At 30.2% G+C, this 62,261-nt stretch overlaps 5 protein-coding genes across 11 annotated transcripts; 2 read left to right on the top strand and 3 right to left on the bottom strand.

Annotated features, from left to right (window-relative positions):
- Nucleotides 1-2,262: 2,262 nt before the first annotated feature.
- Nucleotides 2,263-4,008, bottom strand: LOC112792161 (protein JINGUBANG-like). Its single transcript, XM_025835288.2, has one exon. The coding sequence runs from the start codon at nt 3,760-3,762 to the stop codon at nt 2,443-2,445; it is 1,320 nt and encodes a 439-aa protein (XP_025691073.1). The 5' UTR covers nt 3,763-4,008; the 3' UTR covers nt 2,263-2,442.
- Nucleotides 4,009-15,432: 11,424 nt separating this feature from the next.
- LOC112792159 (protein terminal ear1 homolog) lies at nt 15,433-17,955 on the bottom strand. Of its 2 annotated transcripts, none has more exons than XM_025835285.2 (5): nt 17,214-17,955; nt 16,498-16,939; nt 16,296-16,421; nt 16,070-16,214; nt 15,433-15,987 (listed from the first exon to the last, which is right to left on the bottom strand). In XM_025835285.2, the coding sequence occupies exons 1-5, from the start codon at nt 17,728-17,730 to the stop codon at nt 15,784-15,786; spliced, it is 1,434 nt and encodes a 477-aa protein (XP_025691070.1). In that variant the 5' UTR covers nt 17,731-17,955; the 3' UTR covers nt 15,433-15,783. The 2 variants fall into 2 exon arrangements, with proteins under 2 accessions (XP_025691070.1, XP_025691071.1); XM_025835286.2 differs by having other exon boundaries at nt 16,070-16,211.
- An 8,262-nt stretch (nt 17,956-26,217) lies between these two features.
- LOC112792158 (ultraviolet-B receptor UVR8) lies at nt 26,218-30,116 on the bottom strand. 6 transcript variants are annotated; one of them, XR_011870065.1, is made up of 7 exons: nt 29,855-30,103; nt 29,060-29,099; nt 28,648-28,933; nt 28,221-28,570; nt 27,723-28,124; nt 26,796-27,410; nt 26,218-26,699 (listed from the first exon to the last, which is right to left on the bottom strand). XR_011870065.1 is itself a non-coding variant. In XM_025835282.2 (7 exons), exons 3-7 carry the CDS (start codon nt 28,873-28,875, stop codon nt 26,457-26,459), a joined length of 1,608 nt encoding a protein of 535 aa, XP_025691067.1. In that variant the 5' UTR covers nt 28,876-28,933; nt 29,060-29,099; nt 29,855-30,116; the 3' UTR covers nt 26,218-26,456. The 6 variants fall into 6 exon arrangements, 3 of the variants coding, with proteins under 3 accessions (XP_025691067.1, XP_025691068.1, XP_025691069.1); XR_011870066.1 differs by having other exon boundaries at nt 29,031-29,099; nt 29,855-30,082; XM_025835282.2 differs by having other exon boundaries at nt 27,026-27,410; nt 29,855-30,116.
- Nucleotides 30,117-43,436: 13,320 nt separating this feature from the next.
- On the top strand, nt 43,437-44,715 carry LOC112792157 (uncharacterized). The gene has a single exon (XM_025835281.3). The coding sequence runs from the start codon at nt 43,596-43,598 to the stop codon at nt 44,349-44,351; it is 756 nt and encodes a 251-aa protein (XP_025691066.1). The 5' UTR covers nt 43,437-43,595; the 3' UTR covers nt 44,352-44,715.
- A 568-nt stretch (nt 44,716-45,283) lies between these two features.
- On the top strand, nt 45,284-47,764 carry LOC112783528 (peptidyl-prolyl cis-trans isomerase FKBP16-3, chloroplastic-like). Its single transcript, XM_072210945.1, has 5 exons — nt 45,284-45,289; nt 46,346-46,636; nt 47,109-47,192; nt 47,484-47,533; nt 47,637-47,764. Exons 1-5 carry the CDS (start codon nt 45,284-45,286, stop codon nt 47,662-47,664), a joined length of 459 nt encoding a protein of 152 aa, XP_072067046.1. The 3' UTR covers nt 47,665-47,764.
- The last annotated feature ends 14,497 nt before the right edge of the window (nt 47,765-62,261 follow it).

The raw sequence follows: 62,261 nt of genomic DNA, 5'->3' as shown, positions 1-62,261 counted from the left end.
GAACCAGCAACAACAACAATTTTTTTGCAAAAAATTGTGAATATACTAAGTTATTAATCTCAGAAAAAGACATTGCTGAATTGCAGGAGAGGGTTCGGATTGAGGCTGTTGCTCGGTGACACGGAGAAGAACTGCTCTGTTTAGGGTTTACTGCGACGGCGCGGATTGGACAACGGCACTCGCTAGCTCTCGGCTACGCCTGCGATGGAGATGACTACTACAGTTGCGACGATGTCTTTGACGATGGACGACTTGCGACTGAAGAATGGCGGCACGACGCTCTCTGGTTCTCTCAGGCTCTCCTTCTCTCAGGCATGGAGGAGGAAGATGGATGTGAGTTGTGCCGCGTGAAAGGGAATTAGGGATTTGGATATTTTGTTACTAAATTAAAGGATAAACTGGTAAAAAGAAGCATTACTGAACACCTTTTTTGGTTTGGTTCAATTTTTACTAAATCAATAAAAAATCGAACCGAACCAATCGATTTAGTTAAAAAAAATTAAAAAAAGAAAAAAAACTTTTTTTTCATTCAATTTGTTTAATTTTCAGTTCAATTTTGTGATAAATTTTGGTCCAATTCTACAAGTTACAGTGTTTTTGGTAGTATTTCAGTATGAAAGTTCAACAGCTCTACGGTGGTTTGATTTTTGGACAAAAAAGCCGTTTTTGTATGAAGAGAAAAAAAAATGAAAGAAAGAAAACACTTATTTATCAGGTTCAGGTCATCATAATTGGTACGGCAGGGTAGCTAATTAGCTCTAAGCTTTTGTCGTAACCAAAATTCCAACGTGCGCTAATAGTCTGCCAATTGTTGTAATACTTTTGATGAGTCTCATCGAAACAAAATATAGTTTTTAAAAAAATGAAAGGAAAAGGGTAATTGTGACAGAATATGCAATCATATAATACAATTTTAGTATGACAAAATATGCATCGTTCTATTCATTATCACTGTTCCCATCCAAGAATAATAGTTTGAATGACTTTGAGTAATTTTAATTGGATAACATTTAGGTATACTTTTTATATTTAGAGTAATTAAATTTATTTAAAATTAAAATTAAAATTTATATTTGATATAATATTTAAAATGAGATCAATATTAATAAAAAAAAGATGGTATTATTTAAAAAAATACTAATTAAATACTGCTATTCGAATAACTTCTTAAATTAAATAATTAAAAATATTATAAAAGCATCTCAAATACTTTGTTTTAATTCAATTTTATTTTGAGTATTACAAAATATCATATAAATATTTGTTGGATCATATATATCATAAAAATTAATTTGAGAATTAATGTAAAATTTGTTGTTTTAATATTTGATCTCAACTCAATTTAAATTTTATATCATTTTCAATTATTTCATTTAATAGGTTACATGATACAAGTAATAATATTAATTGGTCTTTTTTTAGACAGATACGATATCTTTTTATTAATACCGACCTCATTTTAATATTATATCGAATATAAGTTTTAGTTTTAAATAATTTTTTTTTTTAACCAAAGATAGGAGATTCGAACTCACAATCTCTTAATTGAGTATAGGAAAACTATGCCATTTGAATTATTACTTATTGGCAGTTTTAAATAATTTAGTTATTGTAAATGTCAAAAATCATACTAAAAAATATTCGGTAAGGTTATAGAAAAAAAAATAATCGGTCTAAATAGTCCAAACTTATTTTATTTAGCATTTATTTATTACAAAGTACATTAAATAAGATAAAAAATAATAAGTTTTACAGTTTTTTATTAATATTTTTTAGTTATCAAAATATTTTTAAAAAATATTTCATTAGAATTTCTTTAGAGTTTAATTTCATTTGACATTAAAATATTGGAGTGACAAATTTTACTTTGTGTCACAAATTAATTTTTATGAGATATGATTTCAAAAAAATCAAAACAAAATTAAACTAAAACAAAGTGTTGAAGATGCTCTTATAAGTTATAACGAAACAATATGTCAAGAGCAAAAGATAAACATGTTTTAAGAATACATGAATATTAAAATAGTACAGATATTAAAAAAACAGGTTTAAGGGTAAATAAAATTTGTTATTTATTTTTCAATATTTTTAGTTATGAGTTCAATTATTTTAATTTAATAATTTAATAATATATTTTTAATTTATTTTTTAAAATACTAATAACTAACTGCTCCTTTTCTAACATTTTTCACATAATAATTTAACAAATATTAAGAAACTTCTACAAAAAGTAATATTAATTTAACAAATCTCACAATCAACAAAAAAAAATGTTGGAGTTTTCTTAGCCCTTGCTAATATCACCGAACCAAGACACAGCTGATAGATGTCAACATATACATTTTTTTCTCCGAACCAAATAATTTCTGCTGATTATTTTTTCCCTTCATTTTTATTTTTTTGAAAAAAAAAAAAGCTTGTTGTCTAAGTAGAGCTAGCAATTCATTTTCTGAGAAGGTCCGTTGGTAGTGAAGCTAAGGAAACCTTCCAAATCTTGATCTCGCCATCAAGTGATCCACTGAAGACCGAAACGATATCGTTTTGGGAATCTTCACCTTGATGACGCACTTGTACTGATGCTGCTAACGACTTCACTGGTTTCCGGTGACCGTCAAGAACCGCCAGGCAGCAGAACTGCCCATCAAAACCCCGCTTCCAAATCCTGACCGTCCGATCAGCTGACCCACTCAGCAACAAATCAGAGACGTTAATCAAGCACAGTATAGCCTTCTGGTGTCCCCTGAGGGCCCCACTAACCACCATGTGATTGGCGCTATCCTCTCTCTCCCACACCAATATGGAACGGTCGCACGCACCCGAAAATAGAACCGAACCATCGTCATTTAACGCAAGCGCATTAACCGCTGAACGGTGCTTCTCCAACGTCGCCACCAGCGCGTGACGCTTCTCCCCGTTGGCTCTTGCCCAGACCCTTATTCTCCTGTCTGCGGATCCAGTATAGACGGTTCCATCTTTGGACACTGCGACCGCGTTGACCGCATCCTCGTGAGCCTTCACTGACTCCAAACAACGTAGGTCCGAGACTCGCCACACCTTGAGGGTTTTATCCCATGAAACGGAGTATATAAAATCGTTAAATTTTGAGACGGCGAGTCCGGTAACGGCGTCTGCGTGCTCAATCCATAACCGCTTGTGGTGGCGGCGCACCGTGACGTAGTTCTTGGGGAAGAGGAAACGGCGTAGACGGTCGTTGGTGGTTGGAAGAGCAGTTAACATGCGGTGTTTATTAGAGTTCCATACGCGGATCTTGCAGTCTTGGTGGGTGGTGAAGACCATTCCATTGCAGAAGGTGATGGCCTTGGTGGAACCTGAAGACGGATATTCTGAGTTTAGAGTTTGGAGGGTGGCGCACGTGTTAAGATCGTAGACATTGATTTGGTGTGCGGTGGCAGCGTAGAGGAGGTGGCCGTGGAGAGCGAGGGAGGTGACGGGGCGAGAGTGTTCCCGTTGAGGTTGCAGTGTGAAGGTGGTTTGGCAATGGTGGGAGACTGAGAAGTTAAGGTTTTGAGGTGTGAGTTTCTGAAGAGAAGGAAGGGATGGGAGGGTCTGTATGGAGAGGTCGCTGAGTAGGGTGGGGGTGGTGCTGCTACTGCTTTCTTGAGAGGTTGTGGAAGAACTGAGAGCTTCGGATCCGGAGGAATAATACCTGCTGCTACTTGTGTCTATGGGGATGGTGGATTGCTGCGTAGCGGTGGCCGTGGAGCATGTTTTTAGCCACGATTGAATCCGCATGCTGCTCATGCTGTCAGCTTTTAATGGATAAGGTATAGTGGTGAGAACAAATACAGATGATGATGATTATAATTCAATGGAAATAACTAAGCTATGGTTTGGAGAATGGGACGATGATGGAGGTGCAAAGAGGTTACGATGGGTCCTAGGTTCTAATAGGACAGTCAAGGGTATCCTCTTTAATTATTTATTTATTTTATGCATAGAAATAGGGAGCATTTAACTACTCTGATCTGCTGCCGGAGCTACATCACAAAAAGACATATTTTCAGGGTTGGGAGAACCAATAACAAATTTTCCACTTAATTTTTTGCAACTAAGATAGATATACCTAAAGTCTAAACTCTAAATTCGCTTATCAAAATTAATTTATTATAATTAAAAAGATATATTAAGATTATAAATTAAATTTTTTTATTAAAAATACAAAAATATAAAATTTAATATATTTATTTTATATTTATTAAATAAAAAAATTTAAAATTTTTTATTAGTAATAAACTTATTATATGTCCTTAAATAAAAACACATATTAACCAAACCCTTAAAAATAACTTAAACTGCATATATATTTTTTCTTGGTTAGTTAAGTGGTGAGTTTACTTTCGTTGTATTCAACACTGTTTTATCCGCATAAACCTAAATTAATTTTACTATATATTAAGCGTATTATTCAATTCATACTTAAGCAGCCCAGCAAATATAATAAAAATTAATCAAGATAAGAGTTTGACATGATGCTTAATAAATTATGAATTATATATTTTAAAACGGGAATGCTAATAAGTAATTAAAGAATTATATATAATATAAAAATATCACAAAAGAATCTTATTTTTTGATAAGCGTGTGAATAATATAAATTTTATTATCACTCGTCTTTTTGTAAACACTTAGTGACATTAATTTTTTTAAATTAATTTTAATTTCTCTCAAATTAAATTCTTAATATTTTTAATTACATTTTTATCTATTAAAATATATTTTTTTTCAGAAAATTAATATCCAAAAATTTCATCACATTAAACTCAGAAAAACATTCATATTTTTCAAATTCTATTTCAACCATAATCTCATAATTAAGAAAGAAGAATGAAAAAACAGAGAAAAAAAATCTCAAAACCTCATAATCGGAACATCACATAGCATTATTTTTTATTTATAGAGGTATGTTATCTATTTATATGTTCTGATTAATTGGCATAAAAGTATTTTAACACTATCCCTGTTTTCGATGATTTGTTCCACACAATATGCACACATTGATTTTGTTTTATATTATATTATTTTAACTTTTTATATTTACGGAAAGAATTTAGTGACATTTAAATTCATATTTTAGAGATTAATAATGTGTATCAATGGAAAAATAGCCATTGGATTCATATTGGTTAAAAATTATGCATTAGTTCATTATTTTATTTGGAGTGGATCTTTTATCTTGGTGAGTATGATCATGCTATTTGGTGAAGTACTGCCAATTAGATTTGGGTATAATTGTAATTGTGACTTGTTTAAGAAGACCTTCATATTGGTCAAGTAATTTCATTGTGTAATTCTTACATACCGATGTTATGCTCATGGTGGTAGGAATCAAATCAGTAATCAAACTGATTATATTATTGATTTATTAATTTATTAGTTTAACAGAAGAATCATTATTGTAATTGTGACTTGTTTAAGAAGACATTTGTATTGGTCAAGTAATTTCATTTTGTAATTCTTACATAGGGATGTTATGCTTATGGTGGTAAGAATTGAACTAGTAATTGAACCGATTAAATTATTAGTTTATTAATTTATTAATTTAATTAATAAATTATTAGTTGAATCAATAATATAAATAAAAATATAAAATAATAAAAAATTTAAAATTAAAATTTAAAATATATATCTTAACTAATATTTTAAAAAAAATTAAATTTCAATAATTTATAATTAACAAATTATAATTCGATTATTATTAAATAAGTATATAAAATTTTAGTATTTTTTATGATAAATATCTTTTAATTTTATTTTTATATTAAAATATTTTTATATTTATTATATTATTATATACTATATCTATTTATTAAAAAATAATATTAATAAATATCATATAATCATAAAAAATAATTATATTATAATTAATAAAAATATTTGATATTTTTTATTTATACATATTTATATTCATAATTAGGAATAATAAAAAATATAATTAATTTAAATATAAGTGAATATAAAACTAAAATAATATCTAAAAAAATTATTGTGCGATTTTACTATATAATTAATAATTAGCATACTTCCCATACTCACTTAGAGGTTGCGGGTTCGAGTGTTTTTATCTTTGATAAAAAAAAAAATTAGCATATGAAATAACAAAGAATAATATAACTTAGTGGTAAGAGAAGCATGCAGTACAAGGGGGACTTAAGTTCAAATCACATTTTCATCAATTTTAAAATTTTCTCTTAAGCGGTTCGGTTGGGCCAAATTTTCACCAGTTTTTATCGATTTTCACTAATTCTGATCTTAAACGGTCTTTGAATTGAACCAGACCGGTTAAAAATTTGATTCATCAGTTTTTTAATCGAACCGATCGATCTGGTCCGATTTTTACAACTATAGTTATGCTAATTATATTAAGCAAAGATGTTATTGTAGTTATGCTAGTAAAAAATTTTGGGATGTTATATTTAAGTTAAATAGTTTAATTAAGTATATATCTGTGCTGCTTTGGATCAGGTGTTCAACAAACAAGCATTAAGAATTATTCATATCAGGAGGCAAAAAGATACACATATGCATAATACTATAGAAAGAAGACGACCAAAAAATTCTGATTGACCAAAAAAGTACATTAAATGATTAGAGATAAATTAGCAAAAATGTCAATTTTGAGTACCTATTACGTAATTAAAAAACTCAATAAGCTAAATTAACTCGGATTTTTGTGCATTAATTATGAAGCATTCCCAGTCATATATCAAAGAGGTCTGATTTATCAAAAAAGTATAGTCGCATATCAAAGAGAGAATGTGTTAGAAAGAGAATAAGGTGTAAGAGGAAGATATGTAAAGAAACTCCCATGGGAATGAGACGGAGACCGATACACGAGTTGGACATGCATCAACTAATAAATTTGATGAAAATCCTTAAGAGAAAAGGTAAATTAATAATTTTTCAGTTATAATACAAAATTTTATTGCTCTAACATGCCTTTTTTTAATAGTATACTAGTATCAATTTTTTTTTTTAAATTTGGACATTTATATTAAAATAGTTAATTTGTAATTTTAATATACATTTTTTAGATATAATGTTGAGCATAGTCGCTAAGGATAGAAATTATAATTAATTTTTTTATCTAATTTTAGAAGTATGATATCATTTTTTTTGTTTGTAGATTTATCTTTAACTTTTTCTCTATAAACATCTTCTTTATCATTAAAACACTATTGCAGTTATTTATGTTAAGCATGGTAATTGACCTTATACATTTAGATGTATTGTTTTATTTTTTAATTATTCACTTCATAAATTAAGAACTTTAAAACTTATGTGAATATGGATGAATTAATATGTAAAATATCATGTCTACTCTACCTCATATGCATAGTTTAATATTTTGTTTTTCAGCTAGTTTGTTTAGTGGTATTTCAAATGAATAAAGATTTTATTACTGATAATACTACTTATTTTGAATAGGAGTTTGAATAGCTAATATTTTTTTATTTTGATTCGGATGTTACGTATGCCTGACACATGATGTTATTTTTGTGCTTTTATGGATTTTAACTATTTGAAATTGTGGATGTTACTATTCATTCTTTATTTTACTTTGCACCTAGAAACTTTGGAGAAACTTTCGAATTAAAATCATGTATACATTTGAGCATACTAGATTTACTTGATCTTTGTGTTAGGTGCCATTTTTATTATCTCCTTTAGTTACTCAACATCCAATTTATTTAAACAAAAATTACAATCAAATTTCCAAAAAGAGTTATATTAGAGAAAGATAGTGTATATGAAGAAGACATGTAAGAAAATATCCACGGAAATGAGATTATCCCCGACACACCTATTGGAAAGACAACATATGATAATGTTAATGAAGGATCTTCAGAAAAAAAAAAGGTAAGTTAGTTGCATTTAGCCTTAATACGAAATATTGATATTTAGAGTAGGTGCATGTCTTTTTACTTCTGATTCGTTTCAACTTTTTGGGTGTTATGTGTAATTAACAAATGATGTTATCTATCTAATCTTATGAATATTACTCTTCTTTCTTTACTTTAGTCTGCGCTAAAATCCTTTTGGAAATACATGTTTCCTACTAAACTACAGTATAAAAGACTTGCACAAGAACTTGCAACATGCACTAAATTAAAACAATTTAAGTGCTAATTAAAATGACTCAAATGATTCTTTAGATTTGGATTCCCACACAATCCTTTTCATGCATGTGCTAAGTTGATCGAAATGACGGTAACCTAACCGCTTTTGTGATAACTTCCTTAGGATATGCCATATGCCTTATCTATTGGTGTGTTTGGCAAAGTGGCCTCTAACGCATAATGCATTTGAAGGCATTAGTCTGTTATGACACAAGCGGGATTTTTTCCATGCACTTCACCTAAGTCTGAAAAAGCCATTAGAATGTACTAATCTCCTCATTGCGCAATAATGCACATCTAAGAAGTATAGACATCTTATGTTGGTTCACACCTACAAAAGACCCGAACGATATGTCGTATCTTAACAATAAAAATATAAAAACATGTAACATAGGTGTAAAATCCAAATGTTTTAGCCGAAAAAAAATATAATTAAGTCGAACAAAAAATAATAACTTTATACCTATTAGTCTTGTAAGTAGTGTCAAACATCACTACATCACTAAAATATTCCCATACATTTCTACACCGAGCCTCGGTCTAAAACACATTTCTGAGACAATGGTTTTCGTCCACATCTATTTCAAGAAAAAATTTTGAGTTTAGCTCCTTCATATGTGAGAAGTGCTTAAATAACTCTTTTGGATCTGTTTCACTTTGAAACATGTAAGCAATGATTAATGTAATTCTAACATTCTTTTCTGTAAAAGTGAGGTTGGCAGGGCCATCGACAGCATTGGCTAGTTCCTAGTATGTCTTATTCAGTCTAATGTCAGCTTGGTCGTTTTGTTGTATCAGGTCCTTCACATGCATACTTAGTTGACGATTTACTGAAAATATGCCAGATAGTTTCGGATTAAGCATGTGTGTGTGGGATAACTCTACTCGAAAAATCTTTTACTGTCATGTCATCTTGTCTAATGCTATATAATAACAAGTTTTGTAGTTTGTTGAGGACACTATTTGTCTTCTCTTGGGTCCCTTTACACGAGATGTGCGGTATCCATCTTTGTCACAATGCAAAACCTGATTAACAAGCACCTTCTGACCATTTTTAGTCTTCCAGTCGGTGGTTCTTATATTGACAACAAAACCAATTCTTGCCGCATATTGGTAATAATATGTGTGCACATCTTCTAATCTGTCGAAACACATCCCCTCCTCAGACACTAACTGCTTGTCACCAATAGCTTGGTTTATGACTTAGGAAAAAAAAGAAAAAAACAACAATTCAGACTCAACCTGATAGTTATCTATTCAACAAGGACTAGTTTTAATGTCGAATATAATAACTAAAACACATTACTGTAGTTTTGGGTATTAATTTCATGTCATTATAGATGTTATTTATGTTAAAATGGATGTTAATTTATAAGAACTTATAGATGACATAAAACATGAACTTTACAAATGTTATGCATTAAATAAAGTGTTAAAATTGGCAGTACATTAGTTAGTATAATATAATTGTAACCGCACATAAAAACACATAAAAAAATTAAATCGGTTTATTATCGTACCTCATTAGAGGTAGTATAATTTTTTTATATTCTTAAAAATTAGTTGATTAAAAATAATTTTATCGGGTGAGTCTGTCTGTTATTCAAATTATTCAATTCCTTTTGACATAGACACGATATTAAGGTTGAATTCAAATGTCATATTATTTGAGATGATAACTATGACTTGTTGTGAATTTCTTTACCCTATTCCAATTGTGCTTCCAATTGCATTAAAGTTCATGATTTTTAGGTACTTAATATTGACATTTCTGATTGTGCTTCAATTACATTAAAGTGATTTTTGCCTCTGAACCTATGCAACTTTTACCTTTCTTCTACTCCTGCAATGATAATGAAATGAAACAAAGGAATTAGTTGCTATATGAAACTTTTGTCTTATACAAACCAATTACAATTAAAGTCACTTAAGGAATATGATTATTACAATTCTTTATTATTATTAATCTTTATTACATTCTTAAATATGAAATTCAAATCGTAAAAAAAAAACAATAAGTAATGATTCGAAGGATGCTTAATAATTAGGAATATGATATTATAATTAATATATGGAGCCCGTTAAGAGTGTGATAAGTGGAGTGATAAAAAAGTAAGCTAAAAAATTAAAATGTTATTAAGTTTAGGTTTAATTATTTTGCAAGTCTATAGTTTTATCGAATTTTTAATTAGGTTTTTATATTTTTTTTAATTAGGTCCTATATATTATAATTTTTTAATTTAGTCCCTATTAATGTTAAACGTAAAAAAAATATTAATAAAATGTGAAATTACTTTTATACTCTTAGGGATCCAATTGAAAAAAATATATATATAAAGACCTAATTAAAAATTCAATAAAACTATAAATATTCAATGAAAGATATTTCTATAATCTCTGTTCAATGATTCTTTAAACTCTTCATATTATTGAAGCAAACCAATGAAAATTTTTAAAATTGCATGATACCAAATTTTTTAGAAAAAGCTTGATTGCCCTTGCATTCATAATAGACCATATATACCACTGCGGAAAATAAAATGACCCCAACCATCAAAGAGAAAAAAGAGGGATGGGAGAGATCCAGAATGAGTGCAGCAATTCTGAATTGCTGACCAACAAAACACCACATAAGAGCCAACATTCCAAATACTTAAAAGACTCATAAATCATAATCATAAATCTTGGGACTTTAATTTGAAAAAGAAATGTAGTAAACTGTTGGGACATGAGACAGGTCAATCAATTCAAGAGAATTCTCACCATTTCACTGATTAGTAACCAAAGTAACATCGCTTGGGCCATTTTTGGTCAATAGATTCAACAATTGAAAACATAAACAAACACACAGTTGAAAAAAAATTATAAGAACCTAACTGAAAATTCATTAAAATTATAGAAATATGTAGAATAAATAATTAAACCTTAAGATTATATAAATGAAGTTAATTTTAATTAGTCATGGCTGAAAAATTTTAATTTATCTTAAAATATAATTTAATTTAACAATTAATTAAGCATGATTAAATCCAACTAATAATGGAGTATCACCGGCCAAGAATTTCTCTTGTACTGTACAGTATAGATATACTTGGTAGACAGTTTTGGAGTGTAGAATACGCATTCTTTAATCATCGTTGCCAATATCCATAACTCCATTGTCCAAGTTGAGATTATTTTAACACTTCTCACACATGCAGTCATGCAGATACAATTGAGAAACAAGAGGAGTGAGACTGGGCACAGCGCAATTCCATTTATTTAATAATTAACAATAAATATATAGTAGGCCAAAAAGGCGAATTTTGTGGTTGTCTTATTATTGTTCTTGGTTTCTCCAGCGATGCTAGCTTTATCCATCAATTGAAGCTCGCTCTTTAGTCTCTGCCAGTTTTTGTGATACTAGCAACCAATGGGAAATCGCCTTTTGAGAAATAATGGTGCGAATTTGATGCATCATGCATGACATGGATAAATTGACTAGCAGGATATAAAAAGTTAAAAACTCAAAATAATGAACTTTTTTGGTCCCCTCTCCGTCGATAATTGCATATTAAATCCAAAAGGAGGCTTTTTTAATTTAAGGTGGATATTTTAAGGAAGATTTTATAATTATTTTTATATTGAAAAAAATTTAATTCTTAAACGATGAATTATAAAATTAAATTTTAATATATTATAAAAATATTATTTTTATTTAAAATATAATAAAATATGTAAAAATTCAGGTGCAATTAATTTTATGTGAAGTTGATAGTCAAGAGTTATTAGATAAAAATTTAGTCAAATCATTCAAATTATCTAACGGCTCTCAATTATCAACTTCACGTGAAATCAATTGCACTTAAATTTTTACCAACAAAATATATAAATTAAATTTTATTATAAAATATCTTTATAAAAAAAATATTTTTTATATCTTCATTTGAATAATTCTCTTAGTTTAATGTTCAAATTAAAGACAACTCTGAAGACAAGTTACGTTGTCTCTATGTTGCATTATTGAGTCACTATAAACTATAAAGTGTTATTACTTTTTTAACACATCATACCTTCAGGATTGGAACCATTTATATTTGTCTCCAAATTCCAATTATTACGTCCCATGATAGCTATACAATTTATCATGTCTGCTTTTCATCACTTATTATAGTTGTAATTTGGAAAGATTGAGCTTTTAGTTTCTTTATTCAAATAAATTTTACAAGTATTGTTGGCATCATCAATTGGGGGATAGTTTGTTGATGTTTGTTTCGGTATGATGGTAAATTTAAAATAATATTATATGTATAAATATTTTTTTAATTAAATTTAATTAAGTTGATATAAGTTCAGTAAAAAAAATACAAATATAAATACTATTTTATCTCTTTTGCGTTTTATGCCGCATATAAATTTTTGTTGTAAAACATAAATTAAAATTTATCGATATAGCACAGAAATTTTTAAATATAATATATAAAATTTTGCACATAATACAAATTTATCGATATAACATATAATCTTTTACATATAACACACACATTTTTGCACATAACACAAATTATTGTTGCAAATGTATTTTGTTAGTTAGGAAATCAATGTTCTGGATATGTAATCTTCTAAAAATTTCTGTGCACAACAAAATTTATGTATATATTATGCATATTTTATTGGTATAGTATAGTAGACAAATTTTTTACACATAACATACAAGTTTTACTATGAATATATTTTGTTTGTTGGGTGAGACAATGTTCTAACTATATATAGTACAACCCTCCAAAAATGTGTGTGATGGCACTAGCGGTTTTTTTAGACCGGGCTAGATTTAAGTAGATCCGAACATGTCCCTAAAAGGTCACCAGATCTATTTTGACATGACCCGAAAATGACCCAAAATAAATCGGGTTAAATCAAATCAATCCGATATGAAATTAGAATATACAAATTTGTAAATTTTATATATTAAAGTAATAAAATTTTACTTTTAAAAATTAAATCTAACAAATATTATATCATGTTTATATTAAAATTAATTATTTTTAAAACAAAAACAATACCGAATAATATAAAAAATATTAAAGTATAAAAGTATAATATGATATTATTAATTTCACTCTAAAATATATATTTTTATTGTAAAAAGCAACTTCGGGCTAGGTCGAGTAGCCCAAAACATAACCTAAACTAACCTGAAAAATAACACCAGATAGAAATGACAAATTGAAACCCGGCAAAATATGCCTCAGGTCTAGGTCAGGTATTGAACACCCTTATGTTGCACATCAAAATTTTTGTGTTATGTATCAAAATTTTATGTTGTATACCAAAATTTATGTGTTGTGCATATTTTATTAGTTGGGTGTCAATGTTTTGAGTATATGATCTTTCAAATATTTTTATATTGTATATTAAAATTTTTATGCTATATACCAAAATTTATGTATTATATATCAAAATTTTTGTATTCTAGTTATCTTAATATTTATAGAAAAAAAAAGATGAAAACAAAGAGAACAATAATAATGATAATAAAAGAGAACAAAAAAATAAACAATAACAAAAAAAGATAACTGACAATAATAATTACAATGACGATGAGGATGACAGTGATGACAACTCAACTAAATATAAACTCACACCTTCATAAGTGTACTGGTGAGAAATATACATGGCTCAAGTTGAGCTTGATACTGTTGGGAACAAAATTGTAAGAACTGCATCGTTCGATTTGATCAAAAAATTAGTAAACTAGAATTCAATCGGTCCGATCTAATGCTATAACTATTTAAAAATAAAAATCGATAAGAATCGGTAAAAAAAATAAATTATTTTTTATTGTTTCTTATCATTAATATTATCATTCATATTACTCAATATCAAAATTGCTGAGTGATTTTTTTTAAACAAGTTATGATATTAAGTCTATAAAATAATTTTTAGTAAATTTATCTTCAATTATTAACTTTTTAAGTTTTTTAACTGAATCACTTTATTATACATTTTTTTGGTGAAACAAAGTATTATAATTATTTTACCTAATTTTTTTAAATTTTTTTTTCTAAAAATTAAAAGATATTAGAATATTATAATGGTTTCTTATTCAAATTCATATTGGAGTATTGTCGACAAAGAAATTGAACAAAAACTCGCAATACATTTTTATGCGTAAAATATGTCTCATTATTATTTTTCTAAAAATCACCTACACTTTTGATATTATTATTATTATTAGGTCCAAATGTATTGCCTTGCTCCACCCACAAAAGAGCCCAACAACCTTCAAGAATGTAGCCCAATAATTCAGATAAATAAAAGAATCCAATAAATGGCATTTTTGAAAAATATAATTAAATTTCAACTAAAACATATTATTATCATTAATTATCCATCTAAAAAGAAGAGAAACCGCGTGGCATAAGCACAGAAACTAGAAAGAGCGGGAGAACGTAGCAATAATTGTCCCAACATGTGTTAAGTTTATCTTGTGCCACAGAAAAAAAAAATAGTTTCTCAATGGATAGGGTAGTTAATTCTAACGGATTAGTTGAAATTTTTATATAAATTCAATTTTATTTTATTTATAATTTGAGAATATTTTAATTTTAATTTTTAATTTATTCGATTTTATTTATGAATTATTAAAATGATATAATATTATTATATAATTTAATAATTTAAAATAAAATTAATTTTTATATTAAAAAATATATTAAATCATTAATTAATGACTTTTTCTTATTGGTTAAGCTCAGACTCCACCCTGCCCGACTCTTTCCAAAATCCTACCCTTACTACTTGCTAACATTCCATAAACAATTTTGTATTGTACTCCCTTAGAAATGGCTCAGGGGTAGCAGTCAATGCACTTGGTTGGCTGAAGTTTGGAGCATGTTAGAGAGCGCAATTAAATCAAACAACATTTCAACATAATTCAGTAAGTTATGGGCGCGTGTTTAGTTTTCAGATGGCTCATTGTTGTGCGCACAGTAGTTATTCTAAAGACAGAAACTTGGGTACAAAAATTGTGTTTCCAATGCAAAGCAATGCTAGTAGTAGTACTAATGGAAACTAGCTTAGCCACTGCTTGTTCTAAATGCGAGATAGTAATAAGGTATGGGGGTGTGAGTGTCCAACCAGGTTGACGCTTGAGAGAGACCATCAAATCCTTTGTCCATACCATAAGTGCACCATGCTCTATTATCAATTATGTCACTCCCAATCAACCATCTTGTCTTGTCTTTCACTGCTTCTCTTTTCTATTTTATTCCTGCACCTGGAGCTAATGCTAATGCCACTGCTTTAGGTATCATTCACTCTATTAATCCCATCATTTATTTATTATCGGAAGAGTTGGCTCTCAGATTTATCAATGGTAATAAATAACAATAAGTTAGGAAGGTACTCCTACTACTTTCCTCTTTAATAATAATAAGTGTATGTTACCAAAATAGAACCTCCTAAATATTAGCAAATCTTTTTCTTATATTCATTGATCCCAAACCCTACATAAAAGTTAAAGATAATCACTGTAATATTATCTAGGTCTCCTAATAAGAGTAAGTAGACATGGAGTAAAACTAGAAATTCAGCAAGTTACAAATATTGACACAAAATGGAATCCATTATACAGTAGTAGTTTGAGTGAGTATATATGTCAGCGTTATGATGATGATTGACCTTCAACGCCGTCACTTTGGGTACTACTACTAACAATGAGTGATTGGTGATGAGCATGAGCAACTATTGCAAGTGGCTCTGTCAGCTGCCTCCCATCTCGAGGAGGTGAAAACATCACTGGCAGGCAATTCTCCATCTCGTATCCCAACTTGGACTTCTTGAAATGCTCCTTCAATGCTTCCAATCCCTTTATGCATAGGCTAAGCTATTAAATAAATCATATTCTATTCTACTATACTGCTACAACTAGCTCATAATAATAATAATACCTGGACCCTGGCGTAGGTAACCTCGCAAATTTTTCTTGAATTGAAAACTTGCCAACGTTGGCCATGGAAGGCCTTGTAGAGTCTCATTGTTGCCTCTGGAGACGTCATGTTTACAAACCCGTATCCCACATTGCACTTGTTCCTGCTTCATTCCAATTCACCATCAAATTCTCCACACAAACAAATTAAAGACTACTGAAAATTAAGTGAATGAATAAATATATACTTGAAATCAATTGGAAGGTAGAGGAAGTCATAGGAGGAGAAGGGCTGGTGGTCACGGCCGCCTTCCCGAATCTTCTCGTTGCAATGATTACAGTGGTTATCCAACATGCTCAACAGTAGCTTCTGGCTGCATAATAATCCAACAAGCAATCTCAACAACCCTCCTCTCCTCCACTCAATTTGAATAAAGAAATTAAATTTACCTGTACTTATTAGGTATGTTCTTAATCATGACGGTTGTTCTAGAGTCTCCATCATGTGCAGAGATTAAGAAGCGGCGAGTTTCATCATGATGATGCTGCTTCTTTGCATGCTTTCCCTTCCTATGACGCCTACTTGGCTGCTTCGTGTCTCCGACAATGGACTCATCGTTACACCGGTTGTTTCTCTCTTCTTCGCCCCCACTATTCCCCACTAATTCTTCACTAGGATTATCTTTATCATCATAACAACCCCCCTTGGTAACAACACTTGATTTCCGGTACTGTCCTCCTCCTGGCCGTCCGAATTCAATAATGAGGGGTTTCCCATGAATGTGGTTGCCATTCATGTGCTTCAAAGCCCTTGCTGCGTCTCTTATGTCAAAGAACTCTACGAATCTTTGGTTCTTTTTCAGTGGGGTATGCCTCACCTCCTTTACAGCACCTTATTCAAAATAATAACAAACATAAATCAGAGTCAAACACACCAAAAGTTAAAAGTGTAGTCATAAAGATTTTGGATAGAGACATGTCACTATCATATGTATGTATGTATGTATGTAACATGTTACATGTCATACCATATCATATCATATATGCGTGCTAATTAATGGTACACTACCTCTCCGGTCCACTTAAAAGACATCACAAACATGGCCTTTGGCTTCATAAATTGATAACTAAATCAGAACTAAAAACAAGAAAAATAATGAAAATACCAAAAGGCTGGAAGATACTAGTGACAGCGATAGCGTCCATATGTAAATCCAAATTAAAAATCAGCAGCGTCCCTTGATTATCCCCATCATCACATGAGGGCACCATGTACTGTGCCCACAACACACCACCCGCCATGGCGTAGTCATGCATGTTCATGTGGTGGCCCAGAATGGCGGTGAACGCAGCCTCCGCGTGTCGGAGGTCATAGAAGTCAACCATGGCAATCACCATTCCCTCACCAACCCCTTCCATCCGAACCCCTCTCACGTCCCCGAACGCTCCAAGCTCCTTCATCAACCATGCTTCTGAAACCACCGTCGCGGAGGGTACCAAGCCTAGCATCAGCGACCTCGTAGGAGATGACGTGGGACACCGAACCCCAACTTGATGACCTAAGTAAGGGTACCACAGCTGAGGATGAGGTGGTGCCGGTGGCCTCAGAAGAGTTGGAGGTGGAGCTCCGTGGGTATAGTTTCTGGGCCTGAACTCCTGGGCCGTGGGGTCCAAGTTTCCCATTAGAGAGTGTAAATTAAAAGCAATTAAGGAGAAGAAGGAAGAGAAGAAATGGTAATGGGTTTGTGTGTGTTTTGTGGTTCTTCCTTGTTTCTTTGATGTGATTGCCTTTTATTTCCTTCGGAACCCAAAGTTGCGAGAGAAATGCACTTTGTCTCTCTCTGTCTTTCTACGTGTAAGTGGAAGACATACACTATATGTGTTGTGTGCAGTGTGCACCCACTTCATCGTTTTAGAGTTTTATACAAGAAAAAATGGTTACATAATTAATATTTTTTGTTTTTATTTATATTTAAATTAGAGATAATTAATGTCTAATTTAGTCTCTCAAATTTTTAACACTCCTTAAAATTGACATCATCAACAGTTTATGTTAGCGGTGCATTAACATAGCTAAATTAAAGATAAAAAGAAATTTGTAAATTCAAAGATTAATTTAATAATTTCTAAAAATTACGTCAGATAATATTTAATTTGAATCTTAAATTTATTTGCAAATCTTAATTTAATCTTTAAAATTTTAATTATTTCTATTATTTAGTCTCTAAATTTTATAATTATGATTCATTAGTCTCTGAAATAATTTTTAACATATTAACAAAATATTAACATAAACAGTTAAATATTATTTTAAATTCTGTAAAATGATCTCATTTTTATTTTGACATTCAAATATTTAAAAACAATTTTATAAAAATAATATTTATTAGAATTTTTTCTTTTAAAATAAGTAATCTGACATTATTTTAAACTATCTGAATGCTAAAATCAAATTAAATATTATCTTAAATAAATACTAATTAATTTTGTCTATCTTTTTAATGATAAAATATATTGATCTTTATTATTTTTCTTGTATATAATTAACACATAACCAATCCTCGATCAATAATTAGTAGAATTCAACTAAATAATTGTAAAAACATATCTTTAAATTTAAATACTTTCGCACATTTTGTGGGATTTGAGAGCTAGTTAGCTAAAGAAATGGAAAGTGAATATACGATATAAAATCATTGAAGGTGTCTGTAATTAGAAGATTAATTTTTATGTCTACGAATGTTATTAGAAATATGATTTTTGTAATAATATTACTAAGTATATATTATTATACTATGTATGATTTATGAAAATAAAATTCATGAAATATTGATAATAGACCTAGAAATGTGTTAATTTTTGTTTGATTTAAGTTTATTGACTTTGAAAATTTTGTATACTTTATCTAAAATACCCTTAAAATTTTCAATCAAGGTAAATTTAATATATATATATATATATAATTGTATATAAATATAAATCAATATAAATAGAATATTTTTATCCTTATATTATATTTTAAAATTTACTAAAATACTTTTGAAATTAAATATTTTTAATTAAAATTGTCAGACTCTAACTTTTTTAAATAAATAGAAATAAACAAAATATTATTTTTATTTTATTTTTTAAATTTATTAAATTATTTCTAATATCAAATATCTGTAATTAAAATTTTAATAACTCTGATATTTTTTAAATATAAATAAAATAATTTTATTTTATTTTTTATATTTATTAAAATATATCTAATATTAAATATCTTTAATTAACATTAATATTTTCAAAATTAAAATTAGTACAAAATTCTTAGATAAATTTTTAAAGATTTCATAATCTATAATTGAAAATAAATATCACCAATTTTAATATTAACACATCTATTAAAAATTCACAACCTAATCATCTATTAAAATTTAAAAGAGAAGTACTACACATATAAGTTATTTTAGTTTACAAGTCATACAAGTTGAGTCAAGCTCAACAAAAGGACGCTCATCCATACGAGCGTGTCAACACGCGCGCTATTAAGTAGTTTCCATAGCGCTCTTTGCATTCCTCCTCCTCCTTCTCCTCCTCCTCCTCCTCCTCTGCGTTTTTCTTCCTTTGTCTTCACGTGTTTCATCTTCATCGTCTTTTTTTACTATTGTTGTTATTGCTGCATTTTTTTCTCCTTCTTTTTCTATTGATTTTGTAACATTATGTATTTTTTCTTTTTTATTTGATTTTTTCCTCGCAAAAAGAATTATGAGAATATGAAATAAAAAGATGATGAAGAAGAAGCAGCAGAAGATGAGAAGGAGGAAGAGAAAGAGTTTTGAACTATGCAGAACTTATCATAATAAAATACACCCAAATATCTTCGTGTTACACCCAAATTTACTACAAATATAGAAAAATATTTCATCTAAAGTTGCATTTTTTTCCTATTCTTTCTTTCTTTTTAGTTAAATGAATGTAAGTTCATCATCTTCCAAGTAATTTTGCAGCATTATGTGTTTCTTCTTCTTCTTTGTTTGATTTTTTTTGTTTTTATTCTTGTTAAGAGAGTAAAACAAGAAGAAACTTGAGAAGGTAAAACAAAAAGAAAAAGATGAATAAGAAAAAAAAAAGAAAAAGATGGTGATGATGATAAAAAATAGAAGAAGCAACAGAAGATGAAGAGGGGGAAGAAGAGGAGTTTTGAATTATGCATAACTTATCAAAATAATAATACACCCAAATATATTCATATTACACCCAAATATCTTCGTGTTACACCCAAATGTGCTGTAAATATAGAAAAATATTTTTTTTAATACTGTTTTTTTTTCTTCTTTTTTTCTTATTTCTTTATTTCTTTTGGTTAAATGAATGTAAGTTCATCATCCTTTAAGTAATTTTGCAACATTATGTATTTTTTTTTCTTTGTTTGATTTTTTTATTTTTATTCTTGTTAAGAGAGTAAAACAAGAAAAAACTTGAGAAGGTAAAATAAAAAGGAAAAGATGAATAAGAAAAAAAAAAGCAGCAGAAGATGAGGAGAAAGCAGAAGAGTTTTGAATTATGTAAAACTTATTATAATAAAAATACACTCAATATCTTTGTGTTACACCTATATTTACTATAAATATAGAAAAATATTTTCTCTAATGTTATATTTTTTTCTTTTGAATTGAACTATACCCCAGCCACTTGATTGGATTTAAAATAATAATTAATTTTGTTTTAGTTTAATTGACAATCTGAACCTGAAATATTCATTATCTTTAACAACGAGATAACTGATGATAGAGGAGGAAGGAAAAAGAAAAAGAAAAAGAAAGGAGGAAAAGAAATTCCAATAAAAAAAAAGAAAGAGGAAGAAGAAGTGGTGTTGATGATAACGATAACAAAGAAGAAGAAAAATTTGCAGTAACAAAAAGAAGAAAAAGAATATACATTAACAGTACAAAGTGTGTGAATATAAATAATTTATAAAAACTTATATAAAAAAAATATTTGTATATAGAGAATAATTTAATTTAAAAATAATAAGATTTAAATTATTTAAAAAAAAATGACAATCTTTCTATTGAAATTAGAACACCATGTCTATCAAATTTATTATCCCTTGTAATATTAAGGACAACCTTTACTATATCTTCAACGCCCATATCAAGAACATTTATCAACAATGTCATTAGTTTCATTATGCGTTCAACTTTAAAACAATAAACTATTTATATTAACTAAAACGGTTATAAGAGTTCTTAATAAACTATTTTCATATCTTTACTTGATTCTACTATTATGTGGATCACTTCCTTACTTTTGCGGCCCTTTTTTCTTAGAGAGTATAATAAAATGGAAAATGATATTTTCATACTCTTTTTATAATATTATTTCACATATAATATTTTTATATTATATATTTATATAAATTTATAAAAGAAGAGTAACAAATCTATTTTCTAATAAGATATAAAATTGTTATAATTACTGATTGCCTATTGAATAATTATTGCCTAAATGTTTTTTCTCATATTTCATATGTTGTGAATTTTTTGCATCAAATTTAAATAATTATTTTATTATGTGTATATAAAAAATTAATAACTAAATTAGTTATCTTCATAGATACATATTAAATATAAAATATAATTTAAATAATATATATTCATATAAAATATATAATAATTAATATAATAGCTGAATTTTTGTGTACATAAAATTTTTGTTGTTTTATACAATTATACTAAGACACCAAAAAAATATATACAATTATACTAAGTATTTATAAAAAATCAGCTACCAAAATTAATAATTTATATAGACCATATTATGACATGTTAGTAATATGAAAAAGAAATTGATTAATTTAAAGAATGCTGAATTTGTTTAAATTGATAAACTTTAATTCTATACAGTAAGACTGATTTATATTACTTATGTGCCACAATATAAATAGAACAGATAAAAGGTTATTGCTTGCCATAAAACACTTAAAAAGCTTCATACTCTTTATATACTATCGCCTTTTTTTCGGTATCATTTTTCATCATATACTTTTAATATTTTTCTACTTAAATGTATATAAGAAGTGGTATACATATTATTTTTCTACTTAAGCATTATATAAAAAAAATTATTGTCATCTTTTTAAAAATAGAGTGAAATATGTTTGAATGTGATGCGAACACAGTAATTCTATTGAAGAACATTAGTTATGAACACCATAGTGGCTTGGCCGGCTGGCTGTTGGACCTTGGAACCTGGACTGGCATGTCTTTTTTTTGTGGTGTTGACTGTAATCCGTACACGTGGCTCGTGAAGAATGAGAATTGATTGCAATTAATGCTAGTCGTACACACACATAAGGTGGAAGCAGAACCATAATAATTGAGATGCTTCTGTGTTGCTCTTGCACAGTGTCTCGTACAAATATAATTTCCATGAATTTGTGAACCCCTTCCCTCCTTTGCTGGGCCCTAATCCGATCTTAGTCTAATGATAGCTTCTTTTGTTATGGCATGGCATCAAATGTAAGACAATGTATGTATTTGGTTACTGTCTCTATCTTTAATTTTAGGGGTGGCATAAACAGTGGAACTTATTATATGTTTGGATTCCCTGCAAGAGTCTGTTTCCTCTTCACTTATAGTCTCCGACCGACACAAGTGTTCTTCTTGGTTTTTTTTTACCCATTGACCACATGTACTATACTTCTACTTGACTACCGTTCGTTGATTTAATTTGCCCATACAAAATTATGATTTATGTAGTGTTGAGCTTTAATCAATTAATATTATTGCGCTTATATTTTTATATAAAAAATATTAGACACTAACACAATTTATTATTTTTAGCTAATAATTAATTAATAATATTTAAAAATATAAATTAAATATATATGTTAGATTATTAAACTAAAAAATATTAGACTAATGATTAAAAGTGTTAATAAAAAATAATAAATTTTATTAGCTCTTAAATTTTTCTCTTATCATATATTTAGTTAATATATATGTTAAGATTATTAATTGAAATTTTTTATGAAAATATGTCAAATTTAAAAAATTAATTTTTTTTTTATAATAAGATTAATATATATCCTGTATTAGCCAAACCTGATATCATTTTTGCCGTTGTTACAAAGAAGCCTCCGTCCGGAAGACATAGTTATTGGCTTTAAATGAGGGGTGTAAATTAGGGGTGTACGCGGATCGCATCGGGTTGGATATGGCCGAAAATTCGATCCAATCTGCATAATTTTCATCGAATCGGATTGAATATGATATTTGTATTTTGTATTGTCGGATCCGATCTGATCTGATCTGCAAATGTGCGGATCGGATCGGATCGAATATCGGATATCGTATATATCCGCATAATTGAACCTTCTCTTTTTAATCATATTTTTATATAAAAGATTCAATAAAAATATTTTTTTCACATTTTTAAATTTATTTATTTTTAAAATATTTTTAATCAAATTTTTTTAAATAACAAAAACAAAATAATACAATATATAAATAATAATTACTAACTAAAAAATATAAACAAGTAAATATAATACCAAACATATATATATTTATTTATTTATTATTATTATTATGCGGATCTACCGTGGATCGGATACGAATGTAAAGCAAATATCCGCAATATCAGATCCGCAATTTTTAGGAACGAATTTGCAGATGAGATCCACGAACACCCTACTTTAAATTCATATATGAGAGAATTAATAATTAATAATCAATGGTCGTGGTCGAGCACCTCCACACGTCCGCGAGAATTCCCAAGTTATTGTCCTAGCCTGAGTCTCCAGTCTCTACAATCTTTTATTCTTTTACCAAAAATATTTTGATTCCGATAGTGTTTGATGCTTTGCATGGTGTTGTCTCTTCTCCACGTATTTCCGTTGTCCTTGCCCAACCATTCCTTAGCTTCTGTCATGTTGGGTTGAGCTCTCTTCCACTCTCCCTTTTTCAATGTTTTACCTTATGCTTTATTTTGACTGATTTTCATCATATTATTGGATTCTTCCATATCCATACCCCAGAGCCACTACCCGTGAAACAATAACTAAATGTGATATATTTTACATAATTACTTAAAATGTTTATTATTTTTGTATAAGGACATGAAATTGATTCTTGCTGGTTGCAAAGATATTTGACTGCTAGTTAATGGCATAATATTTTGTTAGCAAGCACCACCAGGGAGCTAACGAAAAACAGGAGGACTGCCGCCTATTTGTAGGATCAATTTTAGTTTTCCTTTCTTTAGGAAGTATAAGTTATTTGTATTTGTATTTTAGACAACTGAAAATTACATTCTGTATTTTAAAATTATCAATTAAATTAAATCCTTAGCTGAAAAATTTTCTCTTCCGAATTTACATTTTCGCTAAAATTAGTGCATAATATTAATATTAATATACCAACTCGGTAATAGTTTAACCCTAAACTATCATCGTGTCCTTAAATCAGTAAAGCATTAAAAATATTAATTGGATCACTATTGCAATACTCTGCCATCCAACTTATTTTCGTCCCCCGTACACATTAAGATGCTAGTTAGAGATTTACTAAAAATAGAGGTGTTTTTGGAGACGAAATAATGGACCAATAATAAACTGTGTATTCTTGAAATTAAAAATAAAGTGGGTGTATTCTGGGTATTTTGTGTATTATTTGTCTGAGTAGTCCACAAATCCTTTGTGAGCTGCGAAGAGTGGCAAAGGACCAGCTCCTTAGGCTGTGGACAGTAATGCCGACAGTAGAGTTGGAAATTTGAAAACCTTTATGAGAGTGTGGTGTTGATGTAGAGATATATACCTTTGTGTCTGCTAAATAGTGTTTGTATTTGTTGGATATAGCTTGTTTTAATTTTTTGGTTTTATTATTCTGTTGGTTCTATAGTTTTATTAAATTTATAATTAGATTTTTATTTTTTTTTTCAGTTAGATTCATAATTTTAATTAGGTCTTTTTTATTGTAAAAAATGTTAAAATTAACTGAATATTTATTCATAAATTAAAGGTATTCACAATTAAGAACCTAATTAAAAATTTTAGTAAAATTATAAGGACTAACAAAATAATTAAACCTAATTTTTTTCGATTGAACTATAATCCACATATATGTGTTGACCTTCTTCCTCAAAAGAAAAAAAAAAAAAACTAAAGAGCAACAAATATTGAACTGCTTTGGTTTCATGTATGGAAGTAAAGTCAATTTTAATCCACATTTTTCAAATTTAATCTACGTCAAAGCGACTTGTTTTAATAATTTGAAACAGCGGACTAACTTCGGATAAAAACCAAATAATAGAATATAAAATGAGAAAACATTAAATTAATAAGATTCTTAATTTAAGTTGTCTTTGTTTATAAAATTATATTTTTTAAATGAAACATAGATAGAAATATTATATTCTGTGATATTAAATTAGAGTATTTTAAAATATAAAGATATTAGACGAAAATACAACTTATATATTTTTTTATTATCATTATCAATCTTTCATAATTATATATTTTATTATTTTATTTTATTTTTTTTGAATTTAGGTTATATTTGTTTATAAGATCGTATTTTTCATAAGACATGGATAGAGATATCATATCGTACCATATTAAATTAGTTATTTTAAAACATAAAAATATTGGATAGAAATATAACTTATATTTTTTTGTTATCGTTATCTATTTTTCATAATTATATTTTTTATCATTTTATTTTTCTTTTTGAATTATGAATGAAGAAAAAAAATAAATTAAATTTTTTTATTATTTGTTCTATCTTATATTCAATTATCATTAAACAAAATACAAAAATAATAATTTTTATGTCTCTACTCTTTGTCTTCAATTTTCAATGTCCTGTTTTGATTGACTGTTTTGTTCGGAAATCAAAACAAAACACAATCATATACTCTTTACTTCTCTTTGTTTTCTTCAATATTCGACTAATTCTTTACACTACTTATTACTAATTCTTTGATATTTACGAATTTTGGCGTGTATTTTTATTCGCTCCAAACACTTTTATGTATGCTTTTGTTTATTTATTCAATATATATACAACGAATTAACTAGAGCTATGGAGCCGAGAACATAGTCTTCTCGAGCACTGGATCGCGGAAAGCATGAGAATCATGACAATTTCTCTAAGCATACATGATCTAGAAAAACCAATCATAGAGTGAAGATCAAACTATGAGCACCTTGTTGAAACTGAATCCCTAAGACTTCATATCAACAACATAAAAAAGAGTGTATAAGTTTACCTAAGTTAGACCTTTCAACTGCATACTTTGATTCTATTTACACAATAAACAAAGGCATTTAAACACCTAAATGCCATGCATGGCGATTCTTAAATAAAGGACAGCATGGTGCAAATCAATTGTGGAACAATGGAGCGTGCCCCTGCGGCCGCAAGTTAACCAAGATCGATATCAACCCGTTCCGGTTTTCCTCTTTCAGTTTCGTCGCCAACAAGCTCAGCTCCGAGCTGTCCTTTGTCTCCAGCCCCAAAAGCATACAGCTTCCCTGATTCTGTTAGCGCAAATGTATGAGCATTCCAGTATATGGAATTCGTCATGCTAATGTGTACCACCCGTTCGTTGACTTCTTTCAGGGAAGCGACAAGCTCTGGACTCGACACGTTCCCTTGCCTGTTGCCCTGCAAGCAAGAAACACGGCATGGTTGATTAGCTTCCTTAGAATTAATTAAGCCGTTAGAAAGATTTAATAAATATTAATTGAATACACTACAAACATCTCATATAGGCTTGTGCTACTTTTTCCTTGGCTCTGGCCTCTTTGAGGGAATTTGCAATAAAATTGTGTTCACTTTCATTGCAGACTTCATACATGAATCCAAGAATACTCAGATCATAGTGCTAGCAAGTCCTTTGTTCTTTAAGTCCCAATTATGGGAGAGCACTAACCAGTTCATGATGTCATCAAGGTACAAAAATATCACAGGAATCAAGAAGCAAAGCAGACCTGATCATCATTTCCAGGGTTATGGCCGAGACTAGAAGATTCCCCACAACCAAATGAATAGACATCGCCGTTATCACACACGACAAAGGTCGCGTAATCTCCTGTAGCAACATGGACTGCCTTGACATTGCTCAAGGCTTCCACCACCTTAGGTGTTGATTCACATTCTTCGTTTCCATGACCTAAGCAACCATAACGGCCCCACCCCCATGTGCAAACTCGGCCATCCTGCCCCACCACAGCAGCATGCCAAGCACCAGCAGCAACCGCCATCGGCTGAAGGTGTAACTTCTGGAACTGTTCGATCAAACGAGGATACTTCTCATCAGTTCTTGAGCCGTGTCCAAGCTTCCCACCCAAGCCACACCCAACAGAGTACACTGACCTGTCAAATTTTCAAAGAACGATTGCATAATCAATAAAAATCCAAATACTCATTACAATAAGAATGAAAATGACCTGCACATTCTAGTTTACTAAAGAGAAAAAAGGTTGAAAATGCTTGAACACCTGTCCAAAAACGAAGTAATTGACTTTTAATGCAAGTACATAGCCAGCTAGAATAACAGAATGTGAGATATAAGAGTTGCCAATCAACGAATAAATCAGAATACCAATAAATTATCCTGAAAAAATAAGAAGGATTAAAGACTGCCTAATATGTATATTACTTAAAAGGGATACAGTCAGAGCTCACATTCCACTGGGCTGACATGCCAGACAAAGTAGGTAGCAGTATCCGGCAGCAATTTGGACAACTGGTATATGTTCAAGAGCTCCTAATAAAGGATGAGGTTCTACATCACTTGGATCAGTATGGTGACAGAGTTTGCCATCATTACCCCAAGAAAACGTATACACCCTGCCTTCTCTTGACAATACAGCTGTGAAGAAGTTTCCAATAGCAGCTTGAACAACAAATATATTTTTCAAAGACTCAACTAACTGTGGAGTTGTAACCATCTTAGATCCTTGAGTCCCAAACTCAGCTTCACCGAATGAATCTTTGCCAAATGCATAAACCTGGCCAGCATCACTGATCAACATTGTCCTCCCAGCCCCAGCCGCAGCTTGTATAATTCGAATGCCTTGCAGAGCTCTGCAATGTAATGGTGTTTCTATTAGTTCACTTTCCATATTTGATTACAACTACATGATATGCAATAAGAACTGTGGAATCTTCAACTGTTCCAACCTGATCGGTTGAGGTTGCCACATGTCTTCAGTGGTGCCATTCCCAAGTTGTCCTGAACCATTGGACCCAAATGAATAAACAATCCCTTTTGAGTTCACAGCAATGCTGTGACCAGGACCTGCTATTGCCTGTGATTTCTCCCTCCTGCAACATGTTTCTCCAGCTATCAAAAACCTCATCACCAATTTCCAAGAACCCCCACATCTCTGCTTCAAATACTGCCTCTGCTCTATTGACATTGGCTTAAAGATCACTCTCTTCTGGCACATGTCCAATGCAGCTAGCTCAGACAAGGACAATTCGAAATCCGGAGCAAAGTTTGCTGGCTTCCTGAAGAATGAGCATGTTGCCTGCAAAAAATCTGTTAGCATCAGTAGCATTCAAGCATAAACTTGAGAGCCGAAATGCAAAAAAGTACATTGCTTGCCTCCAATTTAGCAAGGTCCTGAGGATCCAAATTACATGTTGTGAGGACATGAAGGACAATTGAGGGATTAGCAGACAAGGGAAACTCTCCAGGACAGGAGCCCCCGAAGCAATGACGTTGCTGCCTTTGAAATATTGGTAATGGTGTGGCAACAACAATGGCAGTGATTTGCTGGTCATTGATGTTATGGTATTGGATAGTTGGGGTTCCACTTGTAGTAGCATCCATGGGCACTGCCAAACCTTATGCAGTGCCCGAACTTCGCGAAATAAAATGCCTAACACTTCTGATAATTACAAAAAAAATGTTCAAATACATTACTACATTAAAATAATTACTATGTTTCTCTAATCAAAGCATCTGAAAGAGTGAAGAAATTATACATAATGTTGTAACTTGCAAATGCATGTACCTCAATGATACAATTGACTAGCAAATCTCAGGTCTCAAACCTATAAAGAAATAAATTGCTCATAAGAACTCAATATGTGACACACAGTTGAAAATAATATAGCTGAATAACATAATTGACTATGGCATTGCAAATCAAAAGCATCATAAGGCATGCATTTACACCTACAGAATGATGTGACCGATTACAGTCAAAAGGACAAAACACTGGCTTTCACAAATACCAAACCCAAAATTCAGGACCGATCGTTCTACAAAACGCTTGATTAAGGGTGATGATCCGGATGAAAAAGATTAAGGGTGAAATATAGGGTGAGGAGTCCAAAGGAGGAAACTTTGAGAAGTATACTGTTCCAAACTGATGGAAATGTTCTATAGCTCAGCCAAAACAAACACCAGAAAAGAAAAGAATTATCTGATCAAAGCTGAAATCTCCGTTCCTATGGACTCATCATAGCTCAACAAAGCTCGATCATCCCAATCAAAATGGATTAGACGAACAAAAATACATATGTACAATCTTCCAACATGACTCAAAACCCAGAAGACCAGAAACCAAAAATCGCTCCTTTATTTTATTTTTTGACTTTCCAGATCAGGGAATCAATAGTCACCTCAAAAGAACAAGGACACTTGTTGAATACGCTACCATTAAAAAAAATGGGGCAAAGCAGAAAACAAAGAATAGAAGGCAAGCAGAACAAAACCATACGGTTAAAAACGAGTTTTTTTTTTTATGTGAATGGCATTTATGATCGTCATAGATCAAAGCAGAGAAACATGGAAAGATGATTACGTATGATGAAGAAGGATTTCTGGAAGTGAGTCCTCATCGGTGGAGAATTTGCATAAAAAGTTGCATAATTTGGATGAAACAAAGCAAATGGGAAGTGGGAATTTAGATGAAATTGGAATAGAGGGGAAGAGAGAGAGAGGGGTGGAATTTTCGTTGTGCGTTTTAGACTTTTAGTAGTTTAATGAGTCAGTGGATGGATCAATAATCAATAATTTTCTTTCATTCTCATCAAATAGAAGACGGTGGCCCTCTCTTCTTATCTGTGTAGTATGTATTATGTACTTTATATTTTAAAGAAAAATATTTTTCTGTATTTTTTTTAATAGATTCTAGAATTTATGCGAAGATGAATTTCACATTTAAAAAAATAAAAGGGTAAAAAACAAAAATAAATCAAGGGAGTAGACAAATTATCTGAATCAGCTAAATTGAAAATTGCTTCACGAATAAGGCAAAGCACATTACTATGTAATTCGAACTAGTTTGGTTCGAACTACAATAACATATAATTCGAATTAGTTTGATCCGAATTACACACGTGAACCACTCTCCAACTAATTCGAACCAAGTTGGTTCGAATTACTCACAATTTGCCTCAAATAGTAATTCGAACGGGGCTGGTTTGAATTACTCAAAATTCGTTCCAAACACTAATTTCTGTTACTAGCATAGTTTTTGCGTCATGTCTTAATTTAACTCATAGAGTTTGTTATTCCGATGTGTATTCAATATACATTTCATTTAAAACTCCGGAAACAAAACATATTCATTAATTAAGATCTCATTCACAGTACATCGCACTAACATTAACAAATTATATCACTTACCAACTACAAGTAAGAAAACCGATAATAGTAGAATCTAAACGTGAAATTGAAATAACAAAAGTACCAAAGCTAGCAATATACCTAATCATGTCCCCGTGTGTGCTCTGCTCCTCCGAGCTGTGGACAACTTCGACGTGTGTGGCCGGGCTGCCGACAAAGCTCACATCTCTTTGGCCGGTTCGGGTCTGCCTCGTCCATATTGGTCCGTATCCGATTGGATCTCGGACGACCTTCTCTCGCACGCCTCTTATTCGGGTCTGGGATGACAGTCGACCCGTCATATGGTGGCCAGAAACCCTCCGGAATGGGAGGTGTGAAACCCATCCGATACACACTGAAGACCGACCTAAGACGATACACCTGATGAACGTAAGGCTCCCATGTAAGCCATGAGTAGGCACAGCATGCCAGTGCGTGGGGACACGGGAAATGAAGTGCCTGAAAGTATCCGCAGTCACATGTCTGAGATGCAAGCGAGACTCTGTAACTACCCAGTGAGAAAGAACCAGTCGGAGTTTGTCTCTGCGACGGTGAAATCGGAGTTATCCCTGTCGTACAAAGTCACCGTGAAGCACCTAGCCATCTTCAAGTTGGCCTCTATACACTTCACCAAGTGCTGACTAAATTGTTGTCCGATTTTCTGCTGCGCCTCAGCCTCTCTCCCTTTGCGAACAAATAATTCGGCCAACCTTCTGTATGTTGCCTTCACTAGCGAGCACACAAGAAGGTTTCTGAAACCCTTGAGGATTGAGTTCACACACTCAGAGATATTCGTCGTCATGTGTCCGAATCTACGCCCCTCATCACAATGCTGTGTCCACAGTGAATACTCAATCCGGTTCGCCCAGTCACACATCGCCGGGTCTTCAGACCTCAGAATATCAAACCAGTAATGGAACTCGACCTCAGTCTTAGCCTACGCCGCATTCACAAGTAGCTTCCTTGCGTCTTTGCCCTTGAAGGTTAGGGCGAAATTTGCCGCTACATGTCAAATGCAGAATGCCCGGTATACAGACGGAGGTAACCATCCTCCGTCAGGAGCCTCAAGCGCAGCCTTGATGCCGTTATGCCTGTCCAATATAACTAGCAGACTCGGCTGCGGTGACACTTGCTCACGCAGGTGGGAGAGAAAGAAGGACCACGACTCAGCATTCTCACCCTCGACTAATGCTCACAGGGAGTATGTTGGAGTTCCCGTCCTGTGCAATCGCGACAAGCAACGTTCCCCCATACTTGCCATAGAGATGGGTGCCGTCAATACTAACTAGGGGCTTGCAATGATGGAATGCCTCGATACACGGTGGAAATGTCCAGAATAGTCTGTGAAAATAAGCTTGAGACTCGTCCAGCTGTACACCGACACGAACAGGACTCGTCCTAAGGACTGCAACAGTACCAAGCATCATCAACTGGACTCCTAACACCCACCTTGGGAGCTCGTTGTATGACTCATCCCAGTCACCATAGATGAGGGCAACAGCCTTTTGCTTGGCCAACCAGACCCTCTTGTATGTCGGCCTAAACCCAAAGTGTGCGGCGGTGGCATTTAGGAGCACCTTGATGCTGACGGATGCATCATCCTTAACAATTGGCATAATGAATGCCGATATCACATGGTAATCCAAACTCCTGTGGTCACTGGAGATGGAGGTGGCGAGACACGTATGTGGTCCGTTGTACCGTTTGACCTCCCAAAGATCCTTGCGCTGTCGGAGACTCAAGCGAATCAACCATGTGTACCCATTCCCGAACACAGAACACTTGCCCACATACCGGCAATAGTCAGACTCCACGACCTTGTACTGTACCCCTCGACGGATGCTGTAAGTCTTCACACTTAACAGGGCCTCTTCTTTATCCTGAAATTGCTGACCAACCTGAAACTCTGTCAGACCTGCAGACCCTTCACCATCTCTAGCGTCAAATCCAGCCGGCTGCCCAGGAATCCCCTCCTGCCTCATGGCATCCAAGTTCAAAGAGGAAAAATGTGGGGGGTACTGCTGTGTGCCAGAGCTATAACCACCGCCCGCCCCCAGCAGGCTCATTTGCTCCGACATCATCGCCACTGTCATTAGAAATCATATCCGGCTCGACATCATCGTCCTCTGGATCATCCAACAATCCATCTCCAACCCCAGCCGGTGCAGCACACTGTAAAGAGGTCCGCGGAAATTCCCCTTTTCCGACCTCGTCGCCTACACTGCCGTTGAGATCAACAGCGAACGAAGGGGAGACGACAGGTTGGACGGCTGGCTCATACGCAGGGACGGAGGAAGAAGCAACGGCAGGTCTTGAGCTAGAACCAGCTACCGTGGCTAAAGTGGTGGTATTCCGGTTCGAACTCCCCGAGCTGGATACCACGTCAACCAACTTTGCCAACAGTTCTGGTGTCCTCACCTCTGGAAAATGCCGGCGACAATGAAACATGACCTGCAAGTCCTCATCACTCCCGATCGTGAAACAATCATACCTTATGGTTTCTTGGAGCACCGTGATTGGAATGAGATAGAAAAACTTTTTAACCCGTTTCACACCTTCGAGACCAAGTTTCAGCAGTACAGAGCTAACATGGTCCTCATACCTCGTCGTAGGCCTGACGATCATACACAGAGGATCCTTATCAGTAAACTTCACACCGGAACGAGTATTTCTCTTAATAGATCCTCTGTGGTGAACCAACACTACGAAACTCTCCTCACTAGCCATCTTACCCCTCTAATGAGAGAAACTCACGTTCATACCATATATATACAGGTCTGGTCCTCACTAATTCAAACCAGGCTGGTTCGAATTAGTATTTTGTAATTCGAACCTACTTGGTTCGAATTACTTTGGGAAGCTTCCACCTATATAATTCGAACACATCTAGTTCGAATTATGTATGTTTTAAGTTCAAACCAAGCTGGTTCGAATTAGTGTGAATTTTGCCAAGTAATTCGAGCTGATTTGGTTCGAATTATATACAAATGCAATTCAAACTAAGCTAATTCGAATTGTATAGAGAAGTGCTTTGGTTGATTGATGAAGCAATTTTCAACTTGGCGGATTTACGTAATTTTCGGCTTCCCTTGGCTTATTTATGTTTTTTGCCCAAAATAAAAATAATATAGTGCGAATGATATAATACAAATTTTCTATTTATTAATTTTGGGATTATAAAGCCAAACGCTATAACTCAAATAGTATAATTTTTTATCTTATCTATAAATTTTGGATTTGAGTCTCACTTCCAACTTAAAAAAAAGTCTAAAAATTATAAATGGCAACACAGATTAAAACAGCAAAAACAAAAAAATTAATCAGACAATATTTTAAACTTACTAAACTTTAAAAATTTGTCAAAAATACACTGTCAAAATTACGTGCGAAGACAAGGGACAATCATTTTTTGGGTTATTTTAGTAATTTTAAACATAATATCAATACAAAATGTCAAAAATCACTACTAATAGAGTAGGATTTCATACAAATAGAGTCTCCATAATCCTGAGCTTCCTCTTCCGATCTTTCCTAACCCTAAACTCCCTCTTCACTCTCGTCTCTCAAGCTCTCTCGCATTCTCAGAGTACTAGTGGAGGCATCGGTGCTTCTCTCACACAGTCGCACCGGCGAAGGTGTCTCCCTCTCTCGCAGCTCTCCCTTTCGTCCCCGACCCTCTCTACAACTGCATCACGTCTCTGTATCCCTCACATACGCAGTGGCGCACTCGTCTCTACCTCTCCTCTTTGACTCTCTCTACGACTGTGTCACCTTTGTCTTCCTCATATTCGCAGTGGCGCACTCATCTCTCCTCTCTCATAACTCGTCTTTGCCTCTCTCGGCAACGGCAAACTATTCTTCTAATAACTAGTAAACTATTTTATTATTTTTTCTTTTATTTTTCTGTTTGTGAAAGATACATTGATGCTTGAAGATTTTGTTTGATTATTGATTATTGATTCTGTTTGATTACTATATATCACTAATTCTATTTAATTATCTATTTCTTTAGTTTTAAATTTGGGTATTCATCTAATTGTAGATGAAGGTGAAGATGTGATTTTTTAAAGTGTTAGACGAGGTGGTATTTCAATTTTTAAGTAGATTCAAATTTTATTGATTTTGAAGTTGCCAATTGATTTATGTTTTGATTTATATGGATTATATTGTGTATTTAGTTTAAGTGTAGTTTGATTATTTGATATAAATTTATGTGTAAATTATGTGTTTAGATTTTATTGTTGTTATGTTTGAGATTTATTAAATTATTATGGTTAATATTGTAATTTACATGTGTTTGAGATTTAGAGTGATATTATTTTAGGTATTTTAAAAAAAAAAAAAAGATTAGTTCACCAACCCGCTAGTATACTTTTTGACAGTATGAGGTAGTAAGTCGAACCAATATTAATTTAGCGAGATAGATCGGTCCATCCTGTATTTGAGCGGGCTTTGACGGAGCATGACTTTCTCGTTTCCAAATCCCAAAATCTTTGTGTCTCCATCTTAATTTTCGTCGTAAATAATAACCGTGTCTCATTTTTTTATATATTTTTTCATAAATTTTAAGAAAAAATTTATTTTTTGTCTCTTTATATTCTTATATAAATTTTTTATTTTTTTTATTTGTTAAAATAAAAATCGGAACGGTCCGATTTTAACATTAAAATTTTTTTTATTTTCGAAATCACAAATCGGACCGTCCGATTTGTGATTGTTTGTTTAAAAAACAAAACAATGCAAATAAATCGGTGCCTCCAATTTGTGTCATTCCATAACCAAATAAAACACCTCTTTTCTCACACCCTATTATCATACATATTTCTCACTCCCACACAAAAAATCAAAAGCGACGTACGGGTTGTAACTGACTCACCACACTTAGACACTAGTCTTTGGGAGGACATGCCTCCTACTTAGTGTTCTGTTCTCACTTCTCAACAAACTTTTGAGTCTTTCAGTTAACTTAAATCTCAGAATTTGTTTCCCTCTTACTTTCTATATCATATGATCATAAACTCAGACACCACAAATATATATATACTCATATAATATCTTTATAATATATAATATGATTTAAATATAATTTTTAATAATATAATAATAATACACTAAAAAAGAATTATACTACAATAATAATACATACTTTTATTCTTTAATTCTTTTAGTAGAAACAATAAAAAATTTTAATCTAAATTCATGTTCTTTATATACTTTACTCGAATTATATATCATACATGAAGTTTTATTTATAGAAAAAATATAAATATATATTTAATTATTAAGAAAATATTATCGGGCCAAACTTTTACTACTTGCTTAGTCCAAGTTGGTAATAACTGATGATGTTTTTAGCAACCTTTAGAGAGTAACTTAGTAGATAATGCTCATCTAATTATGAGTTTATGACTAGTAAAAGCTTCATAAAAAATTGAGTCGTCATTGTGTTGGATTAAACTTATCTAACATAAATAAACATAAGTGTTAGTTTGGGTTAATTTATTTGAGTAAAAAAAAAAGTATTTTTCATTAAAACTAAAATATTTTTATTAAATTTTAAATAAATTTAGATATATTTTTTTAAAAAAATCAACCATATATCATTTTAAAGGAAAAAAACGAATAAAAGATGTTTTTAGCTATTTAAATATAAAATAATTTTGTTTATAAAAAAAATATATTTTAAAAAAATAAATAACTTTTTAAAAGTTAATCTAACCTAAACCTAAATATTATAAGGGATTGTTTAGGTCATTTTTTACGATTTTTTCAAGTGATTTTAAAAAAAATTAAAAATAAAAATAATTTTATGTTTAAATATCTTATTATTTAACAATTATATTTAGATAAAATAATATAAAAATATTTATTTATTTATTTATTATGTTAAAAATATCTCTTTTTAAGTAAAAAATATATTTAAAAATTTAAATTGTAACTTTTAAAAAAGATATTTTTTATTCTTTTAGTACTTTTACTTTTACTACTAAATATTGTCAAATACACTAAACAAAAAATATTTTTCATAAATTTTTTTTATAGTAAAGTATATTTTTTGTCCTTGAATTTTATCAAAATTTTTTAAAATATTCTTAAGTTTTATTTTATTTTAATTTTGTCCCTAAAATTTTCGATTTAGATCAAATATGTTGAGTTTGGAAAACTGAAATGATGATCAAACATTATTAAAATATAAATTAAAAAATTATTAAAATTATTATTAAGTATTTTATTTAATAATTTCTAATAGGTTGTTTGATAATTTTTATTCAAGTGTGCAGGCAAGCAATTTAATTTTATATTGGGCCAAAAGTTAAACAAATACAATTTAATCATGGAACAAATTTAAGCTTTGGGCAAAATTAATCAAATCAGGTGGCTTAATGATAAAAAGGAAAGAAATCCAAAATAAGTCCAAATCCATCAAAGCCCATGATGAATTAAAGAAAGAAACCAAAGCTTCCTATAGTCCACAAGTCTCTCATTGGAAAGTCTTCATGACATGGTTACTGGAACCCAAATTTCAATTCAATTAAATTCATTCCTTGGTAATCAAAAAGTCTAAAACCTGACTCCATGTATTGGTAACAGGAAGTGAAAATTAAACTTAATTTAATTTCTTAGTCACAGGAAGTGAGAATTCAATTCACTTTAATGTAATTAAAAGTTTCCACTAAAAACTTTCTTTCTTCTCTCTCCATACGAAAGTTATTATTTTTTCTCTCTCCTGTCTCTTGTTTCTGTCAAATCACTCTTTTATAGAAGAAGAAAAAATAGAAAACACAGAAAAAAGAAGATTATTTTTACAGAAGAAAAGATTTGGAGAAAGACTTTAAAATTTTGTTGTCATGAAAGGAAAGAAAGGACTCGGTTCATAAAGCAAATCTATCTTAAACGCACAGCAAAAATTCATTTTCATTTTTGTGAAGAAGATAGCGTCTGAGTCCAAGTTGGAAGAAGCAAAAATGAAAAGTTTGAAGCTAGCATGGATTAGAATCAAGACTTGGAGTCAAAGCAAAGTTCAACGGCTCATATTCAAGATGTATGAAGAAAAATGTTAAAAGAGAAGATTGAAGGTAGGGTTGCATGTTTGATTTAGTTACTGCTTCTACCCTCTCTCTCTCCTTTGTCATGCCGCTGCTGCATGTGTATTGGGAGAAGAGAACCAACATGTGTTGAAGAAGTTTTCAATCTTGAAAACTTCCCTTTCTATAATAAAGGTGAAAGGTCAAGGGTTGAGATCAAGGAGTGATAACACACGTTTGTGTTTCCATAACTCTTTGAGCTATTTATTCTTTTCCTTCATGACTTTCATTGAATATTTCTTTTTCTCAGTTAGTCTATCTGTGTTTCATTGGTAAAAGACAAAATGTGAGATTTTGTAAGAAAACGCCAATGAGTAAAAAAAGACAGAGAGTTAAAGAAAAAGTCATAGTTAACTCAGAAATTTATTGTATGAATTTCTATTTTGTTGTCATGATCCTAAGGAGATTTCCTTACAAGTTGGGTTAGCACTTTGTGATTGAAAGCTTGATAGGAGTCCAAGTCAAGTTCAGACTTGGGGATAGAATCTGGATTTGTCCCAGATAAGATTTGGTAGATCCTAGGAAAGAATTGGTGTTTGTAATCTGATTATTATAGTAAAATTCCATCACTGTTGTGAGGGAGACTGGATGTAGGCTGCATTGCACTTAACAGCTGAACCATGATACATTTGGGTGTGATTCTCTCTTTCTCTTCTACTCCTATTCTATTTCTGTTGCGTTGGAGACAAAAATAAAAAATATCTCCTAACCCGTTACGAGACGAAAAGAAAATGTCTCTTGACTTGTTATGAGATAAAAACAGAAATATCTCCTGAAGTTCCTTTAAAATATCAGAGATTGAGATTCAGCGAAAAAGGGGGCTAAGATTCAACCCCCTTCTCTTAGACATTGATTACCATCAAAATATACCAATGACAGCTAAATTTTTAAAAAGTTTAGGACTAATCCAATAATAATGCATGTTAATTATGTTTAGTTTACTTCTGTTAAAGATTGTTCTTGTGAAATTGTTCCTAAATTTTTAAAAAAATTAGCCGTCAAGAATATATTTGGTGCAATTTGAAAATTTTTTGGACAAAATTAAAATAAAATAAAATTTAAGAATATTTTAAAACTTTTAACAAATTTTAAAAACAAAAATATTTTATTAAAAAAAAATTCTAATAACTAATGAAAAATATTTTTTTTCTTACGACTTAATAGTATCCAACCAAATTTTAAATAGGTCAAATTATTGAGATAAATACAACTTTTATAGATATTTATAGAAGAAAATGTTTAATATTGGATATGATCCGGATTTTACTTAATGAAAATGAGAAGTATGTTAGCATAGTATTACTTAAGGCTGGAACATAATGCTTTCGTTTTTATATTAAGTCCTCAATCTTAGATATCTTCTGAAATTTTATTATTTGCATCAATTATCGCCGTTAAAATGAAAAATTAAAGAGTGAGGCTGCAACTTTTGCTTTTCGAATTGTATTAAGTAGTTATGAGTACTATTTTTAGCAAGAGAAGGTTAAAAATCGTAGTGAAATGCAAAATGAATTGGAAAATAGGTGATAAAAATTTGCGTGCATGAATTCTTGAAGAGAGACATTTAAATAGAGTTAAGTATGATTTTGATTCCTAACATAGAGGTGGAAAATTTATTTTATTTTTAACCTTTTTTTTGCTATAAAATAGTCCAAAAAATTTAACTTAGTTATAAAGTTGTCATTCAGACCAAAATGACTTTCCCTTTCTTCTCAAAAATCAAGCACAAGAAGAAACAGAACCAAAAATAACAACAACAATGAATCAACAATGTAATCAAGCAGAAATAGGAGTAGGAGTAGAACAACAACAACAACGAAACAATATAATCAATCAGAAGCAGAAATAACTAGAAGCAACAATAATAAAAAATCAACAACATAATAGAAGTAAAAGCAAAATGAAAGCAGAAGCAGAAGCCGACAAGCACTATAAGAAAATAGTGTTATTTTGACACTTTATTTTTTAACACCATAATTAAATGTCAAAATTAATATATATTTTTGACAAATATCACAAATGTCAAATTTTTTATATTTTCTTGACGAAAAATTTGACCGTAGAAAATTACTCCTCAATTTTGACACTCATTTGTTTTCAATTTACTCTACTATTTTTTTTTCTTCTTTGGGCTCTGTTAATTTTGACATCACACTGCTCTCAGTTTAGGATTATACTACTCATTCTTTATCTTCAAAATCTCAATTTTTTCTTTAGTTTCAAGATCACATCTCATTCTTTGTTAAAATTTTTTGTTGAGAATATTTTATAGTCAATAAGTATCAAAATAAATAGTATTTTTGACAATTAATAAGTATCACAGAAAATATGTTCTCAAAATTTTCTAACAAATTATTTTTGACAGCCAATATTTATCAAAATAAGATTTAAATTTTTTTCACAATCGCTTATATGTTAAAAATACTATTTTTGACAAAACTTTTATTAACATATTTTCATAGTTAAAATAGTGTCAAAATTTGTTTTTTTGACAAATTTTAATTTTCTTTTACACATTATAACCCTAAAAAATAATCTATATTGTTGTAGTGGAGCCACCCGAAATTGCCATCACAGCCATCACAGTGCCGATCCGCCATCACACTGCCGCAACCCTTTTCTTTTTTTCTCTTCGCGCTACCTTAGTGCCACCGTCACATCGCGACTTCTTCTCCTCCCTCGACTCACCACCGAAGCCTTCCCCTGTTCTTGCCTCGAACTAGAACCCACTGCCATCGAGCACTTTCGCCGAGCCCAGAGGAGCAGCGGCGAGATCTAGCCACTGAACGACGACGAGCAACAATAGCCCTGTTCTTGTCTCGAACCAAAATCCACCGCCATCGAACACTTCTGCCGAGCCTAGAGGAGCAGCGGCGAGATCCAACCACCAAACAACGATGAGCAGCGAGATCCTTCCCCCTTTCTCCCTTTCCAGTTTCTCCCTTATTCAATGTTTTTGTTTTTATTTTTATTTTTATTTCTTTATAGTTAGGGGTATTTTTGGAATAAAAATTAAAAATTTGATAAAAATAACGATTTTAAAATTAAGTTAAACCTTTGAAATTATTTTGTAGTAAAAAAAAGGTCGAAAACGAAATAAATTTTTAGTCTCTATTAGAAGACCAACATTATACTTAATTCATCCAGGTACTATTTATTGATTTTGATAAGCATGTTCTCATGGCTGAAGACAATTCATCATCATGTGTTGTCACAAAAAAAAAAAAATTGCAATTGATAAAAAATTAAAAATTGTTAATAGAGTTTGAAAAATTTAAAAAATATCATATTTTTTGAGACTAATTTGATTATTAATTTAAATATATTTTTTGGGTCATTAATCATGTAAATATTTTGATTTCTTAACCGATAAAGGATTAGTAATTTAAACTCCATTGAAAGGTTTGTCCATAAATTATTGTATAAACTAAATTTGAATATGCAATAACAATAATCTAGATGGACTCAAAATTCAACTAAAATTATTATCAAAAGCCAGACAAAATAAACAATTTCAAAATAGCTCCCAACAAACCCAAAATTACAGGAGGCCCACAAGCTCTATCTATAACAGTCCAATTTCACAGATTTTTGCGACACGCCTATTAAGAATCACTGGTTTTTGTTTTGTTTTCTCATATTAATCCAAATAAATTTCACTGGTGTCTCTCCATGGTTATCTGGCATATACATTGAAGCTCCAAAAATAGAAAGGTAGTGCACATGAAAAAAAAATAGTGCAAATTACAGAAATAAAAAAAGAAGATATAGAACTAATTTGGACTAGTCAAGAGTTCGAATCCCGCAGCAACCCATATGGACAGATGAATAAATCTTTTTTAACGTGTCTTTTGGTGTTTAGCCGTGTTTCAAAAAATAAAAAAATAAAATCCTTTTTAAAGAGTGTAAAACTTTTTCATGATGAAGAAAAAGTGAAAAGAGAATTGTTGGCTCTGACCAAACAAATAAAATAAAAGCCATTGAAAGAACATAACTATAATTTATAGAAAGAAATTAAAGTTTAAGGGGGTGATTGCCCCTTGCCATGAATGAGGCTCCGCCCCCTTGCTTGACCTTAGTTATGTATGTCTTTTTTAACGTAAGCTATTGTAAATAGGAGTGACAATATACACCTTACTCATCTCGATTCGATTTTATTTGATTTGATAGGGTTGCTAATTCGATCCACAGCGAATAAGATATGGTGCGGGTAGAATTTTTGTGCGGTTCAGATATGGTGCGGATTGAGCTTCTACCTTATTTGACCAATCAGTATATCTTATATATGTATATGTTATATACTTGTATAAAATTATATTTTAAATGAATGTTAAATCAAAGACCTTTTTACTAAATATAAAAAATCCATAGCTACTAAAAAAAGATTATTTAATATTTCTTTTACATAAAGGTTAGTTATATTTTAAATTATCGTTAACTTTTATAATAATATTGCATTTTTTTTGTAACTCGCAGATAAAGTTGGATACCTACAAGTTAAAAACGGATAGAGTTAAAGTTGAAATATTCTTAATTCGCGAATAGATTTAATTCGCGAATAGATTAGAATTGAATTTATATAAAAATATAAACCTGCAGTAAGATTAGGGAGGACTCTAAACCCTACCGTATTCTATTTATTGCCATCCCTACTTGTCAAACATGCATTTTTAACTATCCATTTAAAAGGTGTGACCTAGCTAAGTAAGAAATGTGACATAACAAGATCATGCGAAAGTTCAACACGAGAGCGAGACCATTTCCATCTTATTCTGCTTTTGGTAATAATAAAAATAAAAAAATTTAGCTCCGGACGTGTGTATGAATTCATTATGAATTTGGCTTTGGCTTTGGCCTTTGGCTATGGTGACTGCGCTGCAACTCATTGGACATGTAACTATCGCTGTTCTTGCTCGCTCAACTAAATTCTGTTAATTGGTAGATACAAGTGAGTCTAATAAACTCACGTGATCAGTCAGTCCTATCAAGAATAAGGCTTGTATACCTTAATTATGTTAACCTCTCTATATATATATACTTATGGCATTATAATTTCTTTAATTTGAATGGACGCAGAAGAATGAGTGCATGCATGTATATTTTTGACTTGATCCTCACTTCTCCTAACTCCCTACAATCATGGCTTTGTCCAGCTTGCTTGTCACATAATTAATTTGCCGCCTCAGCACTGGACCCATTAATAATACTTTATTAAATTCCCTTTTCCTTTTCTATACTATCAGGTGTAAGCTAGGACACTTTGTCATTAACTCTAAAATCCATCCATGGTCCAGCATTCTCTTTTCGTTTCTTTCTTTTTTCTTTAAAAAAAAAGGTCAAAATAGGCTGGTTAGTTGATAATAACAAAACTTGCAAAAAGCAACAGTAAAAGCGAAGCAACAACGCCACCGTGATTCACTGCATGCGCACTACCCTCCACGCCCGCATTTCTTCGTCATAATGAACGGCGGATTTATCATATATGTTTTTCACATCTAGAAACAGCCAGCCGATATGAGTGATAGAATAAAGACGGTATGGATTATGGATCGGATTTCACTCTTTTACTAATTAAAATGATAAATAAATAGTCTTTTAAATCAAAGGAAAAATAATTTTAGAATATGTGGATAATTGAGAGAATAAAAAAGAATAGAATCTTAATAAAGAAACAATAATGCATGAGTCGTTTACAATATCCATAGTTAGTTCCGTTGGTTTGGCTTTATTTCTTGTTTCTTTCTTTGGTTCTTACCTATAACATCTCTCTCTGGTTTTCAAAATTCAGTGCCCCTCCAATCCCATGTCAAACACCAAAAATAGAAGAAACATCAAATACCAACCAAAGACATGAAAATCGCATCCGCCAATTCATTCATCCTCAGGTGCTTCCTCGTCTCCCTCTTCCTCTCCCTCCCCTTCCTCCTCCTCCTCCACCTCTTCTCCCAACCACAACCCCGCCACCCTCCTCCCTCCTCCACCTCCATCACCACCATCACCACCGCCGCCGGCCTCAAAATCAGACCCGGTTACACCTCCTACGACGCCTACATACAGCACCAGCTCAACAAGACCCTCAACCCTAAGCTCCGGAAAGTATGGACCACGCGCGATTGGAACCGCAAGATCCCCGTCTTCGCGCGCTTCTTCCAAGAACTGAAGGACAAACACCTTCTCCACAACGCCTCCAAGGCTCTCTGCATCGGCGCGCGCGTCGGCCAGGAGGTCGAGGCCTTGCGGCGCGTGGGAGTCACCGACTCCATCGGGATAGATCTTGTTCCTTTCCCTCCCCTCGTTGTAAAAGGCGATTTCCATAACCAACCCTTTGATAACGACACCTTCGATTTTGAATTCTCCAACGTCTTCGACCACGCTCTCTACCCTCACAAATTCGTTGCAGAGATTGAGCGCACGCTCAAGCCCAACGGTATCTGCGTCCTCCACGTGGCACTCTCTCGCCGCGCCGATAAGTATTCCGCCAACGACCTCTTCAGCGTGCAGCCTCTCGTGGAGTTGTTCAAGAACTCACGCCTCCTTCAAGTTCGCAACGTCGATGGCTTCGGCTTGGACACTGAGGTCGTCTTTCGCAAGAAAATCAAACAATAACAAATTCTCATCCATAACCAACATTTTGTAATACCTTCTTCGTCTCTATATCTTTCTTTTCTTTTTTCTCAGTTACACGTGAATTTTGTAATTTTTTTGTTTAATAAGCTTAAAATTACTTTTGTTCTTTGGAGGAGAGTGTTAGTGGTGGCGGTGGTGGTGATGATGAAGAATGTGGAATTTGAGGCTAATGGCATGGGTTATTATTGCAACGTAGTAACTGTGCATTTGGTTAGGTGACGACATAGATTGATAGATAGATAAGATGGCACTTTGCTTAAACTACACATTTAGTTGCGCTCTGTGTACAACATTTTGAGCACTTTCGGAATATAATTGGATATTTCGATTCTATAACGTATAACTGTTTATACCCTTCAGTTGTTTTCAGTTTTTTTTTTTTTTTTTTTGTATTAAGTTGAGCATGTTAGAATTTATAAATTAAAGGACGAACTAGTGGTGTCATCCATTTTTATAGTACTATTGTATCGTTTTTTTAGATAATTATTCATGCAATTAATATAAAAAATAATTATTTTTATTGATGTGACATTATATAATTAAATATATATATAAAATTATTTTATATTAATAATATATTAAAATTAAATTTTTTATTTTTAATATATATTTTATATTAATAACTAATTTTAATAATTAATTTTTATTTTTGTACTGCTAAGTGTACAGCTAATATTATTGATTAACTTATTATTGCAGAGACTTAGGAGGAACAACACGTACGTATTGCGTTTACTTTTAATTCCATTCACTCTGCACTGGAGATAGAATTAAATTAAACTAGTTTAATAATATTTTTGAGTAAGATAGAGTTAGTCTTATATGGAATATCCCCTCCATCACCAGCAAGTCAACCAAGACATTCACGGTTTGTGATACACGTTCTCTTTTCATGTATGCGACAATGAGCGATGACGGTATTATAAAGGTTTAATTATTCTGTTGATTTTTATAGTAAATTTTTAATTGAATTTTATATTTTTTTTAATTGAATTTTTATACGTTAATTTTTTTTAATTCAGTCATTACCGTCGTAAAATCGTTTGAAATAACAGAATATTTTATTAAAAAATCAAATATTCTCATAATTTAATAAAAAAATTTAATTAAAAACACCTCTATTTTTATAAAATACAAAAATATCTTTTATATTTTTGTCCCCAAAATTAAAGAACTCTAACTATTCCTAGGTTATTCTCCTAAGTTTTCAATTGGATTTCTCCTCCGTTGTACTCTGCTGGCGTCTTCCAAGGCGTCGTCGTCGTCCGTCGCTGGGTAGTCGTCGTCCCTCTGCGTCGCCCACAGATGCTCTGTTCTCCTCCGCTCGTCCGCCTTGCCTATTGCATCCCCTCGTCCCGCCTTGTCTCACCGCGCCTCGCAGTGCCTTGCCTCAAATTGCCGCTCCTTGACTCTGCGTTTTGCTGTCTGGACTGGTTCTGCAACAACAGGTGATGATAGAATTTTGTTTTAGTTTTTTAGCATTGGATAATAATTCTTCTCAATAATGTCTTCTTCCCACTACACTAAGAACGGGAGAAATGTTATGCTTAAAATAACTAGTAGTCAAACGGCATCCTCTCCCGATTCTAATGCTTCAGGTTCAATGTTGAGAAATCTTAATTGTTAAATACCTCTAATTTTGCTTATGCTTATTTTTTGTTGCTACTTGTATATAATTTGACTTTATTTTATTAGGTAACCAGCATTCTGAATGACAAAGAGAATCAATTGATCTAATTGTGAAGTTTAGTTTACTAAAATTAGTTTTGATTGTGCTAAAAAAATTTTATTATGAGTTCTGATTATGTATTTTATCTGTAATTAATTGATTATGTTAGAAATAAGGAAAGAGGTGAGATTGGAGATAAGGTGTTTGATTAAATGCCTTTGAGAGAGTTGAATTGATTATGAGTTTTGATTATGTATGTTATCTATAATTAATTGATTATGAGTTTAATTGATCATTGTCATAGAGGCATACAGGTTCTACTTGTAAAAGTTTGGGCTGCAATCCTCAAGGCATTGCTGCTAACAGGCTTCGATGCTTGGTTCCGCAATACCGAAGATCGGTGGTAAAAGCAAAGACCTCAGATACAACTGAATGTGCTGCTATGGTTAATACCAATTTTCGGAGAGACTTTCTTGGATTGATTTTGGGAATCTCAAGCCTCTTTGTTGGTTCATTGGAAGCCAAAGGAGCTGCTTTGCCCCCGAAAGATAAGCCGAAACTATGTGATGAAGCTTGTGAGAAGGAGCTTGAAAATGTATGGTGAGAATACATTGTTTCCTTCTCTGTTTCTTTTTTTTTTTTCTCTGCTAAGACATTACAATTGGTTGTTGTAAATTGCTAATAATACTTTGATATTTGATGTAATTGCATTGCATCTCCTATTTCTACTAATGTTAGTCAGCACCTTTCTCAAATGTTAGTTATTTTTTAAGAGAAATTCTTCAAATAAATCTTAAAAATTTAAAGCATTATTAGTATCTAAGTTATTCTTTCTTGATAATAGAATCTATCATTCTTAAAGGAATAGCAGACATTCTTATATTTTCAAAGAATTTGTGCACCATGCAAAGAATCTGTTAATAACCAATCTATGTGATTGCACTTAAGTTTTAATATTCACATTTTTAAGACCCTTGATCGATGACCACCATGGTATCAATGGATTTTACTTGGAATATCCATAGCTAAATGACTAATGTTGACTTTGAACATTTTATGCAATGAAGGTGCCTATGGTAACTACTGAATCAGGTTTGCAATATAAGGATATTAAAGTTGGACAAGGTCCTAGTCCCCCAGTTGGATTTCAGGTGTGAAATTTTTTTCTAATTTGTTCAGTTCTTTTTTATATGCAATACGAGATAGATAATATCTATTCTGCTCGAAGTTAACCGTTGAAAAAGGAAATATAGAACTAGAACACTTTCGCATTTTAAGCAACATGTAAGACATGTAGACAATAGTTTTGTCATGCTGTGTCTCTCTGTATCTCTGTCTCAGTGTAATCAAACATATTTGTATCTAACAAAATGCAACTTCATTTTTATACGCACTCCTTTGGTAATATACCTTGTGTAATGTAACTGTAATTGTAATTACAGGTAGCAGCTAATTATGTAGCAATGATTCCTTCCGAACAAGTATTTGATAGGTAAATCTACTGATGACAAAACTATATCAATCTCAACTCATCTTCATGAATTCCAATATTTAGAATGATGTTTCTTCTCGTGTTTTGTCTGAACCTCATCCAGGAAAAGAAGCGAAAGATTAATGCATTAAAAGAAGAGGAAAGAGCTCGAGAAGGAGAGAGCGAAGGATGAACTTCTGACGAGAAAGCGCCAAATAGAGGAAAGACGAGTGAGATACCGTGCGCAATGTGGTATGAATTAAGATTGGGCTGCAATGTGGCATGAATACACTATTTTCAATTAAGATTTAAATGTTTCTTGTTTAGTTTAAAAATCTGTTCTCTATCTTTGTTTCAGAATGCTTTGGTGTTGCTTTGTGATTGTAGGTGGTCCAAAAGCAGCATGTGCTGGTTGTGTTGGCTTTGCGGCATTTTCAGTCGTTATAGAGAAGTTCTTAGACAGGCATGAGTAATTACATATTGAATTGAAGTCACCCAATTTTACATTCATTAGGCATAGCATGGATTTTCATAGTGATAATCTTTTGCCCATTTACTAAAAGGCACATACAAAATTGTAGTATTTTATTTTACATCGATTATTATTTATTTGTATACAATATCAATTGGTGGATGCATTCCTCCAATTCCAAACTAGATAAGTATGCTCTTAAGTATTAATGTAAAGTTTATTATGTAAACTGGATGCATTATCATAATGAATACTTGAAGAATGAAAACTGAATTTTATATATGCTTATTACTATTATTTCTATTTCATTTTATCCATTCTTTTTTTTTAGGTTCTTAAGATAAGGTATTTTGAAAGTCGAAAAAAAAGAGAAAGTATTTTTGGTACAATTTGTATATAAATAAGCAAAAGAATGATAGTGACAAAATAAAAGGGATTATAGGAATATTTTTCATGTCTTAGAATAATTGAATAGGAATATCTTTCATTGAATATTTATAGTTTCACCGAATTTTCAATTAAGTCCCTATATTTTTTTCTTTTTAATTAGGTCGCTAAGGGTATAAAAGTAATTTCACAATTCATTAACATTTTTTTGACGTTTAACGTTAATAGGGACTAAATTGAAAAAAAATTAACGTATAGGGACCCAATTAAAAGGAAAAAAAGTATAGGGACCTAATTGAAAATTTTGCAAAACTATATGGACCAATAGAGTAATTAAACCTATTATAAATTCAGAAATGTTAGTTGTTTTTTTTATTTTTAGTCTTTAGTCAATTTTTAAAAAAATTATTATTATTTAATTAATTTAAATATTTATTTTTATGTCTTAATTGTTTAAAAAATTAAGAGAGTTATTTATTTTTATTTTTTTCTCTTGTAAAAAATTGAATAAAAGATAATATTTTAAAAATGTGTAATTGTATCAAAATTTGATAATTTAAAATGGAGATAAATTGAACATCTAAAATACGAACAAAATATAATAGTGATAAACATTTTTTAATTATAATACATTTATATATGACACAAATGGTAAAATTTTTCTTTTTTTATATGTAGTGTTTATTTTGTTGTAATGAAAGTGTAAAATCGTCAATTTAAATTCAGAGATTTAAATAATTTTTAAGTATTATGTTTAAAATTAGTTATATTTGTTAATGCAGTAATATCATATAAATATAATTGAAAGAAAATGTTAGGAAATATATATATTTTTATTAATATTAATCAATATTTTAGTTAACATTTTATTTATATTTATATATTGTTATATATTAGGAGGGGGATGCTACGGTAAAGTTGTTAATTTCATCTTTTTGTAAAGACGTTTTTCATTTTGTGGTTGATATTGATTTAAAAGTGTATTATTAAAAGTGTTGCTTAAAAAGAAAGTGTTACCCTTGATTGTTAACTTGGTTCTGATACCAATTTTTCAATTTCGATTTTTCTTTTAATTCTTCTTTCGAAATGTCTACTATCTCTACATATTTTGTTTCGAATAAATTTATAATTTGTATAGATTCAATTAGTGGTACTTTATTTAAAGGATTTTTATAAAAATAATTTGCAACTTCATAATCTAGAGTATTAACCATTTCTGTAATTTCTCTTGTATTTGTTAAATGATTATTTATTACTAGTCCTTGATGTATATTTATAATTCTGATTTCATATTTATAGTTTTTTAACTCTGTTCTAATTTCTATCATAATTATAATATTCTTTTTTACATGGATTATTATAAAATCTTTTATCTGTTTATAATTTCTTAAATCCTCAAAAACTTCTTTTATTTCTACACTTTCTCTTATTTCTAATTATCTTTCTAGTTTTTCAATTCTCCATTTTTTTTTCAACAGTTTTAATTCTTTTAAATCATAATATGGTTTTTCAGGCATTTATAAATTTCCTAGATTTAATTTTAACTTGTTTATATTTATTCTTATATCTATCCTTTTTATTATAAGGTCATCAATTTCGATCTGAAGATTATTTAATTTTTTTTATACTCCTCTATTTTATTTTTTAATTTTTTTGCTCTTTTCCTTTTTATTTTATTTTCTGGTTTTTCAATCTTTTTATGCCTCATAAATTAGGCAATCTTATTATAATTCCTAAAATAGTTTTGTTTATCATTATTTATTTTAGAATTTCTGCAAACTCTATCATTGATTCATCACTATTTTTCAGAGATTCTATTAATTTTTCTAGCTCTTCAACTTCTTTTTTTAACTTGTTATAGATTATTTTTAGAGCTTTAAATGCTCTTTGATTTATTTCAGAAAACTGCAAATATTTCAAATGATTCTCTCTTTCAAAGAGTTCTTGTTTCTTATCTTGATAAGTTACATATATTTCTTCCTTATTTATTGTCATAATTTGGTATTTGGGGTTTCATTTAATTTTTCGACCTTTTTTGTTAATTCTTTTATTTCAGAGTTTTCTTCTTTAATTTTTAATTTAGATAAACTTAAAGGACTATTGATTTTAGATTATCTTATTTGAAAATTTGATGAAACCGATCTTTTTTATGGTTCTTTTAACAATAGAACTGTGTTTTCAATAGCTTTGTATTTTGGTATTTCTGTTTTACAATTTTCTGAAATAATTCATCAACATAAATTCTTTCTCTATTTTTAAATATTATACTATGATGGTTATTTGTTAAAGCATAATTTATTGCATATGTAATTGAAAATGGTTCATCATCTTGTTCCATTAAACTTTTTCTATGAAATTTATAAGTTAAACTTATAGATCTACCAAGATTTTCAGTTGATAAAGGTATAGCATATCCAAGATGGGCATTAAATTTAACATTTACGTTTGCCAAATTTCCATGAACAATTTCAATTATTTGATCTATTAGGTCATCAGTAATTCTTTTGTCACAGATTGCTAAGCTTATTGGTGAATTAATTCCTTTCATATATGTAGATTTGATTAAAACTTGTATGGTACTAATATGAATCCATCCAATTTTATATCGTTTCTGTTGATCCTTAATTTTCTCAATCTGTTTACTTAATTCTTCATCATTTATCAAAGCTATTTCAAGTTCTCTATTAGCAGATTTTATTTTTACTGGGGCTTCAAGTTGAATTTTTCCATAGTATATTATATTTTTTCTATTAAAAACTTCTTTTAAAAGACTTTGTTTATTAAAATTTTCATTTGATTTGAGATTTAGCTCTGTTTTTAGAACAGCCTATTTTTCATTATCTAATAAAGCAGTTAATCTATAATAATCAGATTCTTCCGTTAATTCTAAGCTTTCTAAATAATTCATAACTAAGAAATTAGGACAAAGACGTACCTTTCAGAAAAAAAACTTCCTTTATTTAGTATATTTTACATAATGTGTTTTTATCTCCAGAGGGGAGATTGTAGATATTAACTCCAGAGGGGAGTTTAAAACTATTTTTTCCTAAGGGAATTCTTTTGTCAGACTACAGAATCGCCTCGACAGCTTCCTCCTTGCTCTCCTAGCATATGAGTACTCTTAGTCTTCTGCTTTCTGTTTTTTGATCCTTTCTACAATTGCCTAAGCAATCTATTTATAATGGTTGGGTCTGATGGACAATTCCCATCCTTACCCTTCTTATGATGTCATTGCTTACGTCATTGTTTATTATCTTGCACCAGCTACATTGTTGGTGCTCTATGACCTAAGCGCTTACATCATTATGCAATAATATTGAGGGATGCTTCAGATGCACTGTCCTCTTCTTTTATCATGTGGGTGGATGCACTGTTCTCTTTTTTTATCATGTGGGTGGATTCCATTTCATTATTGCTTCCTTCAGATATTTTCGAGACACATAGCTGGCACTTGTGGTCTTCTCTGTCTTTTATCAAATAGCAGAGATTCCTTGTTATCCCTTCAGGGAGCTTTTCTAAGAGTCTGGATAGATTATAGAATGCAGATTCAAATTCCACCAAGAGTCTCATCTCTCTTTCTTCAATTTCATTTCTTTTACTGGACACAAGCAGAGTATTTCTGCTTTTATAATGAATTCTTGTGTGAGATTTTCTTGTTATTTTTTGAGTTCTTTCAAAAACCCTTGCTAATGTGCCGGCTAGTCTTCCTTCATGACTGTAGATTGTTAAATCTTGAATTTGATCAATTGGTTGAAAGTTTCCTGGGAAGATGGACATGAATATTACTTGGTGTGCTGGAACTAAGCATTCTTCTTCTTCATTAAAAATAGGTTGACTATTTGTAAATTTTAGGGATATATCCCTTGGATTTACATTGTCAATCATATTTTTAAATCTCTTTACTGCATCAACGAATCCTACAGGAAACTCACTAATAATTTTTAGATCATTAAAAATTAAAATTGTATCAATTAATCCATACTGGAAAAATTGATAAGAGTCAGATGAAAAAGCCTCTGGAAAAATAACCAACTTTGTTAGCTGTTCTTTGACAATAGGATAGTATCCCAAGCTTGCCCTTTTTTCTTCAATCCAATTCAGGACGATATTAAGGGTTTCCCTGAGATTTGATATACAGACCCTTTTCTTTTCCTTGATTTCAGCCCTTGTAGGAATGTTTCTCATTATTTCTGTTCTCTGGGCTTGAATCGAAGCTTTATCTGCTCTTTTTAGGGTTTGTTCTGGATGAAGAGCTTCATATTCCCTGAAGGATTCCTTTGCCTATTCTAGTGTTGAAAATCCTCCTTTATGAACTATCTTTGATTGATGTGTGAATGGTGCTGCTTTTTCCCAGGCATCATATACTCCTTTCATGGGGCCATTATAAATCACATAATATTTTTTGTCTTGTGTGAATTTTTTAATAATTTCAGCAATTGTTTTATTTTATGAAATTTTTTCTTCACCTGGTTTGTCCACCATGCTTAGCTGGCTGAACTCTGATGGTTTTACTTGTTGTGTTGATTTCATTGTTTCAATGGCCTTCTTGAGGGATTGGATCTGTGTCCTTATTTGCTGACAATGCTTGCATTCTTCGAGTTCTTGCTGATATTTTTGAATTTCTTGATTTAATGCGTTGTATACGAACTACATTCTCTTGTTAATGTATCTGCAATAATATTTTTGTCACCCTTAATATATTCAATTTTTATTGGATATTGTAACAAAAATAATTGTCATCTTACCAATCGCCCATGATTATAATCAACTTTTAAATTGTATCGAATGAAACCTGTTAGGTAACTTGAATCTGTTCTTAATGTAAATTCTTTGGGTAGTAAATCAATTTTTCATTTTTTAAGAGATTTAATTGCTGCTAGAGTTTCCTTTTCATGAGTAGTGTATCTCTATTCTGTTGGAGTAAAAGTCTCTAAAATATACATGCAAAGTAATTCTTTTGGGGAATATTTAGAATCTAGTGATTCTTTTTCTTGTTCCAAACTTTTTATAGCTTTCTTAGCTTTTAGACATCCTGACCAGGTTATGTCTGAAGCATCTATTTCTACTATTAAGTAGTCGTTTTCTACTGGAATATAAAGTTTCGGAAGCTTTTCACATAATACTTTGATTTTTTGAATTCGCATACTGTCTTTTTCTTCCCATTTTCATTCTTTTTTAGTACTTATTTTTGGAAATAAGTTTTTAGTGTATTATGTTGTATTCTTTAAAAATCCTTGATTAGAAATATAATTTATACACCCTAAAAATCTTTGTAATTATTTTCTATCTTCTATTTTATTAGGGAATAAACTTACCTTTTCTAAAATATTTGGTTGAAGTTTTAGTTTTCCTTGAGTGGATAAAATTAACCCAAGAAACTCTATTTTTTATCTTGCAATTTTTGCTTTCTTTTTGCTAAGAACTAATCCTTTTTCTTTACATCTTTCTAAAACTATTAATAATTTTTGAAGATGATCTTCTTTATCCTGTTTTGTAAAAATTAATATATCATCAATGTAAACTAAAATAAATTCATTTAACTCTTTTAGATTTTCTTCCATAAATCTTTGATAGATACCTGGGGCTTGTTTTAATTCGAATGGTAAAACATTCCATTCATAAAGCAACACACTTGTTGATTCTTTTGTTGGGCAAGTAAAAGCAGTTAATTTATTTGTTTCTTCGTCTAAACGAAGTTGCCAATATCCTGATTTTGCATCAAGAGATGAAAACCAAGTTACTCCTTTGATTTTTTCCAAAATAGAATCTTTTCTTGGAAGTTTATGAGCATCACCAACAGTTGCTTCATTCATTTTCTTATAATTAATTACCATTCTTCGTTTTCCCCTTTTAATTTCATTATTGTTTTCGACATAAAAGGTTGGAGCCGCATGAGGACTTTTGCTTAATCTTACAATTCCTTTTTCCAAAAGATCTTTACATTCTAATGAGAACTCTTCTCTATCTCTTGCGGAATAAGGAATTTTATTTGGAACATTTATTTCTTTTGTAGGATCTTTTAATTTAATGCTTACTAATTCTTTATTTGTATTTTTAACATCTAAAGGATTTTCAGCGCAAGTTTCATCCAAAAGTTCTTCTATTTTTATTTCAAGATTATTTTTTGGGATATTTATCTGAAAATATAAATTTAAATAACATGTTTCTAATATAGAAAATATTTTAAATTTTAAAATCTTATCTATGGTAGTAGTTGGTATCTTTATACGTTTTGATTTTTGATTTATTGAAGAATCGTGTGGAGCTTTTAAAACTATATATGTTAATTCTTGAATGAATGGATGATATAGCTTTAAGAAGTTGTTTCCTATGATAAAATCCATCCCAGAATCTAACATATATATGGATGGAACAATGAACCTATAATTTTGAATAAATATTTCAGCTATTTCTACTTTTTGGTCAATTTTATGTATTGATTTGTCAGCTATTCTAACTCTTAATGGTTTCTTTAATTTTTTCCAATCAAGTTTTATATTTGTACTAGCAAAGCATTGTGTTGCTCCAGTATCTATGAAAGCATTTATAAACTTTTCTGTTATTTTTATAGTAATAAATGTGGCATTATTGCTCAGTCTCTGAGTCTGTCTCTGAGATATATTTAAAAATATAGTCTAAGTTATCATCTGATTCTTCTAATGGTTCCATGAAACAAGACTTAGCAATTTCTAATTATTTGGTAAGATATTTTTTATCCTTCTTTTTTGGACATTTATTTGCATAGTGTCCTTCTTCTTGGCAATACCAACACTTACAATTTTCTTTTTTATTTGGACAATAGTCATTTTTTTGTTTTTTGTTTTTATTGTTACTTCTTTTTCTAAAATACCTATTTTTTCTCCAATTTGGATATTATTTTCTTTTCTTAAATTGATATTTTCTTTTTCTTTAAAATTTTTTATTAAGACCATATTTTTGAGGTATTTTTTCATTATCCTGACAGCAAATTCTAATTATATTTTCGAATCTTTTTTGAGTTGCTTCTTGCATATAACGTTCTTTTATTTCCTCTCTTATTGCAGAGGTTGCTCCTCCAAAATTATTTTCAATTGTTCCTCTATTTATTTCTCTTATAAATCTTCCCATTATAAATTCATTAGCAGGGTATGGAAGTTTTATTATATACATACTAAGATAATGGTTTTTATATTCTTCTTTTAGTTTATAATAATGTATTCTATATTCACATATGTAAGATTCTACGTTACATAAATCATATATTTGAATATTAGCTAAATGATTTTTCGCTTCTTGATATTCTTTATTATAGACTTCTTGTCTATGATCTATAATATTTTTTCCAAAAAATTCTTTATACAGAACCATCATTATATGTAATATCTTATCGTAAATTGTTGTTTTTGTTGCTAATTCTTCTATTATTTGGTTTTCTATTGATGTCATATAATCTCTTACAGTTCTTTTAGTATAAAACCCTATATAATTCCAGATATCTCCTCCAGACAATTCACTAAGTTTTGGATTAGTAAAAGCTTCTAATAAGAAGGAATTCAACCAATTCTCAAAAATTTCTTTTTCATTCTTTTTACAGTCTAAATCGAGCATTCTTTCTCCTTCCGTTTCCTGTATTTTAGGAACGTACTTTGATGGTATTTTTGTATACTTTGAATTTTTATTTATAAATCCCTTTTTAAAAGCATAATTTTCAAAACCTGTTTCCCATTTAAATTGAGATTGATTATCCTTAGATGTTCCAGCTTCATTTTTTACTTGTATTGGAATTGCTGGATCTTCATCACTTGAATAATCTAGGATGTGTTCTTCATTTTTTATATTTTCAGAATTTACTAATTCTTCTTCTATTTGAAATTCTTGTTCCATAATATTATTTTCTTGAGCCATTTTTAATTGTTTAAAAAGCATTGTAACTTCTTCTAATTTTTTTCAATATTCATAATTTCAATGGTGGTTTTACTTTTAGTTTTGTTATGTTGGCTATATTTTGAATTTTTTCTTCTTTGGAATTTTCTTTCTGAAAATATTTATTTAATATTTATTTAATTTCGTTTATATTAGGTTCCTCTTTTTTCTTATTTCTTTGAAAATTTATGGATAGTAATATTTCTTCAAACATATCTACTATAGAATTTAATTGTGGGTTAAACGTATGATAGAGATGTGGAGAATCATTTCTATGGTAGCATATTTTAGAAATTTCATGTGAAATATAAGTTTTTTCAAGTTTTTGAAGTCCTTCAATAAAACTTATAGTAAAATAAAGATTTTGAGAAAAATCATTTTGTATTGATTTTAAGAATTCGGTATCATTACAATTAACATTAGTTAAAATCATTAGTTTTTGATCTATTAATTTGATAATTTAATTATTTTTTCTCTTAAATCTTCTAATTTATTTTTTTCCATTAGGTGACGCTTTTCTCATAAAATGCTATAGTTTTAAGTGTTATGTAGTTAAAAGTGTGACTTTAAAATATATGGTTTATGTTTTGCCATGTAGGCATCTTTAAAAAAAGTTGTTTTTGAAATCTTTATTTGAGTGGTGCCTATATTAGAATGTGGTTTAAACATTATTATCTGAAAAATATTCTTTAGACATCAAGTTGTACTCTTCAGCTATCCATAGTTCCATACAGTTAATGAGAGAGAGGGGTATGCAAATATGCAACAAGAATAATTAGGATAGTTCTGTCCATACTTTATGAGACATAATTAGAATTTGCTGCTGAATGACATCGTTTAACCTCCCCTTTCTTTATTGTAAATTGAAATTACATCGACAATCTTTTGGTCTAATATAGGAGTTTCTATTTTTCTTTTCTCTATCTTTTACTTACTAAACATGAAGAGGGAAAAAAAAACCAGCCTATAAGACGGTACAGGCTCACCTGCTTGATTACCTCTGGAAGCTCTGTTAATGTTGTAAGTGTGAGAAGTATTGAAGTTAGTCTCACATAAAAAAAACAAAAAAAAATGAAGAGTTTATAAGATGAGAATCCCATTAACTTATTTCTCTCTGAAGTCTCCTCGGTGATTGAGAACTTCCATGGTTAGTCCAACAAGCTCTATATTCTCTGCACATTATTATACAGTTTCACTCTGTATTCTATGCACATTATTAATATTTACGTTATCCACACTCCCAAACAAAAATAAGACCCTCTCCAAATAGCAAACACTTCATACCTCAGGACACTAGCAGCAGAGGGTATAATTTGTCATTTGGTTTTTTTATTTTTGTCAAATGGGCTAGCTATTAGTTATGGGTTGTTCTTTCTTATCAACAATGCATAAATGTTGTAATTTGTCTAAATTCCAAGTCCCAACTAACCATGCATATGCATGTGATGATGAATGATTTATTTTATTTACAGGTCATTTTGGATCAATTATTCCACCCAATTCAATATGCAATTTGTTTTTTTTTGTGTCATTGGCTGACCCACTTCATATCAGAGGGGCCAAGAGTGGCAAAGCAGGGCGAGGCGTGTTCAAAAATGGATGTAAAATAGGTCTAAAATATCAGTTCGTTATGCTTTATGTTAGTGTGTTGAACTTAAACTAATTCATTATTTAACCTTTTCTAAATAGTAAAACTAATTAAAATTAATTAAATAAAAAAGATAAGTGAAATTTTAATTATTATTTAAATTCAAATAAAAATAATCAAATTATAATATAATTTTTTAAAATTCTCCACGTTAATAAGGCATCTATCACAATATCCATTATTCTTAAATTGCTGTCAAAAATATAAAAAATAACATTTTTAAATTATTCTTTAATAAACAAAAAACTTCGAATAAAAAATTTAAAACAAAAAAAAAACAGAATTTCGTGATTAAAAAAAAATAACTATATGTGTTTTAAAAGAAGTCAAGTTAAACAGACTAGAACATATATATAGGATAGCAAAATAAAACAAAGAGAGAAAAATAAAATAAATATAAAGTTGGAAAAAAAAATCAAGTTGATCTATCAGGACAGTTTGCCATACCCTATCAAAAAAACATCCGTTTTACTGTCGTAAGCATTAAGACATTTGTCAGTTGAGGAATGCTTATTTATAATCCCCAAACAGTCAAAAACACTTTCACCCACACTTAATTTGAATAGGAAAAACTAATGCCTGATTAGGCCTTACATCGATCACATGTGAATCATTCTTTTATTTTTATTTGGTTCATAATACTATGATCACTTTTAGTCACTTGTGATGAGTATCTCTTTCATAGAGCCCCACACAAATAGGTATTATGCGCCATATAAGTAAGATGTAGAATACACTTTGAAGTTTGTAACATTTGTCAAATAATTTTTCTAATATATAGGATTGGAAGAGTTTTTAGTATATCTGAAATACTGATATTTTAGTTATTTTAATCGTTATACATTATAAAAAATATATATAATATATATTAATTGAAATTAACGGTTAAAATAATTAAAATTTTTCTTGTAGGATTAGTATTGGATTCCTTTCCAACGGCGCATTGCGATAGAAAAGCGCCAAGCATCGAGAAGTGGGTCCGGGGCTAAGCCTGCAAAGAACCACTGAATAGAGTGAGCCCAATAAGGAGTGCACCTTGGCCCATGCCCAATTTTACGAACGGCCGCTTTTGCATAAGCCTCTGGTGTTGGAATGAAAAGTGAATCTTTCTCTATACATGCTATCTCTGATGCCATCTTCGTTGCTACATACAGTGGTACCTTCATTCATCAACACCATCATTTATTTAATTTCTAGAAAGAAACCATTTCTTTAAGAAGAATACTCTGTGCTTATTTAGATGTTATTAAATTTATAGAAAACCTATTAATAAAAAATAATCTTTTAAATTTTTTAATATATTTAACAAATTTTTAATAATAAAAACAAAAATACTATAAAAATTATTGTTTTTAGAAATTATAATTTACATATCTTTATATATTTTTTAAAATAATATTTTTTATATAATAAATAAACAAAAATATTTTTATATTATTATACCAAATATAATTAATAGATAAAAAAATTTTATATGAGATATCTAAATATAAAATTATTTTTATTTTTTATAAAAATATTTTTAAAAAATTATTTTTAAAAAAATTATTTTTTAGAAACTCACTCAAATAAATACTCTCCCTTTGCCAAAGCATTCTAGAAAATTTTTATCATGATATGGAAAAACTAAAACTAAGGAGAGAAAATAGTGGCTATTTTTCTTTTTTGTATTGGAATGTTATTGATGATTTTTATTAATATTATGATCTTTAGGCGTAATACAGTGATACAAAAGATATGCAGGATAAAAAGAAATCGTGAATCACGATTTTAAATAAATAAAAAATTAAAAAAATAATCAGAAATTGTGAATCCCGATTTTAAATAAAATAAAATAATAAAAAATATTGTGAGTATTATTTTAAATTTTTTAATTTAAAAATTATAATTTCTAAAATCGTGAATTACAATTTTTTTTATTGTAAAAATCAATACACACAATTTATATTATACATCACACTTGTAAAATATACTAATTTAAACTTATATTATTATTTAATACATTACACAATTTCATTTATTGTATGAAAAATAATTGGCTCAAAGAAAGAGGAGTAAAATATTATTTTTGTCTTTAATATTTTGGGTAGGTATTAAAATTGTTCCTAACATTTAAATCGTCCTATTTAAGTCCCTAACGTTTTAAAAATTGACTCAATATTGTCTTATCATTAGGAATTCGTTAACAGAATTGACTGCGGCACAAAATTGAGACGATTTTAAAACATTAGGGACTTAAATATGATGAAAACGTTGGGACAAAAATAATACATAGAAATAAATTTTAATTTTATCCTTCAGTAATATTAATTTTTTACGGTACATAATTATTTAATTATTTTTTAATCACATCTAAATAAATTATAGTTAATCACATTACTTTTATTCTAAATAAATTTATTTTTTTATAATTTTACTCTTAAAAGTTTTTACTCATTATAAAATGATTATAGAATGACTAGTACATAAATTTATGGGGGAAAATGATATATATACAATAAAGTAATATAATTCTAATTATTCTACAAACATTTCATGATGAGTAAAAATATTTAAGAGTAAAATTATAAAAAAATTATTTAGAATCAAAGTAATGTAATTATGTATAATTTACATAGATGGTGATTAAAAAATAATTGAATAATTATGTACCGTAAAAGATTGATATTAGTGAATGATAAAATTAAAATTTATTTTTATGTATTATTTTGTCCCTAACGTTTTCGTCTTATTTAAGTCTTTAATATTTTAAAATTATCTTAATTTTGTCCTATCGTCAATTCCGTTAATAAATTCCTAACGACAGAATAATATTAAATCAATTTTAAAATATTAAAAATTTAAATAAGATAATTTAAATATTAAAAATAATTTTAAAATTTGTCGTAAATGTTAGAGACGACGATACTTTGCTTAACTAAAAAAGTGAAGTGTGGCGTGGGTACCTGAGACTGGACGTGAATCCCATACTGTTTATACTCGACGTACAGAGATCTTGATAGCTGATCCAGGTAACTGCATGTTTTGGTAGTCAATTTATTTTTTTTTTGTTTGGTAGTGAATTTATATATAATCATGAATTTGACGATTGATTTTTAACGTATATAATTTAAAAAAAATAGATATGAATGTTTTCCCTAATAATTATTTTAAAAGAAAGTCTACAAAAAATATTTAAAAAATAATATATATCTTTTTCTAAAAGATGCATGATGATCAAATTTATAAAAAATAGATATCGTAAAAAATATGTTCAAAAATCATAATGTATAACATTAATTAAAATGAATATAAACATACAGTAGTGGAACAAAAATTTCACTTAAAATAAGTCTGAAAGATGAATTTAAAAATGAACTATCACCTTATAACATTTATCTTTTGGTGAATTTCCACATATATTGAGTAATTGTTTTATGATTTGACATTTTAATCAATATTTGAATTAAATTTGACTAATTTAAAATGACATACCTTATTACATATATATATCTTTTATTTTGTACATTTGTAGTATAATAAGACTACTTTATTATTCACGTCATTGTCTTTTGCAGTTAACATTTATTTCTATTTCCTCGTGTCTGAATAAAAAGACTCTCATCCGTGCATATGCAATAAAAGTGATAGTTATGTCTAACTAAAATTTAAAAACTGAACCAAATTGTTGCATAAACTAAAGTAGTTTAGCATATACTAATATATTAAATATTTGAGTAAGTGCATATATAATTAATTTTTTATAATTAATTTTAATCAATTTTTTCTTTGTCTTTTTAAAATATTTTTTTTAATAATAATTTTCTCCTTTATTTACACTATCAACATTTCACTTTAATTTCAACCATATATTTTCATCTAATTTTTCATCATAATTGTCAGAATCGAACCGGTAATTGAATCGGTCAAATTATTGAGTCACTGAATTATTAATTCAACCGGTAGATCACTGGTTGAACTGATAAAACCGGTCGTACGTAAATAAAAAATATAAAATAGTAAAAATTTAAATAAAGTAACAATTAGGTCCTTAAAATTTTCGAATTCAGGTTAACTAGCCCTTGAAAAAAAAATAAAGTACCAATTTGGTCCTTCAAGATATAGTAAATGATGAATACATTATGTCCCTCTATTAATTTATCATGTGAAATTTAGTGGCGATGCTTATAGTCGCTACTAATTAGTCCTAAGTCAAAATTTTTGAAGACCTACTAACTCAATACTCTAAAAAATTTAAAATAAATATCTTTACTAATATTTTAATATGTAAATATAAATATTAAAATATTTGATATTTATTTTAATAATTCTATAAATTCTAAAGAATTAAAAAAGATTGA

Source organism: Arachis hypogaea, chromosome 13, assembly GCF_003086295.3.
Source record: "Arachis hypogaea cultivar Tifrunner chromosome 13, arahy.Tifrunner.gnm2.J5K5, whole genome shotgun sequence".
In the NCBI taxonomy this organism is placed as follows: Eukaryota; Viridiplantae; Streptophyta; class Magnoliopsida; order Fabales; family Fabaceae; genus Arachis; species Arachis hypogaea.
Note: the sequence above shows the minus strand (reverse complement) of the source record. Positions and strands in the feature narration are given on the sequence as shown.

Bases quoted from the DNA above. Each gene is read 5' to 3' on its own strand.
- LOC112792161 (XM_025835288.2), bottom strand. From the start codon at position 3,762: ATGAGCAGCATGCGGATTCAATCGTGGCTAAAAACATGCTCCACGGCC.
- LOC112792159 (XM_025835285.2), bottom strand. From the start codon at position 17,730: ATGGGAAACTTGGACCCCACGGCCCAGGAGTTCAGGCCCAGAAACTAT. The intron at 16,422-16,497 runs GTAAATTTAATT...ATTATTATGCAG, and splicing joins AACATACCTAATAAGTACAG to CCAGAAGCTACTGTTGAGCA. The intron at 15,988-16,069 runs GTATTATTATTA...CTATGCATAAAG, and splicing joins TTACCTACGCCAGGGTCCAG to GGATTGGAAGCATTGAAGGA.
- LOC112792158 (XM_025835282.2), bottom strand. From the start codon at position 28,875: ATGGATGCTACTACAAGTGGAACCCCAACTATCCAATACCATAACATC. The intron at 28,571-28,647 runs GCAAGCAATGTA...GATTTTTTGCAG, and splicing joins AGGACCTTGCTAAATTGGAG to GCAACATGCTCATTCTTCAG. The intron at 26,700-27,025 runs GTCTGCTTTGCT...TCTTGCTTGCAG, and splicing joins ACCCTGGAAATGATGATCAG to GGCAACAGGCAAGGGAACGT.
- LOC112792157 (XM_025835281.3), top strand. From the start codon at position 43,596: ATGAAAATCGCATCCGCCAATTCATTCATCCTCAGGTGCTTCCTCGTC.
- LOC112783528 (XM_072210945.1), top strand. The intron at 47,193-47,483 runs GTGTGAAATTTT...TTGTAATTACAG, and splicing joins GTCCCCCAGTTGGATTTCAG to GTAGCAGCTAATTATGTAGC. The intron at 47,534-47,636 runs GTAAATCTACTG...AACCTCATCCAG, and splicing joins TCCGAACAAGTATTTGATAG to GAAAAGAAGCGAAAGATTAA.